This window comes from Hippocampus bargibanti, linkage group LG08, assembly GCF_051943395.1.
Source record: "Hippocampus bargibanti isolate YZ-2025 linkage group LG08, ASM5194339v1, whole genome shotgun sequence".
Taxonomy (NCBI): Eukaryota; Metazoa; Chordata; class Actinopteri; order Syngnathiformes; family Syngnathidae; genus Hippocampus; species Hippocampus bargibanti.
The window spans coordinates 660,320-732,408 of NC_142741.1; the positions used below are offsets into that span (position 1 = coordinate 660,320).

At 42.0% G+C, this 72,089-nt stretch overlaps 1 long non-coding RNA gene across 1 annotated transcript; it reads left to right on the top strand.

The window, feature by feature from the left end:
- Nucleotides 1-7,054: 7,054 nt before the first annotated feature.
- On the top strand, nt 7,055-55,706 carry LOC148894205 (uncharacterized). Its single transcript, XR_016115728.1, has 3 exons — nt 7,055-7,250; nt 19,722-19,790; nt 55,377-55,706. It is a non-coding gene; the product is annotated as an uncharacterized LOC148894205 (long non-coding RNA).
- The last annotated feature ends 16,383 nt before the right edge of the window (nt 55,707-72,089 follow it).

The following is a 72,089-nucleotide window of genomic DNA, read 5'->3' on the forward strand; positions in this document are numbered from 1 at the left end:
CAGTAAGGTTATGCGTAATTTATATAACGTTATTGTATTCAATGGAGCCACTTCATTAACAAAAAAAAAAAAAAGATAAAAGTACACGTGACAGCCCGAGACAATGGAACCTTGCAGAAAAAAAACACACCATTGTTGTGTTTTTATCAAATGATTTTTGTCTGCCATTTATCATATCCACTTTACCATAGTCTATATATATCTATATAATAATCCATTTCATTTGTAAGAGCCTTTCAAAACTCTCAAGGTCACTTTACAGTCACAGGATTAGTTTCTTTCAGTGGGTGAGCAGCGGGAGCCACACGCGCCAGCCTTCACTAATAGATAGCTAGTTAGATAGCTAGCTAGATAGATAGCTCGCTAGAAAGATAGCTAATAGATACCTTGCTAGATAGCTAGATAGATAGCTAGCTAACAGGTACCTAGCTAGATAGCTAGCTAGATAGATAGCTCGCTAGAACGATAGCTAATAGATACCTTGCTAGATAGCTAGATAGATAGCTAGCTAACAGGTACCTAGCTAGATAGATAGCTAATAGATAGCTAGTTAGATAGCTAGCTAGTTAGATAGCTAATAGCTAGCTAGCTAGGTAGTTAAATATCTAATAGACAGCAAAGATTGAATGATGTCTGTGTCTTTTGTGTTATCTGACATTATTTGTTATTTTGTTTTTTCATGTTGTTGTTTGGACTTCAAGATGGCGCCGCAAGAGTGGGTGCCTATGCAGCGGCTCCTGTATGTTGTTTTTCTACTTCTTCCTTTCCTTTCGTCTTGCTTTCATATGACTGTAAATTGACCACCCAATGGGGTATTCCCGTTTTTTTTCAAAAAAAGAAAACTAAAAGTGAACATGAATGCGTTAACCGGCTCCATTTTTAAAAGCAGCGAGTCGATAAGAGCCCCACTTGGCAGCCTTTTCTGCAATGTGTGCGGAAAGTAAATGAAGTGGGGGGTGGGTGCAAAGTGGGGCCCCCGGGCAGCTTCCGATGGAGCTCACATGATGCTACGATGCTTCACTCCTCCCGCAGCCAAAGGTGGATTCACCTCCGCCCGCCGCAAGACACGCTACAAATCAAATCAAATCAAATGTCTTCCTCACAAGCGCAGAATTACTTCACGGCGGCCAAGTGCCGCTGCACTCTTGCTTTACACGATAAAGACAAAAGCGTAGAGTGTGAGTGAAGGGGAAAAAAATACTCATAGTAAAAGTGTCGCCTTGTATTTAAAATTTGCATCACCATCGTGGTTAAATTGTGAAGAATCATAAATGAGAGCTGGACTGATACATTTGATGACACGAGAGGGGAAAAAATGGTGTCCCCCACCTTTTGTTACATTTTATACATAGACTGCCAAAAATGCATTCATTGATTAAATGTCATATTTTTGAAGTTGTATTTGCCTCAGTGAGCAGCGGTTGTATCAAATGTATTATTATTATAATACAGTTATATTTGGGTTACCGTTTAGAGAGTTAATGGCGACGGGGAAAGCAGATGATTAAATGTCTGCTAAATTTGGTGCATGGATCGGCAGCACCTCAGGGGAGTATCTGGAAAAGGTGGTGGGCAGGGTCCAAAGGGTCCTTTTCCGTGCCCGTGTCTGGGTTCTTACAGTGTGCAATGACTCAATCCAGCCACAAAATTGACCAAATGCCTAAAATTAATACATTATTCTGCACATCCTTAAAATACTTTGACGAAAGAAATCAAAAAGCAGTCATAAAATCTTGTTTTGAACTTGCGTCATCAACATTTGCTCCATACAATCTGGTAGTTCTACCCCTAAAAAAGTTCCCTCAACTTCCTTCCCTGGGATAAATTGTCAACTTTGAGCTTGAAAAGTAAGCAGATTGTTCTTTATTCCACAATCGTCCAGTTGCAGGCGACTTTATTGAAATAATGCGTGTGAAATTACGAATGAAAACGAGCGGCGATCATTCTTTATCCGGAAGACAGATTAAATTCCAAAGCCTGTTACTGCAATAGGCACACTTGTAGCGTGCCGTGAATTAGAGCTCTAATTATATTAGCTACTGTTTTAAACAAAATAACACATTTCTTATGATCCGTAGGTGTAATTTATAGCAAAGCCAAGTTCATTTTCCCGGGCAATCAATTCTGCTGTATAGCAGAAGACTAATGTCATTATGGAAAGCGCCAAGAGGCGAGTATCGCGCCGAGCGCAGGACGGGGTTCTCCAAAGATAAATGAAGATGCAATATATTCCCTCATAATTTCATACGGAAGGAAATCTGTTTGGGCATCACCAAAAGAGTGCGTGCGACTAATCCTGGGCGGTGGCGTCGAGGCAGTGGGGGGTGTTGCTAGAGCAGGCGTGGCTAATGCCAGTGTTACTTCAGGTTTCCTCCCATCACGGAGTTATCTCTCGCAAGGGAGGAGGCGAGGGAGCATCCTGCATGGTGGAGGCCCTCCTAAATCAGAGCCGTGAGAGTGAGTCATTTATTTCACTTACAATTATATCTATCAGCGACACGTAAGAGCTGCCGTAAATCCCCCCCCCCTCCCGGCCCCCCACGCTTCTGCTACGCAGACTTCAGTTCACGTTTCTCGGATAGTTCTTCTTCCGACACTCTCCGTTTCAGCGTCTTATAAAATGGCAAGCCTGTGTATTTGCTTTTCAAGATGTGAAATGTGAATCGTTGAACTGGTGAGATACTGGATTTTCTCGTGTATAAGGCGCATGCAAAAGCCTTTATTTTCTTCATAAAGATGACCCTGCGCCTTATACACAGGTGCGCCTTATATGTTAACTCCTATTGAGTCACAACAGGTCTGTCAGCAGCCACCGACTCAAATTCCCCCTGTAGATGAAGTAGTGTGTAACGCCACCAATTAAGTTCGTAAACCAAGGTATCAGTGTATATGGAAAAAGTTTGAAAATACACCATTCATTGGGTTTATAATCCGGTGCGCCTTATACACCGAAAAATCACATTTTAATCCAAAAATTGCATGATAAAAAAATACATTTGGACATGATTTACATGCCACTTTGCATGCAGCTATCAATACCGACGAATGCCAACCCAACGAATGCAGTCATAACAACAACAATACGTATATCATTTGCCGGAATGCATTGAACGCGGCGAGTTATGGTGTCGCCTGGAGACGCAAAGACGCTATGCTTTCAAAATGGATGCTTCCTGGCAGGCTGACAGGGGGGCCGCTGCTCACTGAGGCAAAGTGCGAGTAAATTATTTGTCCTGCGCATGCACTTCTGCCCCAATTCCTCTGGGGAAGCAACGCTATTGTCTTTGCCAAAGAGAAGAATGATAAATGGGCTTCCAATCAAACTTTTTGGGGATGCGCTCATGCCACCAGCCACAATAGGAATGCATTTGCGCTTCCCTGCAAGAAATGTAGCCATTATTCACCCTCAAATGTTAGGCCCTATATACACAATACACACAAATAATATCAACATACATATCTACCCCTCTCGGATAATGACCAATCTCAGCTCATCTGTTTTTTTGACTTAGCCAGCACCGTTTTTGATTGGGAGCAATGTCATCACTGGACAGCTCAAGGGCGATTGTGCTTTTTTTGCAATTGTAATGGCCAGCATTTTCACAGCCTCGCTTTGTTCAGCAAAAATGTTGGTGCTGTTGTACAGTCTGCGGCTTGGAATTGAAGCGGATTTACATGGGACAGGAAACAAAATGAAATGTGTGATAAATAATGTTGACATTTTGCAATCGTTTTTGCACCGTTCACGCTCACTTGAACTACAATTGCACAAACTATTACAGAAAACCGATTTGAAAACTAGTAATGGATCAATTTGTTGAGTATTAATAATAATATGATGAGATTGACATTTTTATTTGGTTCAACTGTCATAATGACCCTTTGAGGGAGCTGTCGCTGCTTGGAATTGAAGCGGATTTACGTGGGACAGGAGATGTGAAACAATCTCTGTGACAATGGATGCTTGAGCATCGTGTTTGCTCGAATCATTTAGCATGTAGCAGACATGCACATTTCAAGATGACGTCTCTGATCCACTGGTGAAAAGGACACTTTGATTCTCTCCTCTTCCATCTAGAACTGCATCATACAACATAGGGGGAGCAGAAAGTGTTTAAGATTGAATGACTGTGTCTTTGTGTTGTCATATTATTTTGTTATTTTGACTTCAAGATGGCGCCGCGAGAGTGGCTGCCTTTATAGCAGCTCCAGTATTTTGTTTTTCTACTTCTTCCTTTCCTCTTATTTTCATCATTTTGCTGCTGTGAAATGTATATTTCTCCACTGCCAGACTAATAAAGGCTAATCCAATGCAACACAATCCAATGATTGGTCATTTCCTGAGCCCTGTGATGTCATTTTCAAGTGTCAAAATGGCCGACCCCGAAGGTGGTCCAAAAAACAAATGGATTTTACGGCTTAACTTGTATTCTACAAAGGCGATATTAATCACAATGCCGCGTTTAGACTAGTCATGCTGCATAGAACGTTTTTGCATTGGCTTCCCCTTTCAAAGAACAGTAATGTGTATTTTGTCAATCCGGGACATTTCCGTTGCAAATCCTCTGGCTTTTCAAGCCTTCAATTCGGAACCATAAATGCCCAATCATCCTTTTCTCCACCGCGGCCGCTTCGTCTCGAAACACTCGCCCACATCTGTTCCCTCTGGGGAGTGTGACAAAATGCATTTCTCGGACAAAAAAAAGATCCTCTTGACTCGAATCGAGGTTTTCCGCAGACATTTTTTAAAGGTTACGAACGTGCTAAATGCCAGCGCCATTTGCTCACAGTTAATCAGGTCTGCAGGTTTTGCAGATTAAGTCGAGGCAAAACTTTGGTGTAATGCTCCAAAGGCGTTGTCTTAGCTTCCAGGCCTTTTCTAGCGGTCGCTTGCATTTCCGCAGGATGCGAGGTAAAGAGCGTGGCTGTCAGCAGGGTGTGATTTGTGGCACGGACGCCTCTCGCCGACTGGGAGGCACCGAGCTGTGACCGCAGAAATGGCCACCACCTCCAGCTGCCTCGGGGCCAACCAGTCAATTATACAATCGTGCGCATGGCGAGCAATGACGTGTGCTCGCTGAAGCAAGGGCACGTAGGGAATGCATTTGGGAGTGGTTAATAGCCACAGTGGCACTCTCATCACAGTCATTTGATTCGTATACTATCGTATCTGGCAAAAAAAAAAGGTGTCCAAATGTTAGCATCAGTGTAAATGGACTCCCACAGCTGTTGGATTTTCTCAAGCAGACAAACAATGATGTCAGTGGCAGATGAATCCCTTTGGCTCTGAAAACACTGACAAATTGTTCAAAGGTTACGGATAGTTGTAACATGGAACCAATAACAATTTTGAGGAAGCTATTCGCTAAATGTATTCCACATTTAATGTGGCATCACTACACTGAAAGTACTCAGTAGAGATATGTTGTGTACATACAGTTTTTATCCCAAAATATGTTGCGCTACATTAGCTAGTTCTGTTTGTTGATGTTGTTGTAATGCAACTGTTATGCTAGCATACTAAATACCTCATTGTGTGTCCTTCTATTTGGTAATGAATGTGTTGGAGCTAATGAAGTCAAACAGTACGTTTAAGGTTTAAAACTCAGCGGAAATAGAATTTGTGTGGACATTACGGTGATGAAGAAAAGTAGCTTAAACATTTAAAAGCTAATCAACATTGAGAACAGCAATTTTACAACAATGCTATTGAAAAAAATAGCTTTTTGGGATACATGCAAGCAAAAACTTGATCACCAATGTCATGTTTATCTGTATTTCATGTGACCATGAGTCCCTCCGCCACCAAAAAACATACTGACCTACTGAAGAGACCCACATGACCTTTGGCCATCTCTCTATGTCAAGCATGTGTATTGCAATTTAAGAAGCAGACATTGCCCCAAAATGTTTGAATTCCAAGTTGCACACCTGTATTCTATGTATGGGGGGCGGCGGGGGGTTCATAATACAAGCAGTCTACCTCAGTCCGGGGAGATTCGGTCACTTGAGGATCTCAACTGTTTATGAGGACCATGTGTGGAAATGTCCAAGAGGGTTCTTGTTCAAAGCAAGCCGCCACTCCTTTGTGAAACACGTTATCGTGTGCATGCAGATGTGCTTTTTGCTACAGCCTCGCACCTCATCCATTACCTCCAGTCTGCCAAGAAGATAGCGCAGAATGAATCTATTCAAAAAAGACCATGACAGAGCAAGCTGTTCAGCTGAACTTTCCATGAACTAGGCTCAACAGCGGGATCCATGCATCATATATATATATATAAAAAAAGTAATTTCTTGCTGATTCTCTGGCCTGCGTTCCACATAGATTGGTACTATCATCATGGGCTGACGTCCCCATGTATCAATCTGTCATTGTGATATTTGCTTTGAGCACCGACTATCCCTTTCTGTGAGAAGCGAGAACTGGCAAGTTTGTGATCCTCTTATCGCGTTGAATCAATGTGTGACCGTGTGGCCTGCTCAGATATAACTTAAACATATCGACTCATTCGCCAAACAAATTGCATTTGAAAACACCGCAGTATGATGCACAATTCCACATCACTGTCAACCGCAGTTTAAATATCCCATTTGTCAAAGTTACTGTTTGTGAAACATAACACTGAATTGTAGCTATTGTGAAGACAAATTGATAGCCTGTTATAGAGCAAGGTAAATAGCTAGCGATCGTGCTACTTTGCTAGCGAAAATAAACAAATTGAGGGGTTTGTATTTTTATATGTGTGGCTTTATTTCAAGAATTACAGATGAATAAATGGTCTTCGTTTCGATGCAGCTTTTTCCTTTTTATTATTATTAGTATTGGTATTGTATTTTTCCGTCTCGTCTCGTGAACTCTGAACTCGCCCGAACACGCCCCTTTCCGGCGACGCGACAACACCTCCTGCCCTCCTCCAAACAATTACACAAACATCCCAAAATATTTGTATATTAATACGTATTCGTATTATCCCTGCGATGTTGGTAACGTCTTTTTTTTAGATTTTGTTTAGTCTCCCCAATAGAGAGCTTACACAGACGTCAACGAGGCCAAATCGACGCTTTGTGTGACTCGTGAGGGAATGGCGACTCTCCAGGTGGAAACCGAGAAAGAAACGAGGCACGACAGCAACAACAGAGCAAGCTTCAACATGTCCTACTAAAAAAAAAAACAACAACAGCAACTAAAATTACAATTGGAAGAAGACAATTTATTCCCACTACAACTGCATTTGATCATCTCTGTCGTAAGTAGCATGTTTTTTTCATGGTTTGAAAATATCAATGTTAAATATGTCATCCACAAACATGGCTCAAAATGCACATTCACTGCTGTAATTTCCACCATAAACGTGGCCAGAAGCAGAAATGTCAGTAAAGTTCAAAACAATCGACTGTCAACACCACCGCGGGTGGAAATTGTCACACGCCGTTTCAATCAAAGCAGCAATCAACAAGCTTCATATGAACATTTTACGATTTTCTACCACCACTTGAACACACAATTGCAACGAAAAGCACAATAAGCAAACCATTTTTGCAACAACCAACCAGCAAACAAAGAAATAAAAACAAACTCACCAGAGACACTTTAAAGCCGCAGGGTTGACAGAAGTCCAATAGAGTCCGAGCAAATGTCCATATGTCATAATCCATCCAAACGTCAAAATTAATCCAGAATAGATTAGTAAAAATCACATACATGCCATGCATCCAAAGTTATCAGTTGTCTAGGAAGAAAAGAGTCGGCAGCAGGTGCATTAAATTTTTTTTTTACTACCAGGTCAAAGGTGAGCCCAATGTCATTGGTCGAGCGGATCAACCAATCAAAACTCGTTTTATTTCAAGGTCCATTTGTGATGATGGTTTCAATGAGAAATCAAAGATGACATCTTTTGAGTGCAGATTAGCCACCAACTGTGAGTATTTATAATTATTTCTCTTTCCACTATTGCTTTGATGATCTCCAAGGGGGGACGACGCTAAGGCATAGTCAAAAGGTGACATATGCACTGGAAACAAAGACAAATGTTTTGGTGGTTCAGCACATGCTGGTCATGTGACGCCATCCACTCAATTTCTCTCTTGTTTTGTAAAAGAACCTGATTAGGACTTTGGAAACATACATTGAGGAACTGGTCCTGGCGGGACAGTAGCTATCTGGCTAGCGATCTAACTATCTGGCTCGCTATCTGGCTAGCTACCAATTAGCTTTTTTCGCTAGCTTGCTATTAGCTAGCTATTTGGTAGCTAATTATTTTTCTATCTATTTGAGTTATTCCGAGTTGAGTGATCGCTGGCGCGTGTGGCTGCCGCGTGTGGCTGCCGCTGCTCACCCACAGAAAAACTGATCCTGTGACTATAAAGTGACCTTGAGAGTTTTAAAAGGTTCTTAGAAATTAAATGTATTATTATTATTATTATTATTATTATTATCATCATTTGCTAGCTATTTGCTATCTATTAGCTATTTGGGTGGCTGGCCAGCTATCTGGCTAGCTATCAATTAGCTTGGTAGCTAGCTTGCGACAAAGCTAGCAATTTGGTTCCTATCTTTCTATCTATTTGAGTTATTCCGGGTTGAGTGACTGCTGGCGCGTGTGGGGAAACATCCTCCGTGTGACGCGGTTTCCAAGCGTACATGCACAATAATATATACAAAATAAAAAATGCAGCACGGGATATTGAATTAAGAGTGGCGAAACATGTGACCTTATGAAGTCTGTGCGGCTGCGTTCTCTGCATCGGCGGCGCTAAATCAGATTTCAAAGACGCTGGTTGAAAATGATTTTTTTTGGGTCTTGCGCAGAACAAATCCACTGTGGTGAGAAATTGAACTTTTCATGCAACAAAACCAGCGAGCGGCGTCACACCCTCGCAAACGTGCTGAGCCGGCAAAACGCTGGCTTTGTTGCCACGGTAAATGTCATCTTTTCACTTTCCCCTTTGTTCACCTCCAAGAGCAACAAAGCCATAATTGCAAGAAAAACAAATGTCACGAATGAAATGACACGCTTAAGTGCAGCCGGAAATGTTTAATTTGTAATTATTATTTTTTTTAAACGCGTGAATAAACTGACACATTGGATGTTGTTCTATCAATTCGCTAGCTATGAGCTATCTAATCACCAGCTACCTGCGTTGCTATCTATTTGAGTTACTTTGTGGTTGAGTGAACGCTGGCGCGTGTGGCTGCCGCTCCTCACACAGAAAAAAACTTATCCTGTGACTGTTCAAATAAAATGTATTATTATTATTATTATTATTTGTGTTCCAGTATCTCTAACTCAGAGAATGTGAGGTGGGGGGATGGGTGAGTTGGGGTCTGGCGGTGAGGAGGGGTATTGTAATTAATCTGTTAATGACAGTCGAGGCTGTCATAAACTCGGGGAGTGAATAATAAATTGCCGTCATAAAAATTAAGATTGCATGCATCATTGAAGCCTTCGGAGGGTTTGTTTAATGTAGTTTGAAACAAAAAAAAAGAAAAACCGGTCACAGCCGACGTGACGTCCGGCGTTTCGGCAGGAGAATGCTAATTTGCTAATGCTAATTTGTGAATGACACTTAACCTGCTGCGGTTCAGGGAAGGGGAACCTAATGACTTTTTTCTGCACTCGCTCAACTCGATGGCCTGCTTTTGTATCCGCGAGGCAACAATGAGAAAACTTAACTAATGGAATAAGACTTTGTCCTTTAAAAATAATCTTTTTTTTTTATATATTGTGCTCAAATTAATGTAAAAAAAACCTTTACTACATTGCACATCTTATGTTACCAAGGTGCATGAAAGGGTGAATTCCACATTAGTGAAAAGATTTGTATTTTGGATTGAATTACCTTTAATTAACCTTTATTAGTCTGGAAGTGGAGAAATGTACATTTCACAGCAGCAATGTTATGAAAGGAAGAGGAAAGGAAAAGAAGAAGTAGAAAAACAAAATGCAGGAGCCGCTGTAAAGGCAGCCGCTCTCGCGGCGCCATCTTGAAGTCAAAAGAAAAACTGATCCCGCAGAAAAACTGATCCTGTGACTGTAAAGTGACCTCGAGAGTTTTGAAAGGCGCTTATGGCTGGCTATCTAGCTAGGTATCTGTTGGCTAACGATTGGCTAGCTAGCGGCTCACCCGCAGAAAAAAATATATCCTGTGACTGTGGAATGACCTCGAGAGTTTTGAAAGGCGCTTATGGCTGGCTATCTAGCTTGATATCTGTTGGGTAACGATTGGCAAGCTAGCTAGTTTTCTATCTATTTGAGTTACTTCCGGGTTGAGTGAACGCTAACGCGTGTGGCTACCGCTGCTCGCCCACAGAAAAAAAATATCCTGTGACTGTGAAGTGACCTTGAGAGTTTTGAAAGGCGCTTGTAAAGAAAATGGATTATTATGATAATTATCATTTGCTAGTGAGTCTTAGGTTTTCTTAGCCTGCATTGAATGTTGATGTAATCCTAAAACTCAATATTCTGTGGGTCCTAGAATTGGAGTGACAATGACAAAAACCCTGGCACTGGAGTGGACACCGTTTTGCACATCGTCTGTCAATGAATGAGTTAATGAATAACTAGTTTTCAAATTAATTTATTGTGGAAAACATCCAACAATTTGAAACGTTGGTTCCGACTTCAGAAAGCATCATAGAACTTTGATTTGATTTCACGGGCCGAATAAAATGATGTGGCGGGTCAGATTTGGCCCCCGGGCCTTGACTTTGACACCTGTTGTATACAGTTTAGCAACGGACACAGGAAGTTAATACTGCTCTTACTATCAGTAAAAATGGAGCTTTTCTTCTGTCGGAATTTCGCATGTCATTTTCGGCCAGCTTCGTGTCATGTCTCCGGAGCGTACGTGGGGGTCTTTGAGAAATGGTCGCGGGGTCAAAGGCAGCCTTGCTGGCTTCTTCTTCTTCTTCCTCTTAAGCGCAACATGAAAGGTGCTGCGTCGAAGGGGCTGAAGGGGCCACGCCATCGTGTCAGCAGACGGGCACTTCCTCTTCTTTGACGGCGCCAAAGAAAGCTTCCGTTTGCTGAGGAATTTCAAGGCGGAGTTTTGTGGAACGACTTCAATGCCGACGTCGGGATTCTGTCGTCAACTGTCGTGTCGTTGCAATCTACTTTTGTTGATTTCGCCTTTTGCCACGATGGCTTTAAGTGACCCTAATATGTTGTCGTCAAGTTTATGACCTCGTGAAATGGTGGCAAACAAATTTGCTTTTCACCCCAAAGCATTCACTATCTAGCTGGCTGGCTATCTAGCTAGGTATCTGTTGGCTCTCGATTGGCTAGCTAGCTAGCTTTCTATCTATTTGATGTACTTCGGGGTTGAGTGAATGCTGGCGCGTGTGGCTGCCGCTGCTCACCCGCAGAAAAACTCATCCTGTGACTGTAAAGTGACCTTGAGAGTTTTGAAAGGCGCTTATAAATGAAATGGATTATTATTATTATTATCAAGAATCCAATTTGTTTTTGGATTAAAAAAAATTGGGATGTGAATTTTTCCCTTTCATGCATCTTGTAACTCATGGGTGTCAAAGTTAAGGCTTGAGGGCCAGATTGGGCCCGCCACATCATTTTATTCGACCCGCGAAAGCAAATCAAACTAGTAACATTCCATAATCCTTGCTAAAATCGGAACCAAAATTTCAAATTGTCCCTGTGAAAACCACAAAAAGTGAACCGCGAAGTAGCGAGGGATCACTGTATTGCCGATCCAGTACGTGACCTTTATTTTTATTTTATCTGTGCAGACACCTTTTCCTGATGCGTGCCTTTAACAACACAGTTTGTCTGAGTGCTTTCCTGTCTGGTCACAGCATCTGCGTCGCCTCCGCTGGCCCCTTTCGGGAACCCAATTGTTGCTGATGACGTTAGGGGACGCGAGGGCCTCCAATTTGGAGCTCGGCCTGAAGGCAAGCCACTAGATTGCACTTGTAGCCTGACACCAGTTGACACAAAATACTTGGCCGGGTCACTTTAGAAAAACACGTCTCTCTCTCTCTCTCTCTCTCTCTCTGGGTGAACAATGACAGATAGCCGGACGGCTATTTTTTTTGTTGACAGACACCCCGCAGCACTCTAAAATGAGTCCAAGCTCGGCGAGGAAGATTTAGTCGTGAACTTTCAAGTGACGACATCCTTCCTGTCCCGCTGTTCAACTTGGCAAAAGCCTCTTGGTGTCAAACCGATTGCGGTTGGGAATTCATCACGGACGATGTCTGGTCGAGCGTTTGAACCAGAGGATTTGTTTCGCTTTTACATTTGAAGTTTGATTGAACATAAAAAAAGAAGGTGAGAAGGTTTCTTTAGCCGTCATCTGTACTTGGTTGAAGGTGTCGGACGTTTCGCTTCTCATCCAAGCGGCTTCGTCAGCGAACTAAAATTGACTGCGTATTTTCATAAAACAGCAAAACCCCTCACTAAATCGCCACGGTGGGGTGAGGTTCAATTTTGATCGTTCCTACAACTGACTTATTATGCAAGATAGGCCTAGTTATGCTGACGAGGCGATACCAAAACAAATGGGGCAATCGGGCCAGTCGTAGACCCCGTACCATAATGTCCCTGATCCACTGGTGAAGAGACGCTTTGATCCTCTCCTCTTTCATCTGGAACTGCTTCGTGTAACAAAAAGGGTACAGAAAGTGCTTAAGAATGAACGACTCTCTGTATCTTTGTGTTGTCATGTTATTTGTTATTTACTTTTTTTGTTCTTTTGACTTCAAGCCGGCGCCGCGAGAGTGGCTACCTTTCCAGCAGCTCATCTGTTTTGTTTTTCTACTTTCATTCCTTTCATCACTTTGCGACTGTGAAATGTCAATTTCTCCACTGTGAGACTAATAAAGGCAAATCTAATCCAATACTCAGACAGGACAATAGAAGCAATCAATGTAGCCGCAGGGAGTAGTCCTCTGCTTCCCCCAACCTGAGAGCAGGGACCAATCATAGCAGAGTCTGGACAGTAGGGATATATATAGGACCAAAAAATGTTAGTTCGCTGCCGAAGCTTCTTAGATAAGAAGCGAAAGGTCCGACACCTTCAAAGAAATCCAGATGACGGCTGAAGAAACCTTCTCACCGATGGACCACTCCTGTACGACTGAGACATAAAAAAGAAGAGATCCGTATTGGAAATGATTGAAGATGACAGTGATGTTGGTGGATAAACTGCATCTTTCATCTTTCCGAAAAGACGGCATCGAGACTCTGTGATGTTTCAAATGAAGTGAAATATAATCTGAATGTCCGACATACGTGCAGGCAGTGATTTATGGACGCGGGATCTTTTGCACTAACATACTTCAAGTCAAGTAGTTAGTTGTCAAGTTTTCTTTTTAAGAGGCTTTCGTGTGTTCGTTGCGAGGAGAAGTTGAAATTTATGTCAAGTTAAACATCGGAAAGAATGATGTATCCTTTATTGATGTCAAGGGGTGTCAAACTCGTTTTTTGTTGCGGTCCATGTTGTAGTTGCGCTTTTCTCTCGAGGGCTGTTGTGAAACCATTAGAATGCTTTATCTCTTCCACATATTACATACTGAACGCGCGACAAATTAATGAATAACGACCGTATTTTTTGGGTGTATAAGGCGAACGCATCCACAGGTCTTGATTTTCTTCAAAAGATTACCGCGCCTTATATGCAAGTGCGCCTTATATGCAAAGTACCATATTTTTTGTGTGTATAAGGCGCACCCAAAACCCTTAATTTTCTTGAGAAGACGACCCTTATACGCAAGTGCGCCTAACTAATATTGAGCCACAACAGGTCTCGGAATTACTGTCAGAAGCAACCAACTCCATTTCACCTTGTAGAAGAAGTATTGCATAACAATCTCGATCGACTGTAGCGCCTTTTAATATGGTGTGCTTTGTATTTGGTTAAAAAAAATATATACAGCCATACCTGGACTTACGAACGCTTTCGCTAACAAACTTTTCGCCTTACGAACATTACATTTGCGAGAATAGAATCTTGGCAAACTAGTTTTCGAGAAACACACGTCGCGCCACAATGGCTGGCGGACTAGTTTTCGGCAGAAGAACACCAAAAAAGCACGGCAACTGCACTCGGATATCATCAAGAGACAACAACTAAATCAACAACCATCACAAAGGTCAATAAAACGACTTTATTATACAGCAGTTTATTTTTTTAATTACAATACAATAGCACATTTATTATATATAAAATCTGGTATATTTTGTGTCGTTTTAAGGCTCGAAAATTATGTTTTATGGGGACCTGGAAACGGATTGTTCTCCTTTTTAATGGTTTTCTATGGGAAAGTAATGTTTTTCAAGACACACTTTTTGCCTTACACACACTTTCTGGGAACCAAGTAAGTTCGTAAGTTCTGAGGTGTCACTGTATTATATTTGGAAAACGTTTTTCATTCATTGAAGGTGCGCCTTATAGTCCAGTACGCTTTATACATATATGGAAAATGTTTGAAAATACACTATTTATTGTGGGCGTGCCTTATACACAGGAAAATAAGGTAGTTTTCAAATCAGAAGTCAAGCTTACTGACTGTTTTTGTAGTTTTCATACGACAATTTGAAATCTTGGTTCGGACTTTAGCTAGCATCATGGAACTTGACATGCTTGTTCTGCTTTGGCGGGCCGAATAAAATGATGCGGCGGCCCCAATTTGGCCCCCGGGCCTGGACTTTGACACCGGTGATTTACATCAACCGTTGAGCTCAGTGCTCACAAGTAATGCAAAAATGGCATCGACGTGCTCACAACAGTATCCCTGTTTTTTTTTCGATATCTGTATATATTTTTTACAATCCAATCCAATCCAATACATATTGATTTATATAGCGCTTTAACATAGCTGCAGCTGCAACAAGGCTTTTTAATGTATATTTTGTCTACATATGTTTAGAGTTTACGTGGTACAATCCAAATATTCACAATAGCAATTGCGCCACCGTTTGAGTTGAGTAAGAAAAGTTTCCACAAAAAACACATGAGGCACTGTACATTATACATTAAAGCAACTTTGCAGCGCTCCAATGACTCGTTCATACTTTTAGAGAAAAATATCATCATTCTTTTTAATTAGCGCTCCTAGGCACCCTATTAAAATTGTAATTCACCTCATCCACCTCCATTGATCTGTTCACCGTGGGTGGCTGTGGTGAAATGCACTGTATAATATTCACGGCGTTGCCGGTTGCGCCGCGTGTCAGAAGGCATCTCGCGGAGAATCCCTCAGACGCTCTCGGAGCGCAGCCTGCGGAACTGATGATGTGAAAAGCATGGCTCTGCAGCTCCGTGCTAGTCATCACCAGACTGAAAAAACACATACATCATCTGACATACGGGCCTTCGCGTCGCGTAAGGTGACGGACAAATGACGGCCAAGTCTTTTCACTGAGAAAAACGCTCGGTTTGGCATCCCCTTCACTATTCACTATCTCTTCATCTGTCTTGTTGTCGCGCATCCTTCGTCTTCTCCCCTCCAGGAGGTTTGATATCGGCAATACAGTTAGTAACCCCCACCGCCCCTCCGCGGAAATAACGGTGGAAAAGATGTCATCAATTTTTTTGCCAATTGTTTGACACATGCGGGGTATCGTCATTGCGACGATCATCAACATTCTGTCACCTGGAGCTAACAGCGCTGCCACTGTAGCTTCGCGTTTCGCTGCTGAGCCGTCACACTGAAAAGCTTACGTAAAGTCGCGCCGCCTCCAACGTAACAATATATACAATATATTTTGATAATACGATATAAAAACTCATGGTAAATCATGACTAGCAAATAGTTATATAAGGAACATGTGTGTATAGACAAATGCAAATAAACAAAAATATATTTTTACAAATGAATGTTGAGACTGCGCTGAGCGATTGCGCCTTTTTGGCAGTACTGTTTTTGATTTGGGCGTAATGGACAACTCTGGGGCGATTGTGCTTTTTTGGCGCCTGTTATGGGCAACATTTTCACAGTCCCGCTATGTTCAGCGGAAAGGTCGGTGCTGTTGGACAGCGCCGATGTGTATGTGGAATTGTGGCGGCTTGGAATTGAAGCCGATTTACGTGAGACAGGTGATGTGAGACAATCTCTTTCGTCAAAAGATGCTACAGCTTCGTGTTTGCTTTCAACATTTGGCTTGTAGCAGACGTGCACGTTTCACCATGTCGTTGCTGATCCACTGATCCACTATTTCGCCTGGATGACTAAATTATAGCCCACACGTATGCACTTCTACGACGAGAGTCTTCCTGCATGTGAGTGAATAACAGAGAATAAATGTATGCTAAGCTCATGACTATTTAGCTTCTTCCTCGAAGCGCTTCCAAAGTCATTTTAGTCCATCTCGTTTGTCGCCTGTTATTAAATTGAAGCCGGTGATGCATTGCCACGCATATGTCGCATCTTCACGAAACAAAATGATCGCGCGATACAATTACAGAGCATGGATACGAGATGCTGTACTGGATCAATACTTGATTCGGTTGGATGAAGAATGATGTGCGACACAGGATGGAGCAAAATACAGCGATCATCAAAAAATAGATTTAAAAAAACACATGTAAAAGCTGTTCATTGTCAGTGGGGGAGGTGTTTTGTCTGGACGTAATGAGCTGTTGTCGTGCTGCGGTAAAGTTGCGGAGCAAGCTGAGGCAGCCCTATGCCGCTTGTACCATTCCATAATGTCCTTGCCCTTGATCACTTCCCGCTGTCTTCAATTGTCCTGAAACGTATTATGAATTAATCACCTCGCCTTGCAATTTGCATAAAAAACACACACACATGCTACGGCACGTTTTCAGGTTTCAACTAGAAATGCTTGCGGAGAAGCTATATGGCTATACAATAAAGTCTCGTTATATCGATATTCTCGGAAGTCGGAAAAAAAATCTCGATGTAACCGGACTATCGATATAAATCTGATCCTGCGCCGAACTGCATTAAAAGTGGGCAATAAATGGGGGATCTTTGATTATGGCATGTCATTTTCTCCAAGAGTTCATGGATTGCGTATCTAGCATGCTATTGTGTGGTAGTGAAGTGAAAAATAAACGTATGCATTAAATAAAAACGTCTTTACACTTTTCTAATGACTATTTCCTTTCTAAAATTCAACCAAGGCCAAATCCTCACGTTGTTCTATACACACGAGAAAAACCACAAACGCCAGCATGTACATACGTATGAAATATAGTGATTATTGCGAGCGATACAAATCTGAATACAACGCAATTAAATACATGCGTGGCAAACAAAAACTGCAACGTTGACATTACTTACGTTGATAAAGTATTCTGCGGCACGTCAAACTCTTTTGCAATTCTTGTTGTATTCTCCTCCACAGCCACTATTGACTTGTACTTTGTTCCGATATCACAATTCTGACGTTTCCCCATGGTTGAAATTGGTGTTGAACAACTGTATACTATATAAGAAGACTACGGTATGTTTCAGATGCTATTGCAGCAGTAATGAAAGATGTGAGCCAAACCAAAATGAAAATATGATCAAAAAAATACATTTCAATTAAATTTGAGGCTCAAGGAAAACCAACACAGCCGTTCGGCACTTAATAACATCCAATTTTGGCAAATGTCATTCCGAGTGGGTTATTTTTCTGCAGTGGGGGAAAGTGATGCAACAAGCGCCACACTGAGTTGACAATGTGACTTACATCAGGCTTGCAACGCTTCCAATTTGGTTTGGCACTGAGCGAGCACATTAACAACACGACTGCAGTTCTTCACCCACTGCTTTTCCGTTTTCATTTGTCACATCGCAATGTATCACTTCCAGGGGGGTGATGGGAAACCCTCCAACACTTGAGTGGCAGCCGGTCAACACGCTACCAGCAGTCGGCTGGCCGGCCCATCCTTTGCACCGTCGCTCTCCTGTTTATTTAAAGGACAACCCACACCATTTTTTTGTTTCCTAACTGACATCAGAAAAGCCTTTTATAGCATCTAAAATAGCCAAAACACGCAGGCTGATATTTTTAGTCAAATGCAAAACACCAATAAAAAATGACTTAAAGGGTCCCAAAACTGCCACAAAATGAGCTCGGAACTGGGCAGATTCAGAAAGTCCCGCCACCTTATTTGTGACATCACGTCAGGATATTCCTTCACAAACTGCCTTGCTCCAGAATCAAAATAATGACTTCAGAGAGTTCAGAGATTTCTTGTTACTCATCCAGTTATGAATATGATTCAAATAGTTCTGAAGAGGAAAGCATACATGTTTGCAATGCATCAAGAAGTCCTTCCGTATCAATTCCAGCCATCTGGACTCCAACGTAGAGTCCAGGAAATGCACAAGATGGCGCACAAGTGCCGTTGGAAATGGTCTCATTTGTCCGCTGGGAATTTTTGTCAACTTACACCTTGTTTATGCGCGTTACCGCAATTGGCTGCGACACACAACGATTCACCATTGCGTTATTTATGTCTTTTTCCTTCTAATTTCGCCATCAACGCGGTGTTTTCAGATGAAAAAAAGTACCCAAAATGCATTGTGTGTCGCTTTCTCGGTCAAGGGCGGTCCCTCTGTGACATCACCTAGGGCATCGTCATCAACTGGAAAAAGACTTCAGCGCAAGTCTTAAAAGCGAGCTATATGCGCTGGAATCTTTGTCAAATGTGCTCAGTCAAAGTGATTTGAAGTGATTTTACAAATTATGGACGCAACTTGTCCAGAGGTGTCGGTTGTCCTTTAAACACGCGCACGTACCTGACCCCTCGAAAGAAAAAAAAGACCCTCACTAGCAAGGGAGAGGGGGGGGAATTGTTGAATGAAGATGGATGACAGTGATGGCTTTACATTTCATTTCTTAACGGCGGCCATATGGCTTTATTACAACCAATATCGCGTTTGTCCTCCCACATGAGCCACATTGGAGACTCCAGCGAACGTACCTTCCGCCACATTTTCGGACTTACCATGTTTTGAGCGCGTCCCAAAAAATAAATAAATCTGCCAACAATATTGAAGCGGCTTCGCCGGATGGTCTTTGGGGAAATGTTGACAATTTAGCCGAGTTCCATCTGGCCACATTGCGCCTTGCTGCAAGGTCTCCAGTGAAGCCGTGTCCTCTATCGCTAGTGAATGTCACAAGCCCTTCACCATTAGTGCACATTGGTTGCCCTGCAGGCTTCACATGCAAGGAAAGGAACTCAATCTCTTTGTTGTGCTCACACTCTCCTCTCCCAATGTGCTCAAAGCAAAATAAGATTCCGTGTAATGAAAGGCTTTTTTTTTGCTCCGTGGGAGCGCCGTACTTCCTGATCTTTTCAATCGGTTTCATTAAGAAACGGAATGTGACAAGAATGTCATTGTTTTTATGTCCACTATACCAGAGGTCCCCAACCCCCGACCCGTTGACCGGTACCGGTCCGCGCAGAAAGAATAAATAATTGACATAATTTTCGGTTTATTTATTATCTAAGTCCGAACTATGTTTTATTTTGAAAAACGAAAAATGACCAGATTACATCCGTCTGTGACTTACTCGTGACGCATATCAAAACGCTTGTCTAGGTCACGTGATACATACCGCTAAAATTAGCCCACCGTAAAATGAGGAAAAAAATGCCTACCTGTGGTATAATTTTATTTTGTTGTATTCATCCGCCGGTCCGTGAAAATATTAAACCGGTCCGTGGCGCAAAAAAGGTTGGGCACCACTGAACTGTACCACACAGTTGAATTTATTCTTATTATTATTTTATTGTTTCAGTTTGTGGAAAAACACGCCAGGGAGAACTGAAGTCTGTCCCATCAAGATCAAGAAGGAGAGGCAAAAAAGGTACCACAGTAAGCTCTAGTCATTACTGCATTCCTGCGACGATTGTCAGTTTGCATGTGTTGCTAACCTAGCTGTGTCAAAGAAGTAATTATTCAAAAGTATACGCTAATTTCCATGTACCCATCATTTGGGATTCATATTAAATGTTAGCATTAGCCTGTTTTTCATTCAGTGGCGGGCCGTGCACGTCAATCTTAGGCCTTCAGTAGTGCTACATCTGAATTAATCTACAGCTTCGACGTTGAAGAAATACTGGCATTAAACTGTTCGAAATTTTACTATGAACATGTGGTTTCATGATAACCTCCTAAAGTGGCAATATTATTTGCGATTTTTGCTAGCTTCGGAGCTGTCCAACCTTTCTTAATGATCTCCATCTATTCTTGAAAAGTCTGTCTTGAAAATGGCTTTAACAGTACATCTACAACCAAATTCATTTCTTCTATTAAATCAACACAACAATGTATTTGCTTATGCAGCTTGTTACAGATACAGTGTGCTAGCTCTAGCCAGTATGCTCTTATCACTAACGGCTAGTAATTTTCATTAAAAGCGCCTTTCAAAGCTCTCAAGGACACCTTACAGTCACAGGATATTTTTTCTTCTGCGGGTGAGTACTAGTACACTGTATTTACATTTCAATTCCCTCAGAGTATGCCAAGAACAAATAATATTTTCGATTCAGATTGTCAGGTAAGTTACCCGTGACTGGCACGTTTGCCCCATTGCAATTTGCGTCTTAGCTGGAGTATCGTCTGCAACTCTGACCTTTTAGACCTTAGGTCAGCGGTTCAAATGGCCAATGACAGGCCCTCTGGCTGCGAATCTGAACCCTCCTCAGCTAAGACGAAGGACACTCGGGGAGCAATCTGAGGTCACCCTGAAACTGAGCGGGAGGCCAGTTAGTTATATTCATATATGTTTGACAGCCCGCATTGGCGCTTATCATTTATGCAACATTAAACATTCCTAAGGACTGATTCCTTGATTGGATTGTGGTGGATTCATTTATTGCCGTTGTGTCAACGTACATCCAAATTAAAAACTCAAGGGGACGACGGGGGCGCATGGCAATTAATCGAACAAAAGCAAAACACAATTAGGATTCAATTTAGTGGCACCGAGAAATTAAGCGCTTTGTTTCCAGATGTACGTCGCAGAACATGGAGGTGTGTTATTAGTGACTCGTAGCTATCGAATGTAAAAAGCTGATAAAAGTTGCAGTCAGCATAAAGCTCTTGAACATTCGTTTAGCGATTAGCGTTAGCTTGCTGCTTGCCACAAAATGAGCTTGGAAATGGTGAGATTCAGAAAGTCCCGCCCCCTTGTTGTTGACGTCACGCCAGGATACTCCTTCACAAACTGCCTTGCTCCAGAATCAAAACAATGGCTTCAGAGAGGTCAGAGATTTCTTGTTACTCATCCAGTGATGAATATGATTCAAATAGTTCTGAAGAGGAAAGCATACATGTTTGCAATCGATTCAAGAAGTCCTTCCAGATCAGTTTGAGCCGTCTGGACTCCAGAAAATGCACAAGATGGCGCACAAGCTCCGTTGGAAATGAACCGATTTGTCCGCTGGAAATTTGTGTCAACGTACACCTTCTTTATACGCGTTACCGCAATTGGCTGCGACACACAACGATCCCGCATTGCTCTGGTCATGAATCGGGAGGAGTCGCGGGGTATTTGTCTGCTATAACGCAGATTTATGAGTCTTCCGGTGCATAGCTCGCTAGTCCTAATTAGCTAGTTACCATAAAATGAGATTTGTATCATCACATTTTGCCTGGAAAGCTGGTCTCCCTTAACCTTCTACATTTATGCATCTCCCATATCATCGAATACTTAGACGAATTATGAATACGGGGGTGAAATGGAGTTTGTAAAACCCGCGGTTTACCCTGTCATTGCACCAACGTCAGCCGTTTGCGGCCGCCGAGGGATGGGGAGGGTCAACGTGTCGCGTCTGTTGCATGAGCGGCTCTGCCTTATGACATCCACCGCCCCCCTCCACGTCCTCGGTAGGCACCGCTTGGTTGTCCCTAATGACGCCTCCCTAATGCCGCGTGCAGCAGCAGAGGACTGCAATGTAAGTGGAGATAGGGGAGGCAATTGGCTCAAAATTAAAATGTCATCATTGGTCATATTTCAGCGTGACTAGAGTTGCCGCGTATGACGTTTGAGCTTTTTAGCCCTTGAATCATTAAGACATTAGACGCGGTTCAGGAGTGAAAGATTGTGGAAGACTCGGGGACCTAATAGTAAAATTGGATAGCCGAAAAATTGCTACATTAACTAATTCGCTGCCAGATGTGCAAAATTGGGTCCACTCCAGTGCCAGGGTTTTTGTCATTGTCACTCGAATTCCAGGACTCACAGAATACTGACTTTTAGGACTACATCAACATTCAATGCAGCGTAAGAAACCTTAAACTCTGTTCTTTCCTCAGAAAAAAAAGAGTTGATTCCGACATGATATAAGTCTGCAGTTATACGAGCTTGAAATGGGGGCAGCAGTCCAAACTACAATGCAATACGTCCATACATATATGCTATGTACATAGCAGACAGAAGCCGGACGATTCAGGCGGGGGGGGGATCCTTCCCTTCCGTGTTGCGCCCCCGTCGGCCCAGCTGGCCCGCCGAATATCAAAGATGCTGTATTTATGTTTTGTAATCAATTGATATTGCGCATGATGGATGAGCTGTTTGCGAGAGCTGCCCTCTCTATTGGAGGCGAGTCAGAGGTGGCCCGATGTCACGGATAGCTTGTCCGCTGCAAAAACTAAATGCGCCGCTATCATGAACACGAAATACAAAGCCGGCGGACGGCCGTTGTTCGCCGAGCGTGTCACCAAGAAGCCAACCAGAAGATGATGAGTGGTCGCCACTTGCTCTCTCTCTCCTCTTCAATTCAACGTCCTCTCACGGGGGATATCGGTCATTCCGCGTCTTGGCCAGTGTCTCACTGCGGCGCTACAGATGTTACATTTCGAGATGATGGGTGGCGTAAATCTCTTTGAGAAGACATCCATGGGGTTGACTTTTTTTTGTCTTTTGACATCGATTGCATCCAAGCAAAACTAATCAGACATACAAACAAAACAAACAAAACATCAAAACCAAATTAAACAACGAAAGCTTCACAGTGTGGGGGGGGGGGGGGATACAACGTAATAATGTTTCATGGTCATCGGGTTATTTATCTATTTATCTAGCTATCTAGCTATCTATTTATCTAGCTATTTGTTTATATATCTATCAATGTATGTGTTGATTTGTGTATTTATTTATCTATCTATTTATTTAGTTATTTATTTATTTGTGTGTGTTTAGAATCATACATTTTATTTCTTAGCGCCTTTCAAAACTCAAGGACACTTTACAGTCCCGGGATAAGAACTTTTTTTTTCTGCGGGCGAGCAGTGGCAGCCATTTACGTATTGATCTATTTATCTGCCTATTTATTTATTTATTTATGTCAGTAGTTAGTTAGTTAGTTCTGCGTCTTGGTGAGTGTCTCACCGCGGCTCTCCAGATGTTAGATGTGATGGGGAGCGTAAATCTTTTTGAGAAGACACAATGTGACACTCATTATATCTCCCACACATTCTAAATGCAGACACGATAATGCCGAGCGCTACCGAAAACGTGTTTTCACTTCATTATGAGGTGCTGCCTTGGTTTATTTTTTATTTTTTTTTATTGGACTTGCTTGTCCTTTTCCAGTCAGATAGTGTGGGAAATATAAGATGGATAGCTTGCCTAGATTAGATAAAGATGTGTGTGTGTGTGTGTGTGTGTGTGTGTGTGTGTGTGTGTGTGTGTGTGTGTGTGTGTGTGTGTGTGTGTGTGTGTGTGTGTGCGCATCTTGCCAGTCTTTGGATGGCCATGGTCTGAAGGTGCACTTTCATCCCGGTGCTTTTTCTTGCCTCCGGCGGCGATGGGAGTGGATGACCTTTTACTGTCAGCTCCTAACATGACAAATGACAGAGGCTGGATGAGCGTGTTTTTTAGGAATGCAAGAGTTCACTGCTTGGTCAGGCCACTGGCGGGGCAAAAAGACCCAGACACTACAGGCCAATTGATTAAATGATCAAATAAAAGACGCAAAAAGTGGCTATTGAAAGTGTATACAACCCTGTTGAAATGGCGGGTTTTTGTGGTTTAAAAAAAAAGGAGTTTGAGATAAATGTCAAGTATTTTTCGAGTATTTGTGGGATTTATCATCCATATCATTGATAAGTGTATTGCTCTTATATCGGTCTATATCTGCTATCTATCTATTAGCAATAATACATTGTATTTATTATAGGCGCTATTCAAAACTCTCAAGTACATAGCTAAAATAATGGCTAGCTAGCTACCCATGTATCTAATAGCTAGCTTTACATTAAACTACTTAGCACATTCAACTAGATAGCTAATAGATAGCTACTAATATTAACACATTGTATTCATAAGTGCCTTTCAAAGCTCTCAAGGACATAGCTAATAGATAGCTCGCCAACTAGTTAGCTATATAGCCAATAGCTAGCTAGCTTTACATTATACTACTTAGCACATTCAAATAGATAGCTACTAATAATAAGACAATGTATTTATGAGCACCATTCAAAGCTCTCAAAGACATAGCTTATAGATAGCTAACTAGCTAGCTAGATAGCTAGCTAACTTTACATTATACTTCTTAGCACATTCAAAAGATAACATTTGAGGAATTTACTGACTCGGATGATTTATGGGCGGTAGAGGGTTGTACTTTTGAAACTGGTTTTTGTGTGCCCGACGGCATGCATGACATGACGCATCTTAGCTGCCACATGTGAAGTCAGTGCCCTTCTTAATTGGAGATCAGAATGGGCCAAATGCAGCCAAGGCTTTGCTTTCCGACCCGACGGGCCTGATGCGCGCCATCCGCTCGGCCCTATTGCATCCACATCAGTCAGGCCTGTCACTTTGCAAGCTGTGGCCGCTGAGTAATCATTGCGCTGATTGGAAGCCTTCCAGAAGCTTTGTTGCATAAGTTGCACACTTGAGAGCGCTTAGCTCCTTTCAGCCTCCCACCTTTAAAGGACAACTGACACCACTTTTTTGTTTCCTAACTGACATCAGAAAAAGGTTTGAGAGCATCTAAATTACCCAAAACACGCAGGATGATATTTTTAATCAAATGCAAAACACCAATAAAAATGACTTCAAGTGTGCTTAAACTGCAAAAAATTGAACCCAGAAGTGGCCAGTTTCAGAAGGTCCCGCCCCCTTGTTCGTGGTGTCACGCCAAGACGTCTTGCCTTGGTCGAGAATCAAAACAATAGCTTCAGATTGGAAGAAGATGCTTTCTTGTTACTCATCCAGTTATGAATATGATTCAAATAGTTCTGAAGAGGAAAGCATGCATGTTTGCAATCGATTAAATCATTTATTCCCTGTCATTTTGACATTTTGAAGAATCCGAATGGTCGAATTTGCTTTGGTTAAGACTCTCTCTCCTCATGTCAGGAGGGCAGTCATGTGCAAATCATTCCGTGTTGACTTGCGGGGCTCATACTCACAGATGGCTTCGTTCCATATTCCTAATTCGCTCCATGACAGATTTGTATTATGCAAATGCTTATTTTAATGGCTTGAGTCCCACAACCGCAAATATCCCATCGCGCCGCCGCCGCGTAGCCAACAGTTAGTGAGGTGAGAAAATGAAATGGGGAATCGCCCGTTGCCCCTGTCCACTTTTATCGCGCAGAGCATTCAGCATCGTGAGAAAAATGACGATTCCATCCCGTGGGGGGCGGCCATGTTTGCAACACTGGTAAACAGCTGTCCACGCACGCAGAAACTCATGTCGCCGACGGTATTAGTCTGTCTTCAACGCACTCATTCCATGACAATCAATTATCCTCAGTAGAATGTAAGTGTCTCTGCTCTGCCAGGCCGCGCATTGTCATCGGCCGTATACTTCATCATAAACTGCTTTGAAAAAAAGAATCGATAAATATACAGCCAAGGGTGCATGCTGTGCATTTATACTCTGTAAAACTGCAATTTCGCCATATACTACATAAATGCAGAACTGCACAAATGCATAAATACATAAATAAATACATAAATAAATACTCAGTACAATAGGCTCAGGCTCCCATGACAGTACTTGAACATCATTATGCTTTCAATGAAAATGAATGTACCGTTAGTTTATTAGCAAAGTGCGTATGAGGGGGGGGGGGGGGTCTTTATACTGGATTATTGGAACCTTGAAGATAATCTTACTTCAGTCCTACTTGATCTTGGTATTATTCCCTGGTACTGCTATCATTGTCACTGCTTTATTTCCTGTATATGATAGCTGTCCATGTTAGGTGCTTTGTTACAGCGTTATATGTATAAATCAATATGTATGTATGTATTGTATTGTATTCAGTGTAGTTACTTCCTGGTCAAGGTTTGACGACTCTGTTGTGTATTTTGTCAAGAGGTGAGCAATTCTGACAACTGCGGGAAAAATAAGATGGCGGACCCATCGCCTTGGGAACAAAACTAGCGATCAGCGTATCAGGCGCACCCACTCTACTGTGCTTTATATTTGGAAAAAGTTGAGATATTTATATATTATATGATGAAAACTTGTTTCATTCATTGAAGATGCGCCTTATAGTCCGGTGAACCTTTATATGTGGAAAAAGTTTCAAAATACACCATGAATTAGCAGTGCACTTTATCCTCCGGAAAATACCATATGCAAGTTACATTTTTCTAAAAAGAAACTATTGCAAGTGTACTCTGTCTCCCCCTCTCTTGCCCCCTTGAGCAGCAGATCACTTTCCGTGAGGTTAATCCCTTTGACCTTTGCCCAGACTACAGTATTTAACCTGTTGTGTACACACGTTTTTTCAAGAGGATTACAAAGGTCCTGAATAGGGGATTACCTTAATCCGTTGTGTTGTTTGTCCAAAATTGGATGACACCAAAGGATTAGATGAGCCACTTTAGCTGTGGCTAAAATGAATGTGGCGGTGTGTGTGTGTGTGTGTGTGTGTGTGTGTGTGTGTGTGTGTGTGTGTGTGTGTGTGTGTGTGCGTGTGTGTGTGTGTGTGTGTGTGTGTGTGTGTGTGTGTGTGTGTGTGTGTGTGTGTGTGTGTGTGTGTGTGTGTGTGTGTGTGTGTGTGTGTGTGTGTGTGTGTGTGTGTGTGTGTGTGAACTGACGTGAGCAGTGATACCAGACACCCCCTATCGGTAGTGACTGGTATGTCACCACATTAAGCCGACCTCCTTTTGTGTTCACGTTTTTACACCGTGGAGTGCAGTTTTAATGTTGCGTCTGGGGATCATAACGTCATCAAAATGATTGACATCTGTGTGTTTATGTTGGTGCAGATGTTGGGTTTTCTTTTCTTGTTGTGATTGGTTATTTTATACAAGTGGATCAATTTGTTTGCAAGTCAGTGTTGCGGTTATTGTCAAGTGATATTGTTGGAATTTGGTGAGTGAGGTTGAGCAGGAAGGCGAGAAGGCTGACAGCGCTAATGGCTATCGAGATAACTCCCGAGAATGTAGGCCACAGGCAGTGGAGAAAAGCGCAAAAGAGTGCAGTACTTAGGACTATCTTTCTCTCTCTGTCTTGTTTTAAAATCCCATTTCTGCCACATATTAAATGCTAGCTAGCATTAGCATGACTTTTATGCTAGTAAAATTAAGTTGCAATAGCTTTGCTCTCGCTTTCTTTCTTTCTTTCTTTATCTCTCTCTCTGTCTCTCTGTCTTGTTTTAAAATCGTGTTTATGCCACATGTTAAATGCTAGCTAGCATTAGCATGATTTTTATGCTAATGAAATTGCAATAGTTGCAATACCTTAGCTCTCTTTCTCTCTCGCTCTCTCTGTCTCTGTCTCATTTTAAAATCAGGTTTATGGCACACGTTAAGTGCTAGCTAGCATTAGCACGACTTTTACGCGAGTATAATTAAGTTGCAATAGCTCTGCTAGCTAAATGAAACTGTATTCGTCAGTGTCCAGGGTCCCCCCAAAGGAAGTTGGGGCAGGCATGTGGTCCTGTGCTGGTGGCCAAAGGAAATGGGACTTTGAAACCATTCCAGCCCCAACAGGGAATTGCAGAATTTCAAGCCTGATATAGATATTTGCACGACATGGGCTGACATGCGAGATCCTAACGGGGGATAAGTACAGTGAGACGTACAGTGGCGAGGTTGTAGAATAATGGCGCACGTCTGGACAGAGAACAGCTGCACTAGGATCATTCTGTCATCACGCCATTCATTCATTCATTCGAAATGTCATCTTGGCTCTTTGGAGTGTCATTTTTAGCTACTCTGTCATAAACCCCCTCCTGACTGATCATTCGCAATGCCTGGCGGTGGTCGTGGTTTCTCACGTACGTCAACTTTCGCAAGAAATATACAGTGATACCTTGGCTTACAAACTTTTCGGTTTACGAACGTTAAATGTATGAAAATTTTACCTTGGCATACAAACTATTTTTTTGGGATACACACGGAGCGCCACAATGAGTGATGGGTCATTTGCGAACGAGCCCGTTCTAACAAGAAAACGGCAGCCGACTGTTTTTGTCCCCTATTCCCCGCCCCCAGACTTCGGTTAAAGCTATGTGATTGGTCAAGAACGCAGCAGTGGGGGGGTGAATTAAACATTAAAGAGACAGACAGACGACAGAGAGTGAGTGACAAAATGGATAGAAAACAGTGAAATTTGGACTCGTTTCAACTTTAATAGTTCAAAGGCAGAGTGTAGATTGCAAGGTTAAAATATCCCATCAATCAGGCTCCACAAATAACCCACACAAGCCATCTGTACACTTGATGCAAAAAGCGATCAACCCAGCTAAACAGAACACAATTGATGAGGAACTAGGTAAAATTATGGCATAGAAAGCACCTACAATGAATCATTACTCAAGATGGTGAACGAAGGTGGGTACGTTCCTCATCAAGTGTTTAATGCTGATGAAACCGGCCACTCCATTCCATCAAGGCATCAACGACCATCACAAACGGCAATAAAATGACTTTATTATACTGTACAGTTTATTTCTTTAATTATAATACCATTGCACATTTATTATACATGAAATAAGGTACATTTTTGTGTAGTTTTAAGGCTTAGAAAATGAGAAAGTAGAAAATTATGTTTTATGGGGACCTGGGAACGGATTATTCTCATTTTAATGGTTTCCTATAGGAAAATAATTTTTGGGATACACACTTTTCACTGTACTTTGCGTGTCCACGTGAGAAAGAGCCTGGGTTGTTATTTTGGGTGAATGAATGTGTCTGCGAGATGCCCCGATTCATTCGGCTGTTGTCCGTCGTCACCTTCTGTCGTGAGAGGAAGTCCCGCTTGGGGTCCGTGCAAGCATTTCCTTCGTTCCTTCCCAAAAGATACCACGCCTTGTGTCTATACACATGGAGGGAGTTCTTCATACTCGCGGGCCTGTCACATAAACACAGGCGCATTCACTTGGTGTCAGTATGTGAAATACGTGTTGCGTTTAGTCAGTGGCGAGCCGTGTAGGTCAACCCTAGGCCTTCAGTAGTGCTAAGTCTGAATCAACGGACAGCTGCGAGTGAAAAGAAATACTGTCATTAAACTGTTTACATTTTTACGATGAAGGTTTGGATTCATGATAACCTAAAAAATGGCAATATTATTTGCGATTGTTGTTAGCTTCGGAGCTGATGCTCATCTATTCTTGAAAAGTCAGTCTTGAAAATGGCTTTCACAGTACATCTGCAACCAAGTCCATTCATTCTCCTCCTTCAGCCATTGTGGGTTGACAAAACCGCAATTCAATCTATTTGCTTATGGAGCTCACTACAGATACAATGTGCTAGCTCTGGCCAGTATGCTCTTCACTCAATGCTGGTGTTACTATGATTGAATGAAGGAGTGAATAACCATTCGTGCGACTTAGCCAATTATAATTTCCAGCGCCTTCCGCCAGGCGTAGGGTTGCTAACTCCAACTCTGATTGGCTAAAGGAACAGCTTTGTCGACACTTATTTGATGCCACAGGGCCTGCAGAACTGATTGCGAAGGCGTCCAGGTAGCTTTCTGACCCTGGTAGCAAATGGCGGCTGAAATGTGATTGATTCAATACTTTAATATGAAAACACACATCTGGAAGCGGCACTACAGCGGAAAGGAAATGGAAGGAAGCTGAAAGGCTATTTTGATTTTTTTTTTCTTGGATGCCGATAAAGCACTGGCCAGACCTCTGGCAATGTGTTTTTTTCCCTTCCACAAGGGGCAGCATTTCCCTTTTTTCCCATGTTAGCGCTTTGTTCCAGTGTCAGCTGTTGTTGAAGCGCTATATAAAGCAATATTTATGTATTGCATTGTATTTTGGACAGCTGCCCTCAATTCAAGATCATATAACTCCAGATACATATAATTTAGGAATTAACTTTATTTTCCTGATGAAAGAAGATAGTCTAAGGTTTCTTACGCTGGATTGAATGTTTATGTAGTCCTAAAACTCAATATCTTGTGGGTCCTTGATTCCGAGTGATAATGACAAAAACCCTGGCACTGAATAGACGACATTTTTGTGAATAAGTTAATTGTAACCTATTATTGAAATATTCTTCCCCACTGACCACCTCGGAGGCTCACAACGTAGATTATATACCTGCCTTCGTGCTGCGACTCGTCGGAGAATGATCAGTGTCATCCACCAAAAAAAGGCGCTGATTGATGAAATGTGACGAGTCCGAAACGTTTGCGGTTATTGATTGCTATTGTTAGCAGCCTTAAAGGAGCCATATGTCTTCATCGACTATCATGGCAGACCAGCTACAAATGAAGTTGAGCTCACTGGGTGAGCCCGAAACCCAAAAATCCAACCCGGTGGTGTTCTGATACACACCACGTGGTTTGTTTTAAGACACCCGGTGCCGTTGCAGCGGCGCTTCTTGCATGAATTAGCAAAATAAATGAAGATAAAGCTCAGATTTGACAAGCGCATCAATAAAAAGCTATTAGACAGGTGTGCACTTGTTCGACTAATATCATCATGCACTTTTTTTAAAAGGCCGCTTAGTGAAAGAAACAAAGTGTGTGGTTGGGAGGCGCATTGATCTTAGTCAAGCGTCGTTCCTCTTTGGAGATGTCTTTATGAAAATGATCTAGTCTCTATTTGTTTTGGGTTGTCACCAGGACGAGGCTTTTGCATCAACATCCTCTCAAGGTTAGCGCCGCGATGCGGACAAATGGCTGCTTGGGAACGCGCTCATGCGTCAAGGTTTTTGCATGTTCGCAGCCACTTAACTCTTTCGCCGCCATTTTCCAATTTATTCGCGAATTGAAAAGTGTGACGTGGAGCGCCATTCCCAATTTTTTTTTTTTTTTTTCTTCAGGTTTTGGCTTTTCTTGCTGGGTTGCCGATAAAGCACTGTAGACAGAGAGTGAGGCCATTCTCCAAAAAGAAAATGGCAGCCCACTTTTTTTTGTCCTCTATTCCCCGCCCCCAGTCTTTGGTTAAAGCCACGTGATTGGTCAAGAACGCAGCAGTGAGGGGAGGTGGTTTAAACGAGACAGAAGAGACAGGCAGACGACTGAGAGAGAGTGAGAAAATGGATAGAAAACAGTGACATTTGGACTGGTTTCAACTTTGATAGTTCAAAGGCAGAGTGTAGACTGCAAGGTTAAAATTTTCATCAATCAGGCTCCACAAATAACCCGCACAAGCCATCTGTACACTTGATGCAAAAAGCTATCAACCCAGCTAAACAGAACATAATTGATGAGGAACAAGGTGACATGATGGCAGAGAAAGCACCTACAAGGGATCATTCCTCAATGATGGTGAAAGAAGAAGGCTACGTTCCTCATCAAGTGTTTCAATGCTGATGAAAGCGGCCACTCCACTCCATCAAGCCATCAACGACCATCACAAGGTTAAATAAAACCACTTTATTATACAGTACAGTTTATTTCTTTAATTATAATACCATAGCACATATATTATACATAAATACATAAAAAATACATATACATAAAAAAGGTATATTGTATGTTGTTTTAAGGCTTATTTAGTAGAAAAATTTGTTTTATGGGGCCGTGGGAACGGATTATTCTCATTTTAATGGTTTCCTATGGGAAATTGATTTTTGGGATACACACTTTTCGCCTTACGCACTCTGTCTGGGAACCAATTAAGTTCGTGAGCCAAGGTATCACTGTATTAGTTTTTCTTTGTGCAACGTCCTTCCAAAACAATTCTGTGTTTCTCTCTTTTTCTGTGGCTCGGGGTGTTTAATCCTACTGGTCATTTGTTAGAGCGGCCGTTTTTCCCACATGGCGGCGAGGCCGTTGGCGAAGCGTCGGGGAACACGGGAGGTGAAAGCTTCTAGTCGCGTATCAGAGCCGGGCGGTGGGGGAGTTCCGCTCATTTATCTCCATTTTAGCGCAAACGGTGTCGAGTAATAAACGGCAAAGTGAAAATGGTGTTTATCACTGGAATGACAACATCTCCCACATGCTGCCGGAGAAATCTCGCAAAGAGATAAGGCATTAGTCTGCGGGGGAATCCAATTACGGGGGAGGCCTTTACATCGCGATAATCAAGCGGAGGTGGATTGCTGGATAACCGCGCGGAGGGAGGTCTGGTCGGAGAGATCGAGGTTACTCGCACTTGGACTTTATTTTCTGTACTGTGACGAATTCGACCCCCTCGTGGATTAGGGGAAGACCGCATGACTGCGCTACTCTTCAATGGTTCAAGCTCATTTGCAGTCATTGTTGCATTTTTGGTCAAAGAACAGACAACTTGTGATTGAACATATCATTTATGAAATCATATTTTATGTCAATCAGCTATCGGGGTTGAAAATGACCCCCAAACAAATCAATCAATAAGTAATCAATCAATCCACATCAGTTGTGCCTTAGTAGAGTTGTACCCCAAAGAAGAAGAGCCATATTGGTTGCTGGTGTTGTTGCATTGCCGGAGCACCGCCGGGTTTGTCTTTTCCGCCGTGCTGCTTTCCTGCTGCTCAGGGAAGGGGGCGGGAGGTGGGGGGTTTGCAGAAGTGTGTGTGTGTGTGGGGGGGGGGGGGAGGGGGGGGAGTTCACAGGAGACCAGCTGTGTCAAGTATATCGTCACATGCATAAACAGCATATCCTTTGACGGATATACTTCCATTTAGCAGTTGTCTTTTGTCTTCATCGGGGAAAAAAACGTAGAAGCACATTTGAGTCCCCCCCGCCCCCTCCATGTTGATTCCATCAGATCCGTCACCTTCAAAGCTGCCGAGTGCACACTAGGTGCACGTGTGGCCGCAAGGGCAAAATGGACATTTCTGCTCTCAGCAAAGCTCTCTGCTGACATGACATTTTCACAACACCCTCTATCGGGCAAGCCAATTATCATAATAATAAAAAAAAACAAGCCAAAAATTCTCAAGGTCAATTTACAGTCAGAGGATCAGTTTGTAGTTTGATCTCAGCTGTTGGTCTTCAGCCCCTCAAGCAAAAAGTCGGCTTGACAGTACTGGAAAAACTATATTGTTGTGGTATCATATGAGCGTTTAGCGCTTCTGGTCTGTGTCGTACTGCATTGTTTGTGATGAGCATGCATTCTGACTTCTGACCTTCCACCTCTTTAGCACCCTCGTAACCCCCGCAGAAAGTTCACCGGAGGGTCAGGGAGTCCCTCTGTCGGCTCAGACACTGTCTTGATGTAACCCCCCCCCCCCCTCTCTTTTTTGTAGTAATGTGACACACATGCAAAACACAACACGGCCATTACATTCGGGAATGGCAGCAAATGAGTTCATCCATTACAGCATTCCTCAATCTTTAAAGCTAGCGCGATATTGGCGCTACTTTTTTTTTAGCCTGTCTTTCTAGTTGTCTGCTAGCCTGACGCTAGCAGACTTTTGTAGGGCAAGTTGTGCGGTCTCGTTAAATACACAACGTGTAATTGTTTTTATTTTATGGTAAGTTAAGACAAAGCTGTTTAAAGCTAGCGTGACATTGGCGCTACTTTTGTTAGCCTGTCTTTTAAGTTGTGTGCTAGCATAGAGCTAGCCGATTTTAATAGGGCAAGTTGTGCGGTCTTGTTAAATACACGACGTGTAATTGTTTTTATTTTATGGTAAGTTGAACAATAAAGTTCCACTACGAGCGCCAATAAACACTTTACAGACTTGTTTGCAATCTGCCACGCTGTCATGCTGTGAAGTCGAGCTAGCTGCCAGTCGTCGTCGTTCTTATCATTTCTTTTAAAGAGCGTTTTCACGTCTGTGTTTACCTTCACTGACAGTTTGATGCGGTTTGGGATACTCCGCAGCTTCAGGCAACACCGCTAGCGCTGAGGTTTACATTCTTCACATGAGGAGGTCACATGCCGCTACGCGTCCTGCATGACCTCTTTGCATGCAAAACCGGAACACCGCCATTATTTTCTTCAAACTATTATCAGCGCAGTTTTCACTCTGTAAATTATTTGATGGCGAGGAACCGCAATCACTTGACACTTTGTTTGAAGATCAGATTAGTTCCGGTGTCATTTTACGACGGAGACCATGATAAAAATGGCCGCCAGTGCTGAGATGCGTGTTGACACCATTACTCATGTTTTCTGCCACGCGCATCAATCTTCACATGTTGTACCGGCGCTCCTGAGGTGAATGAATTTGTCACTTTGGAGTTCAGAACGAGGTCGCGAAGACACGCGTGTGAGGGGAGCGCAGCGGGTAAAAAATGCCCCACACGCACCATCCATTTTTCTTTCTTTTCCATCTTTTCTCCCATCTCACAAACACGTCTTGCTTTGCTTCATCTCCGCATTGAGCGGATTGATGCGTTTCCATGACAATATTGAGATACACAAATAGGTGGCAGATGTCTCATGTGATGCCAATCAGATTTTTTTCTCTTTTTTTTCCACGCAAGAGTGCTCATAATTACATGCGTCTTTCAGAAAGACATATTTTCAAGCACAGACGAGAGAGTACTGCTATTAAACACGCTGTAAGCCTCGGGCATTGATATCGTGCTTGAACCTCTCACACATGGTGAGTCTGGGTACTGATGTGAAGAGAGCCAATGTATCGTTTTTCCCGGTGTATAAGGCGCACCTAAAAGCATACATTTTCTTCAAAAGATGACCCTGCGCCTTATAATCCGGTGCGCCTTATATGTGAAGTCATATTGGGTCGCAAAAGGTCTCATAACTTACTGTCAGCAGCCACTGACACCGTTTCCCACTGTAGAAGAAGCTGTGCGCCTTATAATGTGGTGTGCCTTATATTTAGAAACTTAGATATTTACATATTATATTTGGAAAACTTTTTTTTCATTCATTGATTGTGCGCCTTATACTCGAGTGCGCCTTATATATGGAAAAAAGTTTGAAATTACACTATTCATGGTCCTTATAAACTGGTAGGTTTCAAATAAGAAGTCAAGAATAATTATTACTGTTATTGTGGTTTTCATACAACAATTAGATATTTTGGTTCGGACTTTAGTTTGCGTCCTGGAACTTGAAATGCTTGATTTGCTTTCGTGGTCCGAATAAAATGATGTGGCGGGCCAGTTTTGGCCCCCGGGCCTTGACTTTGACACCTGTGATTTAAATCAACCATTGCTCACAAGTAATGCAAAATGCCATAGACAGACGGGCCTTATACTGCGGTGCGCCTGATACACCGGAAAATACGGTTCATTTTTTTAACATGACTAAATTTGAGTTAATTTTTCTACTTTCACCAGTCTTTTTTTCAACACAAGTACTCTGTGTATTTCTGCTCAAGTACAGAATGTGACTACTTTTTCCACCATTGTGCCAAATGAAATTTCAGCCCTTGAAGGAAGCACAGCTTCCTTCACCTTTGGTCGTGCTCCTTGGTGGGAAAATACAGCACCTGTAGTACAAAAGCCCGGTTGGACATTTGATGCAAAACGACCATAATTGACTCATAACAATTAACAGATCCATTTTACAGCTATAAGCATCCAAAGACTTCATTTAGTCTGTTCTCCGTAGTCGGTGAAGGTGTTCCAGGGGTTGGACCTCCCTCGGAGCGTTGCCATTTTTGTCAAAGAACTACATGCGCAATGGCTGTGAAAGGATTCATTAGTTGTGTTATCAGCGGAAGCGGCCGCTTTTGTCAGCTACCTGCTATTTACTTCACCTCATTACCGTGACTTGCCTGATACTGGCGGGAGTGTCAACATCATTAACACCAACTGTCATTAGTCAAGTTGGTCCAGCGGAGAAAAAATGAGTTATTCAGCCTCTCTCCATTGTGGCAACAATTGCCCCGTCAACAGTTTGGCTTGATAGTCAATTTGTTGACATGGAAATAAAATGTAGAAGCTCAACAGAGAACGTAGACATTAGCGCTTAGTAAATACGAGAGACAAATTGATAAAACATAAACAAAATTGTCAATGTCCTCTAAAGTGGAAGCAGTACACTCAGTGATCAGTGAAAATGCTGTTTGTATACAACTATATAATCAATACTTTGACAGGATTAAAGCAGTAATTCATGCTTTTGTCACATCTCGGCTCGATTACTGTAATGTGCGTTACTTTGGTGTCAGCCAATCCTCCATGAAGCATCTCCAGCTGGTCCGGAATGCTACTGCTCACCTCTTGACTGGTACTCGCAAGAGGGAGCACACACTGACATCCTTTCACTGGCTATATCAATCAATATTTATTGTATTGTATGATTAGAAAAAAATCTGCATGCAGCTGACCCCATATTTTGTCATAAGCTTTTTAATGATCTACATTTGCCAAAAGATACACAACTTTGATATTAGACGTGGCTATGGCTTGTCCAATAGCTTCCGATTTGATGCTGATAGACAGAGAGGAACCGATTCAGCTGTGATAATAGTTCTTTTTTTCAGAGAGGATAAAGAATATATGCCTTTAACTGCGCCTTATAGTCCGGTGCACCTTCTATATGGAAAAAGTTTGAAAATATACCATTCATTTGGGTTGGCGTTTGTGTGAGATGTGTGACAGGTTCAACGACACTAACACTCACCCTAGCCCTAGCCCTAGCCCTAACCCTAACCCTAACCCTTGCGACGAAAAATTAGTCTAGTTCCCCAAATTTGCACTAGGTTGAGAGTTGTCACCTCCGGCAGGGTTTAAACAAACAAGCGTCCTCACACCTTGTCATCTCTCTAACTTAGCTGGATGTTATTGAAGCCAACTTCAAGGCCTCTGGAGCAGCTGCAATCACTTATGTCAGTCGGCCTCAGTTCCCAGACCTTCTGTGCCCTCGCTCGGCATCCCATCAGCATCAGGATAAGGGGGAAGGGGAGTCCTCACTACCCCTCAACCTTCCACGCTGCTTCACTGAAACCTACTCGACCTCAGCCGAGATGAGCGGCAAAAATGAAGCTCAGGAGTGGAGAACATGGAGAAGTTGATGGTGGGCTGGACTTTGGGAAGCATTGTGCTGCCCAATGGCAGGCTTGGATCCTCTGATTGACGGCGTAGCATGAAGTTCTGGGCATTTCTTCTCCCAATTGGCTCGGTTGGTGCGTGGTGGGATGCACAGCCGAGAGGAGCAAGTCAACAACAATATCACAGTTTTGTCATTTGAAAGCCAAACCGCCTGGTTGTCACATTTGCAGTTATGAAGGGAAATTGATTGATTGATTGAGGTAACCATGATGTAAAAGTCTTAGGTGGAAAACACTTAACAGGATGATGTGAGTTTGTAAAGTGACCTTGAGAGTTTTGAAAGGGGCTTATAAATTAAATGTATCATTATTATTATTATTATTTATTTATTTTACGAGCATAACAGTCATGATCATGCTAGCTAACACTTATCAGGTGGCATAAACATGATCTTAAAATGAGACAGAGAAAAAGAGACCGCATAGCTATTGAAACTTTATTTTACTAGCATAAAAGTCGTGCTAATGCTAACTAGCACTTATTTTTGTTATTTTTGTACCACATTTCAGTCAATACTTTTTTTTCAATATAACATAACATTAAAAGTGTCATATGAGTCTGAATGTACTCATTTTTAAGAATACTACACACATACTTCTACTCGAGTACAGAGTGCGGGTGCCTTTCATATTCATATTCTTCATATTCACGTGTTGGCGGTCTTCTGGCCTCACGTGAGTCATCAGAGATTTTTGGAGCTGCTTTGCCCTCTAGTGGCAAGGCGACACACTGGCGTCCGGCAGACCACCATCAGCCCACCTCCAAGTAGGCCCCCCTTAGGCCCCCCTACACCCCTTATTCCAACACTCCAGCTCAGCGGACAGGGAGAGTATACAGAGTACACAGGCCTACGCTTTGAAGTATGATTCCGGAACGACTAAATCAACTATTTTATTAATGTCCAAGATGAATTCATGATGTACCCCCTCTCACCCCCACTGAAAGAAAATTCTGGCAAGCCTTGGCGATTTAGCATTAAATGAGTGACACATTGTGGTTGCTGTTGACCAAAGAGGCTGCCCACGGAAAGTGAAAGTTGATATTGATGGATCATTTTTTGTCTTATATCATATTTACGCTAACTTGAATAAGACCCGCGCTGCAAGAATTAAAGGACAACCGACACCTCTAGACTAGTTGTGTCCATAATTTGTAAAATGACTTTAAATGACGTCGACTGAGCGCATCTTACAAAGATTCCACCACATATAGCTATATTTGATCTTTCAGGAAGTCTTGTTTTCGAGTTGGTGACGATTCCTGACGTGACGTCACGGAGGGAACGCCCCTGACCGAGAAAGGGACACACAATGCATTTTGGGTACTTTGTTTGTTCTGGAAACATCGTGTTGATGGCGAAATTAGAAGGAAAACGACATAAATAACGCAATGGTGAATCGTTGTGTGTCGCAGCCAATTGCGGTGACATGCATAAAGAAGGTGTAAATTGACATAAATTCCCGGCGGACACATCGGCCCATTTCCAACGGCGCTTGTGCGCCATCTTGTGTATTTTCTGGCCGCTACATTGGAGTCCAGACGGCTCGAATTGATACGGAAGGACTTCTTGAATCGATTGCAAACATTGATGCTTTCCTCTTCAGAACTGTTTGAATCATATTCATAACTGGATGAGTAACAAGAAAGCATCTTCTCCGAATCTGAACTCTCTGAAGCCATAGTTTTGATTCTGGAGCAAGGCAGTGTGTGACCAATAGTGACATCACGAACAAGGGGGCGGGACTTTCTGAATCTGCCTAGTTTTGAGCTCATTTTGTGGCAGTTTTGGGACACTTGAAGTCATTTTTATTGGTGTTTTGCATTTGACTAAAAATATCAACCTGCATGTTTTGGGTATTTTCGAGCTTATAAAACGTTTTTCTGATGTCAGTTAGGAAACAAAAAAAATGGTGTCTGTTGTGCTTTTAAGACAGCAGGCGTGTGTGAGTTTAATTGTGGTTGGTGTTGGTGAGAAGCTCCTCTGACAGTGGTAACGTGAGACTTGAGTAGGAGAGCCATTTGCTTGCTTATGACCGCGGATGTCTTGACGGGGTCAACTGGACGGCTCCAACTTTTGCGTTCTGGCTTCCCTCCGTGGCACAGCATTGGTCACTTCACACCCAGTCGCTTGACGAGCACCTCCGTTTTGAGGGGAGCCTCATTCACCAGATTGCTCCACTGTGTGGTCGCTGAGGACGACACCATATGTACCCTAGTTTCTGGTGTATAAGGTGTACGTACTCAAAAGCCTTGGTTTTCTTGAAAAGATGACCCTGCGCCTTATCCGCGGGAGCGCCTTATATGTCAAGTCATATTGAGTCACAACGACTCGACACCCGCTGACTCAAATTTCTCCTGTAGAAGCAGTAGTAGTAATAAGAATAATAATCCATTTCATTTTCAAGCGCCTTTCAATACTTTCAAGGACACTTTATAGTCACAGGATAAGTTTTTTTTTTGTGGGTGAGTAGCGGCAGCCACATGCGCCAGCGTTCACTCAACCCCGAAGTAACTCAAATAGATAGCAAGTTAGCTAGCAAGCGAATAGATAGCTAAGAGCTAGCGAATAGCTAGCTAATAGCTATTGAATTGATAGCTAATAGCCAGCGAATAGAGAGATAATAGCAAGTGAATAGAGAGCTAATAGCTAGTGAATAAATAGATAATAGCCAGCGAATAGATAGCTATTAGCTAGCGAACAGCTAGCCACTAGTCAGCGAACAGATAACCATTAGCCAGCGAACAGATAGCTACCAGCTAGCGAATAAATAGCTAATAGCTAGTGAATAGATAATAGCGTGCGAATAGATAGCTATTAGCCAACAAACAGCTAGCCACTAGCCGGCGAACAGATAGCCATTCGCCAGTGAACAGATAGCTACTAGCTCGCGAACAGATAGCCATTAGCTAGCGAATAGATAGCTAATAGCTAGTGAATGGGTAGCTAATAGCTAGCTAGCGAATAGATAGCTAATAGCTAGTGAATGGGTAGCTAATAGCTAGTGAATAGATAGTAAATAGCTAATAGCTAGCGAATAGAAATCAGGGTCGCCATTGCAAGACTTGCCCCCATCTGAGACGTTGCATCTTCCCTTTTGCATCATGGATTTAAAATGCAAGAATGCATTAAAATTGTTCCATTTATAACTGTAATAAGCTAATACTTAAAATATGACATTGAGTGTGACTTAAACGCCGCTATTTAATTCAAACACTCGTTTATTTGCCGTGTGGCTAACATAAAAGCTAATCACACATTTTGACAACATAAGCACATTTTTAATTATTCATCACGCAACAATGTGTTTGGACATTTAGCTTTAGCAACTAATACTTTTAATAGGTTCTGAGTATAATGAATTGCAAGACCACTATGTTATTATTATTATTTTTTTTAAGTGACTACACTTAATTTATTATATTCATTCTTTTACTTTTCCTTGCATGAGATACGTCACAAGCATTATGGATTTTATAGCATAATGGGCCCATTATAATGATAAAACCAGACCACCAGAAAGTGAGTCCCCAACTAATAGAACTCCAGGAGAGAATCTCGCAAAACAGCGTGTGTGCGCACACACACGCACACACACACACACACACACACACACACACACACACACACACACACACACACACACACACACACACACACACACACACACACACCCAGATGATTCCTGCTTGCTGACACAGTAAAGCAACAGCTGTCAGCCAAAATAAATGTTGTGGCCAATGGGAAAGCAAGATGGCAATGCATCATTTGAAGTGAGTGGACCTTTGTGGCACAACGCGTGTCTCTTAACCTTTCCTTGATTTGTCTTGCTGGATTAGCTCGCTCTGAGCAACAGCGCTACTTCAACTTCAGCCCGTCCGTGGATTTGCTTCCGGGTCCTTTCGTGGGCTGGAAAAAAATGAGTTAATGTGTGTTTTCATACATGATGATTCTATTGGAATTAAGGAAAGCTTTTAATGAGGGACGAAACTAAAGTATTAGTAGTTTAGACGCATGTCCTATTTTTTTTTTTTTTTTACATACACCATAAAATTATTTCCACAGATGTTTTGCGAATAACACAATGGAACTTTCTGTTGAATTTTTTTTGAGCAGTTAGAAAAAGAAAAAAGTACATTGAACATCTTAAATTCCGGATATCCCATAATCATCCAGATAAAACGGCTTACAATTCTTGCACTTCCACATATGCAAAATCCTGTTCACTGTGCCATAAGAAAAGAAAAATAATTTAATTTAATTTAATTTAAAAGAAGCAGTATAATAATAATGGTAATCATAATTATAATAATGATAATAATAATAACAATGGTAATAATAATAATAATAATAATAATCTTAGTATAATAATGATAATCATAATAATAATGATAATAATAATACTATGACTATGACTAATAATAATTATTATAATCATCATCATCATCATCATCCTAATCATAATCCTCTTAATCATATCATCCTAATCATAATAATAATAATAATAATAATAATAATAATAATAATAATAATAATAATAATAAACATAATAATAATAAACATAATAATAATAATAATAATAATAATAAACATAATAATAATAATAATAACAAAAGAATAATAATGTTAAGTTTTTCTGTGACCTTTCAACCAGAGACTGAAAATCACCGTCATCATTAAAGGGCAAAAAATGTCAAGTTTGAGAAAGACTCTTTTGTGTCACGTTATGACAAAAATAAATGACTTTGTCACTGGGTGCTTCCAGCGCATCAACATCAAATGCTTCATGCTAGCAAGAAGCTGATAAGACGGCGTCATCTCAGGGTGAGGAAGGCCAGAAACTCCCTAAATACTTCAAATACCTCAAGCCAAAGTCGCCATTAACATCTTCTGAAAGCAAATAGTCAATCATGTACATTCTCAGAAGACAAAAAAGGAGATGTTTACCATGCGGTCTGTCACTGGGGGCGCTAAAATGTTTGTACGCTCCAGAACAGATCTGAAACGTGTTAGCGACGACTTGTCGTCGTGTGTCTAGCCAAATTCCATATAGTCATTCAGCAGTGTGTCGCGACAGACTCCATTGTCGTGATGAGATTTCATCTCTACGACAATAATAATTTTCGGCTCTATCGCCCAGCTCTTGTTACCTGTTTGGTCAAAGAAGAAATTAAAATCGTAATTCAGGATAGTGGCCATCGTCTGTCAGTTTTTTTCTTTTTGATTGATAGCAATGTGTAATCAAGACAAACGTCTTTGTCTGTAGTCAACGGCTGGACACTTGTTATTTGAATTGGATTTGTCACCCCCAAGAAGGAAGTTGTAAAGCAAACAGGCTCCCTGCGCAGGAAGTGTGCCATCGTTGTCACCTTAAGGTTCTCGTTGCCGTTTTTACAAGCGCGATACTTGTTTTATACTTGCAGGCTGTTAAACAACACGATCGTTTACAAACTGATGACACAAACTGATCACGGTGCCTACAACAGTCCAATTGTTTTTGGATTGCTCGGTTTCATTTTTAGGACCGCTTTATGTTGTGTTTATTCCTCTTTCTTGCCCTAGACACTTTGCTAAGTCCAACCCTTCATTAAGCCTTATGACGCCCACCACTCACTCAAAATCTAGCTCGGGGGCTCAGGGAATGCCTCATTTGCCTTGTTTTTTATTGCGGCTATATAGTTGGAGCTGTAAATGCCGATGTGCTTGTGTATTGTTGTCTGGCGATCGGACCATGCGCAGGCATGCTAATGTTGGTGCTCCTGTCGTTTAGGCGTTAGCGACTTGTTGTGTTGTTTATCCTGTTAGCGCATGACGCAAAAATATCAAAAATGTACATTGCGGCCGTTCCGGTCCCAAAATTGTACGTGAGAACACATCGCTGTATATCTGTATTTCCAAAGAAAACTCCAACTGGGAGTGAAAACGGGATAAATACAGGCACACCTGCTAGCAAACTGCATATAACGACATCGTTCAGTGTTGTGAATGTGTTCAATGAGCAAATGTGATTGTGAGCCCAGTCGCCATCTGGGACAGAAAAAATATTTCTATCTAGCTAACCAGCAATCTAGCTCTCTATCTATCTAGCTAAGTAGCTATCTAGTTATATATTTAATTATCTGGCTATCTATCTAGTTAGCTAGCTAGCTGATAGATAGATAGGTAGGTAGGTTAGATGGCTAGCTAGCCAGATAGACAGATAGATGGTTAGCTAGCCAGATAGATAGATGTCTGTACACACGAATACCTTTTTGATGAGCTTCTCTGATGAATACATAGGACTATCATATTTTTCTTTTTGTCATATTGTCAGATACATTTTGATTCTTATCTGCATGTTTTGCATTTGTGTATAGTATTGATGGTTCCTTGTCGGGTGGATTGTGACCCACCCTCGATGGAGATATAATCCACCCTCATTTTTCTTTCTTATTTTATTTGTGGATTGTTCAGCCTTGGCAGAAGTCTGCGCTCAACTGATTGCCGACCTATTGAAATAGAATGTCAGTGGCCAGTGAGCGTCTTGTCTTGGGTGTGTGTTGTGAGCAAAGGCCCTTGGCTTCGATCCCTGGCCCGTGATTGGGTGAAGGTCGGGTGCAGAAGGGGAGACTGGCGGCTCCATAACTCCTTCGGACAGCCAATGACACACCTGGGAAAAATAGCAAGCCCAATGCTGACGGATGACCTCGACTCCAGCTGTTAAGATGCTGTCACGGACACTGGCGCATCTGCCAACTTTCTGTTTGTGTGTGTGTGTGTGTGCCCATTCAGAGTCCTCACTATATATATATATATATATATATATATATATATATATATATATATATATATATATATATATATATATATATATATATATATATATACAGTAAAGTCTCGTTATATCGATATTCAAGGGAGTCCGAAAAAATATCGATATAACCGGGACTATCGATATATCCGATATCGATATAACGAGACTTTACTGTATATATATATATATATATATATATATATATAAAACGTCCGACACCTTCAAAGAAGTCCAGATGACGGCTGAAGAAACCTTTTCATTGCTTTTGCATTCTCTGTTAGCATGAAGCTAAACGGAGCGATCAAAAGCAATGATTTGCAGACGAAATGAGAAAAGTGTCCACCAAATGTGATCAGCGCGAGGATTGAATCAACCCCTGCTGGGATTCCTTGCCATTTCCTGCCGCCGCTCTCGTATTGTTTCATTGTTCTGCCTGGCTTCTTTCAACACGCTGGCTTCATAGCGGCCCAAGTGTACACTACGCTACGCTACGCTACAGTACATAGCAGGAAGGAAGAGGGACATGGCGCTCGCTCGGGGTTGGGAGCAGGATCCCAAATCATAAAACCTGGCAACCCCCCCTGCTGTATTGTTCACGCCAGCATCCCCGCCCCGGTCTCAGTATTCCCTCTCCCCACGCTCGGTGCGTATCCTGTACTTTTAGGGGGTCGTAAATGTTGCTGTTGTTGTGGTTTTGTCACACACAGACGCACATGATTGCAGTCCAGCCGACCTCATTTGTCTTTGTTCAGTTCACTGCTGGTGGATTGGTGGCAAAAGGAAACAAAAAATATCTACAAAGAATGATCAGGGTTATAGAGGTTTCCCGCAGCAAGCTTTTAACGATTGGAGCCATAAAAATCAATTCATAAACGCAAATGAAGCCTCTTATTGGACTTTGAATGCATTGAAGGGGCTCTATATAGCACCACCATGTGGTTGTTTGTTTGAATGCACCAGGGTCGTGATGGCATTCATCGATATTTATCCAGACTAATATTGGACAAATATTTTTGGGGGGATATTCAACTTTTTATTGTTTGAAATACAAAAATAATGTGACAAATATTTTTTAAAACACATTTTGCATTTATAAATGATTATTTTTGCATTTTGCAGTTGATATGCAATATTGCTATTTGGTTATGCTTCACGAAAAAAGTGACCTTGAGAGTTTTTTAACGTGCTTATAAATAAAATTATTTTTATTTTTATTTTTATTTTTATTTTTATTACAAAACTACCTCAGACAAGGCATATGTAGTATCATCAGCGCCCTCTGGTGGCAGGGCACAGAGAAGGCGGGTTAAAAAAAATGATGTTGAAATATGCTCATGTAAAATGAAATCTCACTTTAACACTCATCCTTCAAACGAAAGCGGAAACCTTCAAAAAGGAAAGAAAATGAAAAAAAATGTAATATTAATCGACCTGAAGGGTTGGCCTAATTTATCAAATGGAGTTTTTTCAAGATATATTTCCTGTGATGGCGAGACGACTTGTGTAGTTAGTTAAAACGTTGTCTCGTGGCTCCAGTAAAATTGGAAATGAGCTCAGAAATACGCACTCTCTGATTCTGGCTTGAAAGAGAAATTACACACCTGGGAGAATTTTTATTTTATTTTTTCCCTTAAATGCAACCTGCAGCCCCTTTTTGGATAAATAAACTTTACAGTAAACAGTTTTGTATACATTACAGCTAAACAGTAATAGAAATCGATAATATGAAATATAAAATGATGAAAACGACACTAAAAGGTACAACCTTTCTAAATAAACTGTACAGTAAACAGTTTAAACATACATACATACATACATACATACATACATACATACATACATACATACATACATACATACATACATACATACACACAAAAGAAAGCATGTGTGGTTTGGCTAGCCGACTTTGGACTGGTTCTTGGTTTGGTTAATAAACTCTGACATGTCTACATCTACGGTGCACACCACAAAGATCAACTTAGTCTCATAAAACCAAATGAAATGTTCTTTTCCTTTTTTATTTGAACTCAAACGAGTATGATTCTTCCACCCTTGCGCTCAAGACAACATTTGACAGTAATTGAATCAAATGTTGATGATACGATTTTTTTGGCACATTCACAACGAGCTTAACATCTGCTCGATGGCAGCTGGATCCAGAAAGCCGTTCCAAATATCCTTCAGTTCTTTTTTCATCTCTGCGCAATTGAACAGGCGGCAATTCCGGAGAGAATCATTTGGGCTGTAAATGTATTTGTGGCAAAGGTCTTCCCACCGCGGGCCACCTGTAATTTGCGCTGTTAAATAAAGGACACTTCATTTCCTGCAGGCGCCAGCGCTGGCTCACATTCAAATTCACCGCACGCACGAAGCAGTTTGTTTTTATACGGGCAAGCGTCGGCCGGCCGCTATGAGACCTCGAGACAATCAGCATAAGTCATTCTTGCCTGTTGCCATTTACACAAGATGAATACTTCATGTCATGTCACTCTGTGGCGCTGAATACATCAACTTTCTTTCAAACTTGAACCGGTTTCACGTCGTCTCCGGTTTGTCGCACACAACTTTAATTGTGCTTCTTGTGGTCAAGGGCATTTGCATGGACTCCAGATCTTGTTATGTTGCAATATATGGACTTATTTTGCCACCTTAAAAGACAACCGACGTCACGTTTTTGTTTCCTAACTGACATCAGAAAAACGTTTTATAGCATCTAAAATACCCAAAACACGCACTATGATATTTTTAGTCACATGCAAAACACCAATCAAAATGACTTCAAGTGTCCAAAATCTGCAAAAAAAATGAACCCGGAAGTGACCTGTTTCAGAAGGTCCCGCCCCCTTGTTCGTGGTGTCACGCCAAGACGTCTTGCCTTGCTCTAGAATCAAAACAATGAATGGCTTCAGATTGGGAGAAGATGCTTTCTTGTCATTCATATGATTCAAATAGTTCTGAAGAGGAAAGCATACATGTTTGCAATCAATTAAAGAAGTCCTCCCGTATCAATTCGAGCCAATTCGACTCCAATGCAGCGTCCAAGAAAATGCACAAGATGGCGCCCAAGCTCCGTTGGAAATGGTCTCATTTGTCTGCTGGGAATTTGTGTCCACTAGTATCAAATAGTAGTCTTTGTGCAACACACAATGATTCACCATTCTCGTTATTTATGTGTTTTCCTTCTAATTTCGCCATCAACACGGATCAACACAAAGTTTTCAAACCAAAAAAAGTACCCAAAATGCATTGTGTGTCGCTTTCTCGGTCAGGGGCGTTCCTGACGTGACGTCACGTCAGGGATTGTCACCAACTCGAAAACAAGTCTTCCTGAATATTCAGCGCGAGTCTTAAAACGTAAAATAGAGCTATAAGCGGTGGAATCTTCTTAAAATGCGCTCAGTAGACGTCATTTGAAGTGATTTTACAAATTACGGACACACCGTGTCCGGAGGTGCCGGTTGTCCTTTTAGCAACAATCAGATTTAAATTGATTTCTATCATATCATTGTGGAGTGTTGAGGATTTCTCGAATTGTGACTTGATTGTGGTGGTGCTAAGCGACGGTTCCAGCTGGCTAAGTCCCGCGCTCGCGGCCTTAATACAAAAAGCACCGCTAATACATTGCCGTGATTTGTCGGATGACAAATTGTGGTGTAAGAAATATTGGAGGTCACAATTTGCTACGACCAGCTTTCAACTTGTGGTGAGGAGTCCATTTACATTTACATTAGCTCGGCGATAAATCCGTCAATTCCAAGCAGGCAAATTTGAGAAAACGCTGCTTTTTACGCCAATTTCGAGCGCCTCTCCAGCGGCCGACTTGACTGATGAATTGTTGGACTTTACTAATGAGACTCTTTACAGGGTGTGCTTGTTTCACATGAATCAAGGCCACTATGTGCTTGGATAAATACCCGCTCGCTCGGGCCTTGCGTGCGCCAAGCCGGTCAAAGCTCGTCCTCTCCCGTGGCAGGAAATTCCTGTGGAATGAATGAAGAGGAAACCCAAGCCACAAGCGCCCGAGTGATGGAAAAAGCCGTGGTCCCCCCCCCCCCCCTTTTTGGCGAGGACCCCGCTAGGATCCACTGATGAAATCATAATACACATCTTGAGTGTTCTTTTCATGAGTAGTTTAGCAGTAGATTCGTGTTTTTTCATCATTCTGCTGAGAGAAATGGACAGGGTCTTATTTCGGAGCTGGACAAATGACCCTTTCCCCCCTCCCGTGGGAGATGCAGTGGCATTCAATATTGTCAAATGTGCGGGTGTGTAGGTTTTTTTTTGTGTGTCAGTGTGATTTTGTTGGAGATTGTGGTTGAATTCTGGGATTTCCTGTGGAAATCATAATTATCTGCAGCCCACACCAGTGGACCAAACAACCCCCCGCCCCAAAATACACAGGTAACATCCGAGTTACGACCGGATTCCGTTCCGACAAAACGGTCATAAGTCAAACGGTCGTAAGTCAAACGGTCGTAAGTCGAAATCCATTCAAAATGGCCAACGTGACATTTACACGACAGGATAGGATAGCATCCGATGTCAATCTGTTGTTTTTAAGCAAAGTTTTCTATTGAATACTAAAAAAGCTAAAATGTTCATAAATTTAACGTTTGTAAGCCAAGGGGTTTGTAAACTGAGGTATCACTGTATTATTATTATAGCCTTTTCCACAATTTATTTCACTGTTTTTTTGGTGTGAATAAATTAGCCCACAAACAACACATGGCTATGTCATCTTAAGCGTCTGTTCGTAAATTGAAAACAACAACGTCCATTGATCACGTGTGAAAACGCCAAGCTGTTTGACCTCAAGTTAAGGACGCATTAACGGTGATTCATAGCAAGCAAAGTGTTCTCTCCATTAACTCCCGAAGGCGGCGTATATCCTGGCTGACCTATATTCCCAATTACCTCCGCCGTTCTTCACTCCTTACCTCTCGGCGCCGTCACTCAAGATCCCATCTGAAAGGAAGTCTTCCCAAGGCCACGTTGGCACACATCTTTCTGCATCCGTTAATACGCGAGGACCCCCGACTTACTGCGCCTTTCAAATGCAAGCACCGGCGGTGATAAATCTCTTGTGCTAATGCAGACGCTTCAGAGTTTCTGATTGTAAATAAAGCCATGGCGGACGGAGGCTATTTACGGCCCTTGGGCAAAAGGCTGCCTGCCCTTCCTGCCAAAGTTGCTTCGCAGCCAATCGGGATTCATTCTCAAAATATCCTTGACGTTGATTTTTATGGGATTGAAGTGTATCGGGGCCATCATAGTTTACGGTTAATTTTTCCAAGTATGAGCCAGTCACAGGTTAGTGTTCTATATGCTGCGTGAATTACGCCTTTTGTATTGAACTCATTACTTAAAGGACAACCCACACCATTTTTTTTTTTGTTTCTGAACTGACATCAGAAATACGTTTTATGCATCTAAAATTACCAAAACACGCAGGCTGATATTTATCGTCAAATGCAAAACCGCAATAAAAATGACTTCAAGTGTGCTAAAACTGCAACAAATTGAGCTGCGAATTGGGGATTTTCAGAAAGACCCGCCTCCAGTTCGTGACGTCACGTCAAGACGTCTTGCATTGTTGGAGAATCAAAACAATGGCTCCAGATTGGGAGAAGATGCTTTCTTGTTACTCATCCAGTTATGAATACGATTCAAATAGTTCTGAAGAGGAAAGCATACATGTTTGCAATCGATTAAAGAAGTCCGTACGGATCTATTCGAGCCGTCAGGACTCCAATGTAGCGTCCCAGAAAATGCACAAGATGGCGCCCAAGCTTCGTTGGAAATGGGCTGATTTGTCCGCTGGGAATTTGTGTCAACTAGTATCAAATAGTAGTCTTGGTGCAACACACGATTCACTATCGCGTTATGTGTTTTCCTTCTAATTTCGCCATCAACACAAAGTTTTTCAGACCAAACAAAATGCATTTTGTGTGGCTTTCGCGGTCAGGGGCGTTCCTGACGTGAAGTCACGTCAGGCATTGTCATCAATTCGAAAAACAAGACTTCCTGAATATTTAACGCGAGTCTTAAAGCGTAAAATATAGCGATATGCCGTGGAATCTTTGTCTTGTACGCTCAGTAGAAGTCATTTGAAGCCGTTTTCCAAATGATGGACACAACTCGTCCCGAGGCGTCGGTTGTCCTTTAAGCGCTCGTTGCATCTGAGTGGATCACCCACAGGTATGAAGGAACGCATTCCAGATGGCTGGCCAAACGACGCAAAATTCCCTTCCCTGGTCGGTAAACATGGCAGACGGCTTCAGCCTAGGGTATCACGCAGTATCTGCTGCTATGGACATCTAATCCCCCCATCCCCCAAAAAAGTGTGTTTTGCTTCTTTCGTTGATTGAAGTGAAGTGTCCCCCTACCACATGTTATCTGCGTGAAGCAAAGTATTCCCAACGGCTATGCTACAGATGGAGCTATTAAAAGCCAGACGCAGCATTTCTCTGCCAAATATGCTGGAAAATGACCAAGAACAATAGCTTCATCATATATGACTCAAGTTCACAGAAAAAAAACCGTCACGAGAGATGAGGGAAATGTTTCACAACAACTCGATTGGGAATTTTTATTATTATTATTATTATTATTATTATTATTATTATTATTATTATTATTGTTATTATTATAACTCCTTCACTGCAATAAAGCGTCCACTCCAGTGCCAGGTTTTTGTCATTTTCACTCAAATTCCAGGACCCACAGAAGAACCCAATGAGTTTTAGGACTATGTAAATATTCAATATGAAATTATTTTTCAAAATTCTATTTAATAGTAAATATTCAATTATTATTATTTGTTGTATTTTATAACCATAAAGAAATAAATGCTTACAGATTAGATCTGTTGGCTATCTATCCAGCTAGCTAGCTATTAGCTGGCTAGCTGGTTAGCTGGCTATCTATTGGATTGGATTGGATTTGCCATTATTAGTCTCGCAGTGGACAAATTTACATTACACAGCAGCAAAGTGAAAGCTAGCTGGCTGGCTATCTATTAGCTATCTTGTAGCTAACTAGCTGGCTGCCTATCTATTAGCTAGCTAGTAGCTAATAGATAGCCAGATATCTAGTAGCTAGCGAGCTTTTTATCTATTTGAGTTACTTCCGGGTTGAGTGAATGCTGGCGCGTGTGGCTGCCTCTGCTCACCCACTGAAAAACTGATCCAGGGACTGTACAGTGACCATAAGAGTTTTGAAAGGTGCTTACAAATGTAATGTATTATTATTATTATTATTCGTAGTAGTAGTAGTGGTAGTGGTAGTAAAACTGGGCAGTAAGAAATTTCATTGAAACGTTCCTGTTGAATTCAATGTGAAAATTCCTGATATAAAGACGCCATGCTATGAGCATATCATGTTTTCTTGTTGACAGTGTTTAATCTTCTTTTATTGCACTCAATGCAACCGTGGGTTATGCAATTTATTTTTAATATACATATATATATTTTTTTTTTTGGGGGGGGGAGGTGCTGACAGAGATGAAAAGGTTTCTTCAGCCGTCATCTGCACTTCTTTGAAGGTGTGGGACGTTTCGCTTCCCATCCAAGAAGCTTCGTCAGCAAACTAAAGTCAAGCTACCAGTAAGACTTTAGTTTGCTGACGAAGCTTCTTGGATGAGAAGCGAAACGTCCCACACCTTCAAAGAAGTGCAGATGACGGCTGAAGAAACGTTTTCATCGATGGACCATTCCTGTACGACTGACGTAGTGCTGACAGAGAGCTAAAAATCTCAAAGTTTGAAAATAATCAGGGCGCTTCTATAACATGAGCTGGAGTAAAGATATAGATCGTGGTTTGACAAATGATTATGATGATTCCGATGTTTCCCGCAGACAATTCCACGTTTTCATTTCCTGGTAAATTGTCTACGCCTACCCCCCCACCCCACCCCCCTTTCCGTGATTCCCATCTTCGCTTTGTGGTTTTATTAAAGCTAACATTTGTCAGCTGAGAGATTAGTGATATGCAAAATGGGAGTTTGCGCGCATTCCGCTTTCCTAAAAGGGGCTGTTTGAGAAATGACATCTGACGATTGCTTTGCTTTGACACGTCAGATAAGACCCGTGAGTAATGCGCAGAAGATTTTAGAGTCATTACTCTTTATTACATTTATGTATTTGTTATTTGTACCCCATATTTTTTTAGGCCTCGTATCACAGAAGAGGAAAATGTTGCACTTTTGGCCATTTTATGCAAAACGCCAACAAAATGATCATTTCAAAACTCTGCAATAGCGTCAAAGTGATGACGGTATCTAATACATCCGAAAGGATATTTAGCCAGCTAAATAGATCTCGCTAGCTGTTCGCTGTTCTAGCTATCTATTAGCTAATCTAATTTCTCTAGCTCATGTTTTTAATCGTCCAGCTAATGTATGTTTTATCAAGATTATCTATCTTTCTACCTAGCTAAAATAGCGAGCTACTATCTATCTATCTATCTGTCCGTCCGTCCATCCATCCAGATAGCTAGCTATCTAGATGGCTATCTTAGACAGATAGATGGCTATCTTAGACAGCTAGCTAGCTATATAGATAGCTATCTAGATAGTTAGCTATCTAGATAGCTATCTTAGAGAGATAGCTAGCTATCACTATCACTAGCGAGCTAGTTAGCGATCGAGCCCGTTAGCTATCGAGCTAGTTGAGCTAGTTCGCTATCAAGCTAGTTAGCTATTGAGCCAGTTATCTAGCTAGCTAGCTTTCAGCTGAGTCTGATACAGTGTTGTGCTAAAACCACCAACATGGAAATATCAAAATAATACATTTCAATCAAATATGAGGGTCAAAGAAAACCAATATCTGTCTGTTTGTCTGTCTCGCCATTTATCTAGCTACTGTCCAGCCATCCATTGGCAGATAGGTAGTCTGGCAGTATTTGTATGTTCCAAGTTTGATATGTTTACTTTATGTTAAGTAGACTTTTTCAGCTAAAGAATGGGTCGTGGATGGATTCAAATCATGACTGAATGTCATTTTTGGTCTTGAAATGCAGTGAGGGTGTCATGCTGTGTGGGGAAATTGTCCCACAAAGTGACTCTTTGCCCACTCGCAAAGTTAAATGGCTCCATCCGAATAGTAGGTAGCGCAGCCTATTTGTCGGGAGGCGGCCATTGCTCTCCACCTTGAGTCGCCTGGCAGTCAGGAGGCGCGTCGGCAAAAGGCCACTGTGACCATTCGCTTCGGTGTTGAGCTTGTCTCCTCAGGCTGCTTGCGACAGCCGATGGCTGTGGCCTCCTCCGTTCTGAAGACTGGCTGCGTTCATTACACAAATGGTTGGAGGAATGCTCTCGATTTCTGGCTGAAGATTGCCCTGGGGATTAGTTCCCGTCATACGGCAGGCAATGCATATGGCTGGAAGAAAATGCTACAGCATTTGTTACACTGCTGCCGTGGCATTTCAACCACCTGCATCATGTACTGTGGAACGCCCTATTATACATTTACGTCCACATTTTGCCACGTTTACTTTTCACGTTCGAAACAGAGTTCAATTTACACAAGAGAAAACAGCAAGTCATTTATCGGAATTTCCGATGTATAAGGCGCAATGGAACTTTTCAAACTTTTTACATATACACTGGCTTACGAACTTAACTGTTTCCCAAACAGTGTGTAAGGCGAAAAGTGTGTATCCCCAAAAATAATTTCCCATAGGAAACCATTAAAATGAGAATAATCCGTTCCCAGGTCCCCACAAAACATAATTTTCTAAGCCTTAAAACTACACAAAATATACCTTATTTTATGTACAATAAATGTGCTATGGCATTATAATCAAAGAAATAAACTGTACTGTATAATAAAGTCATTTTATTTACCTTCTTTACCTTCCTCACTGTTATTTCTCTGCTTCTGTCAGCTGCTAATAATCAAACAATCATTTCAGATCTCATCTGTGTATTTGCAGCAAGCACCCCCTTACCCCCCCGCGCCCCCACACACCCCCACTACTCCTCTCTGTGCAATCATTTTTCATGCTTATGTTGTCATGACCTGCTGGAGTGTGTATTCGGGGAGGGGGGGGGGGGGTTCTGCTGCGCTGTCCTGAGCTACAGAATGATGTAAGAGCACTGGTGTGTTGCTTCACCGGCCGGGGTGGGAAGGCGGGGGGGGGGGGGCGTCTTGCCATCAAATATTAATGACTCGGAAGCCCCGCCGCATGACAAGATGAATGTAATTGGCCCTCGCGGCTCTATCTGCGCATGTTAATGAGATGGAATGGTATTTAAATCAGCAGCAGCGTTCCCGACGCGAAAGACACAAACAAAGAAGAGAGCAGGAAGGCAGTGCCCGTATGAAAATATCTTTTTTTTTTTTGTTTTAAACTATGAAATATTCATGCTATTTGATTTAATGTGTTTATTTGTGGGGAGGGAATGGAGGTTTCAGGTGAGTGCATGTATGGAAAGCTGTTTGGGCATTTGGTTTATATCCTTCGACTATACATATGTACGATTTATTTTTATTTTTATGCATTTATTTATTTTTATTTTTATCTATTTATATTTATTCATTCATTTTTTATTTTTTATTTTTTATTTTTTATTTTTATTTATTTATGTATGTATGTATTTATTTATTTATTTTCAATTGAACATTTATGATAATTTCACAGGTCCATACAGTCAATGAAAAAAAAGCATACAACTCACTTCTACATCCATTAATATTCTGGAGTAGTTCCATTTTAAAATAATCCAAAACTAGGTGAATAATACAAAACATGTAAGGACTAATAATGTACCCAATAATACACCGTTTTTATAATATAATAAAATGAAAACAAAGAAAGAAAAGAAAAATATTCATAACTGGATGAGTAATAAGAAAGCATCTTCTCTGAATGTGAATTCTGTTTTGATTCTGGAGCAAGGCAGTTTGTAAAGGAGTATCCTGGTGTGACATCACGAACAAGGGGGCGGGACTTTCTGAATCTGACCAGTTCTGAGCTCATTTTGTGGCAGTTTTGGCACACTTGAAGTCATTTTTATTGGTGTTTGACTCAAAATATCAGCCTGCTTGTTTTGGCTATTTTAGATGCTATAAAACATTTTTCTGATGTCAGTTAGGAAACAAAAAAACGGTGTCGGTTGTCCTTTAATCTTCCATTTGAGAGCAGTGTGGTCATCCTCACTCGCACCTCATAAAAAAAAAAAAAGAAAAAACTCCATATCGTCATGTGACTCTGCCGTGATTCAAGGTGCGATGCCTTCAAGCTCTGGTGTTTCGGACAAAACTGTTAGTGTGTGTGTGTGTGTGTGTTTTAATCTATGTTGATGTGTGTGTTGTCACGCAGGCCCAGGCTAAGGGGGAGAGGTGTCAGCAGGAGGACAGATGGTCTCCCTCATGGTGGCTGAAATAAAAGAGGGAATTAGACCACTCCGAGGTGTACACTCTGACGCCAATTACGGCAAATAGATTGCAAGTGGACCTGCAGGCACCTGGGGGGAGGTGGCTCCTGGGGGAACACCTTCACCGTGCTGCATCTGGTTTGGGCGCCCATCACAAGAAACACGCACACACACACACACACACACTTCTGGAGCTAAGACCATGAGCATTTTATCAACGTTTGGACATACAGGAATGTGTTCTTTTCTTACTGGAAGAGGAATAGGACTGCTGAAGTATATAAAAAAGGTTGGCAAGATACTCACTTTAAAGTCAGAATTCTGAGATTAAAATCAGAATTCTCACTTTTAAGTCATGATTTCTCACTTTAAAGTCTTCAAAGTCAGAATTCTCACTGTAATTATTATTATTATTATTATTTTTTAATTTTATTGTTATTGGTTTTATTATTATTAATTTTATTATTATTATTTTTTATTTTATTATTATTATTATTATTATTAATATTATTGGAAACAACCCCATATGGAAGCTTTGCCTTCAAGTCTGTTTAGCTCAATGCTAAATTGTATTGGTAAATCCCATGACCTCGCTAATGCTAATGAATAGTAATACAGTATAACATAAGAAATGGAACGATTCCCAATTTGCAGCATCAAAATTATAAATATGACAAGTAGAAGCGCAAAAAGTATATATATATAAATAATATATGTAATCAATAATATGAATAAATGTATGTATAGTTTATTTTATTTTATAGCTTGGTTTTTCTATGACCAGTTGCTAAAGAAGCTAACTCCCAATCAAAAAAAAGTCCATGTCAGTCAAACTAAAACAATAAACATAATCGTAATAATCATAATAAATATAATAATAATAACTTTAACTAACTTTTACATACATAACTTTTAGTTGTTTTTTTTAATAGCTTTTTTATGACCAGTTCGTAAAGAAGTTAACACAGTTAACATGTACTTGCAAACATAAAAGCCTACGTCAGTCAAACTACAACAATAATAATAATAATGCATTTAATTTATAAGCGCCTTTCAAAACTTTCAAGGTCACTTTATCATGTTTACCATTTCCAGACATACCTTTTATTTTATAGCTTGTTTTTTTCTCGACCAGTTGGTAAAGAAGCTAACACAGTTAGCATGTCCTTTCAGTCCAAAAAATCCAACTTGAAGCATACATTTCGATCTTTTTTTCATGACGCCTTTTCTTTTCATGTCCTGTTTGTACTTCCTTTTGTATGTTTTTCTCTTTTTGAGTGAAGGATTTGCAAAGAAAGCATTTGAGACAGCGCTACGAGCCATTTTGGTTAGTTATTCATCCGCCTGCGGGACTTTGAAAGCAGTCAATGACTTTTGTCTTGCTGCCTTCCGCCTATTGACTTTCCACCGATTTCCCTCGCCGCTCCAACTTTGGAAAGATGCGGCGCCTGAATTAAATAAAGCGCCGCGATCAATAGAAAATATGGAACGCATCCGCCAATTCGCTTTAATCGCCTGTGGAACTTTGTGTGCAATGTGCAAATATAAACAAATGGGGAAACAAAGATGACGTGGCTCGCCTCCAAGTCTTTGGAATCAAAGAAAAAAACGCCGTGTTATTTTCCCAAGACGTGCAAACAGTAGGGAACAGCAGAAGCCATTAATCCGAGCCCCGTGGCTGAATGAAGGGAAGCACATTAGAGAAGAAGTATCTCTCAGCCCAAAACCTCGTGTTCCCATCAATGCTTCAATGAGAAAGATGCGGCGTAATGAAACAAAAGGCTGCTTGCCAAAGGCTGGAAAACACAAAACATTTGCTTTGAGAAAAACCTTACGTGATCCATTAACACCCCAAAAACTGAACTAACACACTTGTATTGTTAATTGTCATCCTGCCACATGCTCCTGAAATACACATGAGACTGTCACGGTTTGCAAGGTGGTGATAGTGGTTGTGGATCCCAAAAAAGCAGGCGGGAGGGAGCAGCAGGTTGCATTTGACACATTGTATTAAAATAAAGTCAGCAGGAACAAAATCTAAAACATCAAAGTCATCTGAACAGAAAAGTACAAAGTATCAAAGAAAACCAAGAGTAAAAGTCTGCCAAGATGAAACAAACCTGACGCAGCATACAATGACCCGACACCGAATGATCGTGCCGGGAGTATAGCGAAACGTTTATTTCCCCGATTAAAAAGGCCCAAATTTCCAGCCAACGCAACAACACCAGCAGCACATATCGGATGTTTGAAGTCTTTAAGGAACGATTTAATATCCTGCGTGAATGGTTTTAATAGAGTGAGCCATATTTGAGGTGGGCCACATCTCAGATTGTATCGCCGCTCAACATTTGTCAGCTGCCAAATTATTTCCCCTCCTCGTGTGTGCCGTTCATTTGTCAAAAGAACCCGCCTGCTGCTTTTCATGTCCCACTAAAATCACATTTTGCTTGTTATGGGAACGGGAAGGGGGCTTTTTAATATGATTATTATTTGGGTGATCATGCTATAATGCTAAAGGTACAGATGTCAAGAAGCTCCATTTATGGACATGATGCCGCATTTTTATCATAATCGCCTTGTTGTAAAGGCAAGATGAGTCCATATTTTTGTCAGCATTGGCAAGGGGTGGTGGTGGTGGACCCCCAAAAAGCAGGCAAGAGGGAGGAATAGCTTGCCGTTGACAAATTGTGTTCAATAAAGTCAGCCGGAACAAACAAAGACACCGGAGCAAAAATGTCCAAAGTAGCAAACAAAACACACCTGACAAGGTGAAACAAACAATGAGCCAATACTGATTGGTTGTGCCGTACATACATGGATTCGCAATTAATTTGTGGCTTTAATCCGGGTTAAAAGGGCTGCAACTGGAGAAATCCGTGTATTTTGAAATTTGCGATGAATGCTGAAAAAGTTGAATTGAAATGCTGAGGAAGGAATTGGATTGAATTAGGGCGGCCCGGTGTGACAGTAGTTAGCGCTTCGAACTCACAGTGCAGAAGTTGTGGGTTCGATCCCGGCTCCGGTACTTCCTGTGTGGAGTTTACAGCTTGTCCCCGCACCGGGCCTGTGTGGGTTTTCTCGGGGTAAGCTGGTTTTGACTTCAAGATGGAGCCACGACCGTGAGTGCCTTTCCATCAGCTCCTGTATTTTGTTTTTCTCCTTCTTCCTTTTCTTTACTCTTGCTTTCATACCTTTGCTGCTGTGAAATGTCAATGTATCCACTGCGAGACTAATCGAAGCTAATTCAATCCGATGGATGGACACTAAGATAGCATTAGCCTTAGCATTAGCACTGTACACAACGTCAATCCTGCCACGCTTCAGGCCACCGGGTATTTTTTTTTTCAACATCTAAACATTTCCACAGTGCCTGATCAACTATTTCATCTTCTTCAGCCAGCGACTTAAAGGCATTGTGTGAATTACGGCCGTGTATGCCACGCACGCTTATTCTTCCCTCCTGACAGTTTTATGGAAGTCATTATCCGCTTTGTGGCTATGGCTGTCAATGGCTTTTATGTGTGGCCAGTAGCTCCTCCATTCACCACATTTTAATGTCATCACACACAAAAGCGGGTTAGCATTTTGAATGTTAGCGCTCGTCTATCGGGTAGGGGGGGTCCAGGTTCTCTAAGTTTTTGTTAGCTCAGGTGCTAAGACTCATTTTGGCAACGTTAATGAGCAGCAGATGTAGCTGAGTGTGGCAAAGGGAGCGGGATGTTGTTGGCCGTGCAACCAGAGGAATGAGGTGTGGCCTGTCGGCGAAAAGCCTACATGGGGGTCTTGTCCGGGGATTCCCGAACACCCCCCCCCCCCTTTCTAAATGCAAGCGTTCGTTTGTTATTAACGACTCAGCAACAGCTATTAGCCAGCCTCAGAAATTTGCCTACTGCTGTGATTTAGCTAGCATCACCCAACGAGCGGGATCACCGTGAGGTCCGGAAGGATTTAGACCTCCTTATCGTGCTTTAATAATAATAATAATAATAAGCAGTAGAATGCATTTCATTTCTAAGCGCCTTTCAAAACTCTCAAGGTCACTTTACAATCACAGGATTTCAGCCACACGCGCCACCGTTCACTCAACCCGGAGGTAAGTCAAATAGATAGAAAGCTAGCTAGCTAGCCAGTCGAAAGCCAACATATACCTAGCTAGATAGCCAGCCAGATAGATAGTGGATAGCTTGCTAGATAGCCAGATAGCTAATAGATAGCAAACAGCTAGCAAATTACGGGGAACGCAACCTGGAAGTAAGTCAAATAGATAGAAAGCTAGCTAGCTAGCCAGTCGATAGCCAACAGATACCTAGCTAGATAGCCAGCCAGCTAGATAGTGGATAGCTAGCTAGATAGCCAGATAGCTAATAGATAGCAATCAGCTAGCAAATTACAGTGTTACCTGGTCCTTGAATATATATATATATATATACTATATGTATATATATATATATATTTTTTTTTTCCAACCATAAATACACACATAAATAAATACACACAAATAGATACATAGATAAACAAATAAATAAACGAATACATACATACATGCATAAATAAACAGATAAATAGACAGATAAACAAACAGATAAATAAATAGATAAATGGGTAAATAAACAGATAAACAAATTAATAAAACACTAAATAGATAAATAACTAACTAAATGAATAAATGTTGCTGCTTCTCATGAGGGTCGTGGAGCAGGAATCGAACCATGCACCTCTGCACTGTGAGTCATTTTTGCTGACCAGTCCACCAGTGAACAGCTAGCCATTCAGCTATAATATTCTGGATCTTTTTCAGCCTTTCCACGTGTGAATCTGGAATCAGAAAGCAATGCATCTTGGGTAACGGTGAATCCCCTTTGGAGCCCGTCCCAAAAGTCCAGTGGGAGAGTCTCGTCCTTCCCGGGAGAACAATGCCGGAAGCCTACAGCTGGCCGACCCGCTTTTTATGGTCTTGGCCTTCCCCTTGCTAGTGGGGCAAATGACCACCATCAAACAAAACAATTTATGGCCCGCTCTAAATTTGACCTTGGTCCTCCTTAACTGCCATTGTCCCCCCCCCCCAAAAAAAAATGGCCGCCCGCACACACACGACGACGTTGCAAGTTGTTGCGTGTGATGAATGGGGCTGAAAGCCTGAAAAGAAGTGACGTCTGCGCTTGTCGTTGACTCGCCGATGCAACGCGACGGTGACGGAGAGACGAGGGGACGAGAGGGGACGAGAGGGGACGAGGGGACGAGGGGGGGTCATTTACTGCCTTGCATTCCCTTGCTTGCTCATACAAGCACAAATTCATCGGCTGCGTCCCACATTTGCCATTCCCTTCACATGTTTATTCTTGACCTCGATCGTGCAATACAATCCATATTGACTTCTATAGCGCTTTAACAACAGCCGAAGCTGTAACTAAACACTCAACATGGACAACGATCATGTACAGGAAATAAAGCAGTCACAAAGATAGGAGAACGCATGCAAAAAACATCAGAATTTTGCTAAATTATTCCTCGCTAAATGACCTCGGCGATGGCGAGTTCAAGTGTCCCAAAAATGTTTCAGAAGGTCCCGCCCCCTTGTTCGTGACATCTCGGGCGCTCCGCGTTGCTCCCGTTCGCATTCCTCTCACGATTTCCCCCCAGTGAGCGAAATGTGTGAGAACCCCCACGGAGATGCATTGAAGAGATCAATTGCTCTCATCCCCAATGTGACACACTCCTCATCTGTCTCTGCTCTCTTCCATTGATCACCATTTCTTTTATTGGTGTTGTTTCATAATTAGGCGCCTGATTATAAAGTGAAAGGTATACGCTTACGCAGGAAGAAGGCGAAGCTGCGGCGGGCCGTCGTAACCGTATCAGCGTTCTTCTTACTCGCTGGCGATGGCGAGCAAGTGGCCATGGCGATCGCTCACTGTCCGTCTTAATGCACTTCTGAACGATTAAAATGTTCAACGGTAAATCTCTTGAACGTTTCTCAGAAAAGAAGTGAGACAATCCAAAAATTGTGTGTGTGTGTGTGTGGGGGGGGGGGGTGGTGGATAATCTTCAAGTTTTTGATGTTTATATTCAATGTAATAATAATAATCAGAATAAAAATCAGAAAGCCCACAATGGGGAAATTTGCAATACTAATAATAGTATTAAAGGATAACCGACATCATTTTTTGGCTTCCTAACTGACATCAGAAAAACGTTTGATCGCATCTAAAATAGCCAAAACACGCAGGCTTATATTATTAGTCAAATGCAAAACGCCAATTAAAAATGACTTCAAGTGTCCCAAAACTGCCACAGAATGAGCTCGGAACTAGGCAGATTCAGAAAGTCCCGCCCCCTTGTTCGTGACGTCACGCCAGGATATTCCTTCACAAACTGCCGTGCTCCAGAATCAAAAACAATGGCTTCAGAGAGTTCAGATTCGGAGAAAAGATCCTTTCTTGTAACTCACCCAGTTATGAATATGATTCAAATAGTTCTGAAGAGGAAAGCATAAATGTTTGATTGAAATCGATGAAAGAAGTCCTTCCGTATCAATTGGAGCCGTCTGGACTCTCTATGTAGCGCCCAGAAAATGCACAAGATGGCGCACAAGCTCTGTTGGAAAGGGGCTGATTTGTCCGCTGGGAATTTGGATCAACTTACACCTTCTTTATGCGTGTTACCGCAATTGGCTGCGACACACAACGATTCACCATCGTGTTATTTATATAGTTTTTCCTTCTAATTTCTTATTATATATATATATATTAGCTAGCTATATATTAGCTAGCTAGCTAGAAACAATGCTAACATCGCCATCGATGATGTTGGGCGTGACCGTGTACGCTGCGAACGACGGGATCCGTCACTTGGGCTCTTCTTTTGGTACCTTGGACGTATGGCACACTTGTTTTTCGGTGTTTTTTTTTTCGCGTGCACGTGGGTTCAGCGCAATTAAAATTGCGCCTTCATCTTCTCTGCTTGCTATTTGCGCTAATTGCTCTTTGTGGTGGGATTGCTACAAAGCCAATGATTAGGATAGTGAGAGGTTTATCTCCTTTCCTTTACTCTGCCCACTTAGAAGAAAAAAAAAATCATTCGTAAACTCCCCGGTGTAATTACAGACTCCCGTGATTAATTGTCTATTGAGATGAGCACAGATCTGGTTTCCATTTTCACTGCAACAAATATGAATTAATGTTAGCGCCTGCTTGTCAACCCTCCTTTTTATTTAGTTTTTATTTCAACTCATTCACCGCCATTCAGTAATTTATTCGGAAATTGAAAATACCACGTAGAGCGCCATTTTCGAATTTGTTCGGATTTTGTTTTTCTTCACGCTTGGGTGCCGATAAAGCGCTGGCCATGGCCTCTGGCAAGGATTTTTTTCCACAAGGGGGCAGCATTTCTCTTTGTTCCAGCGTCAGCTGTTGTTAAAGCACTTCATTATTTATTACGGGAACAGATTATTCTCATTTTAATGGTTTCCTATGGGACATTAATTTTTGGGATAGACACTTTTCACCTTACACACTCTGTCTGGGAACCAATTAAGTGCGTAAGGCAAGGTCCCACTGTATTTACGGATGTGAGGTTTGAATTGTTTCTTACGCTGAATTGAATGTTTACATAGTCCTAAAAGTGAAAATTCTGTGGGTCCTGGAATTCAAGTGACAATGACAAAAACCCTGGCACTGTGGTGGACACATTTTTGCACATCGTGTGGCAGTGAATGAGTTAACACATTTATTCCTTGAGCGATAGACACCCAAGCCAATAAATTTACAGAGATTGACACTCGCTTATCTCTGGATCTAAGAGATGCGTTTTAGGCCATAAATAACGTTTGCGGAAGAATGACGGGTAAAGAAAAGCAGAGCGTATCATTTAAATGGCGTCTCATCCTTTAGTCACAAGCTGACAGGAATCTACAAAGTAGTAGCGTAGCTGTTGTTTACTTGACGGAAGGCAAGATTTCATTCACTTTGTATTTATTTAATCTGTCCCGTGTGGAAAATAACAAGTTGAAGAAGTGCCATCTAATCGTATTCAGTATATTGTCGTTGCAGATTGCAACCAACGTAATGTCACCTTGAATAAAGCATGCGGCGCACGAATACATGTGGGTAATAATATGGAAATGTACACTTTTTGATCCGTATTAGAATATCTTTATACTCTATCGAGTTGGAAACGTTGGCTTGTACTCCCACCCCACATTATATAACTATAACGTCTGCCTTTCTGAGTCCATTTTCCGTCATTATGAAATCAAAAACGATTCAAAAGATGACAAATTGTGCTTCTCTACATGTCACACCAATTCTTGAAAAGCCTGGATCAGATCCCAATGACTTCAAGAACCTTCGCCCCATTTCTCACCTTCCTTTTATTTCCAAAATCCTCGAAAAAATGGTGTCCTCCCAGCTACATCATCAGCATCATTCAACAATCAGTGCATCAATATGCCTTATATATGTAAAATGTTTAAAAATACACCATTCATTGGGGGTGCGCCTTATACTCCGGTGCGCCTTATACATAGGAAAATATGCTAATTCACCCCAAAAATCTGATAAATATTCAAGGTGTGATTTCCACCAAAATATACAAGGGAACTGCGTAGGGGATGTAAATTACTGTCTATCAATAAATCAACAAGTAAATAAATAAATAGAATGAAGTAAGTTAAATCTATTAGCAAGCGACCTAGCTAGCTATCTATTTGCTATCTATTAGCACATGTAGCTATGTAGCTGGCGGTTTATTAGCTATATGGCTCTCTAGCTAGTTATCTAGCTGTCTAGCTGGCTATCTATTAGCTAGCTGGCTAGCTTTCTATCTATTTGCTTACTTCCGGGTTGAGTGAACGCTGGCGCATGTGGCTGCCGCTTCTCACCCGCAGAAGAACTTATCCTGTGATTGTAAAGTGACCTTGAGAGTTTTGAAAGGCGCTTAGAAATGAATGTATTATTATTATTATTATTATTATTATTATTATTATTATTATTATTATTATTATTATAATGACAATTTGTAGGCATCTGTACTGTTATAGTGTCAGTCTCTATGTGCTGCTGTATCGTTTGTGTTCATTCAATGGCTACAAATTGCTGAAAGCGTGGCATCATGCATTGATGCAATTTAGCATTCGCATGAAGCCATCGGACTGAAAGGCTAACTTATATGGCTGTTTTAAAGACACAAAGTTGAATTTTCTATGACGACTCTTCTGTTCTGTTGATAAAACCTTTTTACATGACGACCAATTTTACATAGAAGGCCCGTCCGTTATCAGCCATTTTAGCAAAGAAAGCGTCCGACCTTCATTCTTCCTTCCTCAATCCTTGATCAGATCACAGCTGGCACAGCCAACCAACGCCTTCACCTCTCAGCAGATCTGGACACAAGCGCCATAAAATGGCGGCGCCCGTGAAAGAAGTGTGACATAACTTGATCCGGGCAATGATGGCGCACCGTGTCGCTCGCGCCCGGCAATACATCAGTGCCAGGAAAGGCCGGATGTGGACACGCCGTGATTGAATCAGGCGACTCAGGGGAGGAGAGTTGGTCTTTTCGGCAAGCAGCGGGCCACTTCCACCCTTGCCTCAATCTTTCTTAACAATGTTTAAGGACGTTCAGGTCATTCAGTCAATGTCTGCCTGACAGACGAATGCACTCACTTTTCAGGTCATGTCGACATTCGTATACCCTGAAAAAAACAACACACACTTAGGGTTTTTTTTTTATACTGTGTGTCCATTAGGGCTGCAAATCAAGTTTATTTTATATACTTATACAGTTTTATGAAGTTCATTCTGTCCACTTGAATAAGGTGTATTTTCAAACTTTAATTCACCGCAAATTTAAAATAATTGGGGGATGGATAGATATTAAAAACTAGATATAAATATATATAATATATGAATATAGTGAGCTAGCGTAAGTCTGCTAGCGAGTAGCGAGCGTTACGAAGGCAGCAACCTTATTTCGGGATGTAATTACAAAGAGGATAGCAAAGTGACAATATGCCTGGTGCATTGGAAATCTATGTCGCCAAAAGATTGCCTTGGAACTTTCAAGGTGCTCTAACGAGAAGCAGAGGAGCGCTCACATTGATGGCACAGGGGGCCATCAGATTTCCATGATTGACTGCGGCAGATATTGCGCCGCAGCGCTGCTTAAATTGGTTCCTGAGGGCCTTTCGGCTCTGTGAAGCAGGGGCAAAGTGTGCAGGTTGTTCACCCTCACTCTCATCCCCCATTCCGGCACCCCTCGCCTCTGTAAATCCCACCGCCGGACAACTTCCAGTTCCTTCACCTCCCCGCCCCCTTCTCCCTCTGATCAATACCTAATTCCAGCCTGTGCAATCAGCCAATGTTGCCCCGGCAACACTGATGTCTCAGGTTGGACGCTGGCTGTTCCAACAAATCATTTTCTTGAAACAATCGGAATGGAGTATTTGCACAGTGAACCTGAGACCATTTACGCGACGAGCTCCCCCTTAGCACATCTATAGATCTATAGATAGATTCATACATCTATATAGAGATAGATAGATAGATAGATAGATAGATAGATAGATAGATAGATAGATAGATAGATAGATAGATATAGATAGATAGATAGATAGATAGATAGATAGATAGATAGATAGATAGATAGCACTGGCCAATCTCTTCTTCTTTTTGCACAGATCAACAGTCACTGGGTTATTCCCTCAGTTGGAAGCAAGTTGTCTACAGTATCTCGGGGAGATGATTGATGACCATTCAGAGGAACTCAAGAGTCTTGCAAGAGAGGCGCGTCTCCAAACGCCCTCTCTTGGCATTGCTCGGCATTGCAATTCCCTAATGTCAAGCAACACATTCTGACATCTGAGCTCATTTAAGCAAATGGCCTCATTCTGGCCAAATGTCCTCCATGTTGATATGTCGGGATGAAGGCGTTTGTATATGACGCAGCCTTTGGGTCGGACGTACGCCACTTGTCTCATTTCTTGGCCGCAATTCTGGAATAACATTGACCGACATGTGTGATTTTACTTCATGTACACCCAAGAAGAAGACACAAGAGAATTTAATCGAATCGGGAGTAAAATTCCATGCATTTGATATCATGGAAAGTTTAGGTTTCCCCCCCCCGGTGCTCCTTTTATAGAATATCAAAAGAGGATGGAAGGAGTTGCTCCCGATGTCAACGTGATGTCATCCCGCCTATGAATCGCTCGCTGCCGGCTACAGTTATGAGTCATCATTTGTCATGCATCAATTCGCAGTTCGCTGTAAATAACCTGACGTTGGATTGTGAAGGCTGAAGCAGCAGCGGCGACATATCCCAAATTGTTGCGCTTGTGATCTACAGATCTATAGATCGATCGATCTACAGATCTATAAATCAATGGATCTACACATCTATAAATGCTAAAACATGGTATCTCAACGGGGTCTGTGCTGTGTGGAATGCAGAAGAATCAAAACAAATAAGAGCATCTTCCAAAAAAAATCCAAAGTGTACTGGAAGTTGGCCAGAATAGGGAGTTTCGTGCTCCCTCTTACGTGTTCCAGTTTAGAGGCAAGCAACAGCATATACTGCATGAGAGCTACCACTATATTGCAGTCGCCGTATTGAATGAGGGTCCTCGCTTTGAGATGTATGTATGCATTGTATTTTGTACAGCTGCCCCCATTTCAAGATCAGATAACTCAAACCCCATATAGTTGGCGGGCAAGTTGAATGTGTTTTCACATCTTTTTTTGCTTCTCATTTGTGCAGCCGGCTGAATGTCATCTCTTTTGTTGTCTCGGCACGCAATCAATGAAGGTCTTGCCGGCGCATCCACTCAAAGTCAGAGGCAACCTATGGAGGTCTACGCCGAGCTCTTCTGTCAAATCTCACAATCAAGCTCATTTTTCTTCACGGCCGTGTGCTGCTCGTCTTCGCTCCCGGTTTGTGGCTTGCCCGCGCACCTAATACACAAAAGATCTGTTGAAATATGCATGAGGCTCCGGCGACCAAAAATACACTCAAATAGGGGATACATTGACAGCTCAGTTATTGAGCTCTCCTTGAACTCGCTCTGTCACGGCAGCCGTCGGTCGCTCTGGAGTTTTCATACGTTGTCAAACGTACGCGACACAACGGCGTGTCAGTCACTTTTCCACTTGTGCCAGTTTCAAACCGCTGTTCATCAACTCACTTTTGCGCCACAAACAAAGCACATTTTGGGGGAATTATTTTTTTTTTTGCGCATGGTAGTGGACTCTACTATCAATACAATAGGATTAGCATTAGCATTAACAAAGCGCTAACATCGACAAAAGGCAAATGCTGGAAAGGAAAAACTTTGCCAGAGGTCTGACCGGCGCTTCATTGGCACCCCGCAAGAAAAACCAAAACTAGAATAAATTTGGGAATGACAGCGAATGAGTTAGCCAGGTTACAAATCTATCAGTTCATGGAACGAACAACCCATTAAAATGTCTATGTTCTGTTGTTTTATAGTTGTTGGTGCTTGGGACGTATAAGGGCGTGGTATTCAAATCAAAAAGTTTTACTAATGTATAACTGAAATTAGCATATACTCTCAATAAATAGCTTGGCTGCAGAAGTTGGGCGTCGGTCATGAACAGTTTCATCCCCTGCCGGCAGTAAAAGACAATCTTCTTGTGTTGCAGCCAGTGCGTCCGACCTAATATCTCTGACACTTGCTCACCGTTTGTCAGAGATATGGCAGTCAGACATTGTGGACAAAGAACCAGAAAGATTGTCCCTACTGCCGGCAGGAAACGTAGTCGTCTATGACACACGTCTGAATTCTGCGCCCCTCTGCCAAGCTATTTATTGAGAATACATGCAAATTAAAGTGACACATTAGTAAAACATAGTTTTCTTGATGAGAATAGCACGCCTCTGAGCACCAACAGATGTAAGCAATAAAACAATGTTTCCCATGAACTGATAAGTTTGTAACCTGGCTAATGACCTCTTGCTGTGATAAGGAGTTTGAAGTCCTAAATTACCGCTGTGATAAGGACTTACCCAAGTCGTAAATGCCAGCCGGTAGAAATTTCTGGGCCGCCTCACGTTTGTAATTGGGCAGATTTGAAAAAAGGTGCTATGGAATACACCCCTACAACTTGAATAAGTGGCACAGTCCGAGGGTCCATCTTTTCTTTTTTTTTTTTTTGTTTGTTGTTGTTCCCATGGTGCTGGTTGGAGTTGGCCAAGATTTATCACTTCAACATTGCGGAACATTCGTACTAAAGCAGACAAATGTCTTGGTGCTTTGCGATGCCATCCACAGCCATCAGAATCAGGTAAACAAGTTCACCTTTAATAGTTATCTATGGAGTGGCTCGCATGCAATGAACACCCACATTTATTTGGCCGCTTTCTCCCGATGAGGCAAAGCGGATCAATTAGTGGAGACTCCGAGTTCAGCATCTTTACACATAGCATCCATTGTTAAGTGCACAAGCAGCAGGTCCCCAGATTAGCTCACTTGTGTACCTCCCATCCCTCCTTCCTTTCCCAGAGGCGGCCGGCCGGCCGGCCTCATTACAAACCATCCTGTGATACACACAACCTTGGCACGCACCTTTTCACTAATGGCCCGCAGATTGATTTTTAATTAGCAACACTTTTGGATTGGTGCCAACTCAAATGGACTTTTATGAAGAACAAATCAGCTTTTAGTTTTTAAAAGCACTAAAGGGAGACTAAAGAGTCTATTCTTATTTCTTTTTACCGTTCTTCACTTGTTTTTATTTATCTTTCTCGCTAGCTATCTAGCTAGTTATGTAGCCAGCTATCTATCTATTAGCTATCTAGCTATTGAGATAGTTATTAGCTAGCTGTCAATTATCTATATAACTAGCTTGCTAGCTGGTTATCTAGCTAGCTATCTATTAGCTAGTTAGCTTGTTTTTTATTTATTTGAGTTATTCTGGGTTGGGTGAATCCTGGCGCATGTCGCTGCCGCTGCTCACCCACAGAAAAACTGATCCTGTGACCTTGAGAGTTTTGAAAGGCGATTATAAATGAAATGTATTATTATTATTATTATTATTATTATTATTATCATTTTATACTGAATATAACAAAGACGATTGATGTGTTGAAAAGCTCCACTATAGAGATCCAGGGACTAATTTAAAAATTGGGTCGAGTCAAAGCTTGGGAAAATTCCAGGCCAATGAAATGTCAGATGGCATTAAATGACCAGAGCGACAGTCAACCGTGCTCAGGGTTCATTGTGCACCAAGTGTGGACAACTTTCTTCAACTGGGTCACCACGACCCGCTTGGGGTGGTTAGAGGCACAGCAGCTTATTTATTTATTTATTTATTTATTTATTTATGGGCATATTTATTTATTTATTTATGGGTGTATTTATTTATTTATTATATATAACGCTGACAGCAATGAAAAGACACGACAGCCAGGATGGCGATTGCGCGTGCCAACATTTAACACATTTGTCACTCATTCCTCTCTCCTTTTTCCAAAGGACGCTCAGCGTCCCGCAAGCCCAAAACGCTCACGTGAGCTAACAATCCACTCAACAGTAATTCATCGCCGCGATCCATCATTATCATCTTTGATTACGGCCAACGCCGGAGCTATCATTCCCAAATAGGGCGATGACAGTGAAGGGACAAGGATGTCCTTCAAGCGCGTCCTCGGCCCGCCCGTCGAGGCACAAACCTCGGAATGGACTGGGGAGCTCGGGACCAGGGTGCATTGTGGGTCGGCGGAACTCCCGATGCGACGGCGAGAGAGAGAGAGAGGAAAGCGTGTCACGCGACCGACCACCTTTGTATTCCGTGGCCATAAGTCACCTTCCTTCCCGGCGTGACGATTGATCCCTGGCCGGACCGGACACTCCCCAGGAGTTTGATCGCGCAGATTAATGCAACAGGGATTCCCGATGCGGGCCTTTGTCTCTCCACGCCCCCCTGAAATTTGTATCCCAGCAAAAGGTTGATTTCCACCTTTATTTGGGTAATGAATTGCTGTAATTAACGCAGCTATTGATCCCCGCCCTCAAAGGCCAGGCGGATTTTTAATTTAAAGGCGGCGGGAGTGTTAGTGAGAGGATGAGAAGGCAAGGCAAGGCAAGGCAAGCCAAGCCCGCTTTGGGCAAAAGCATTGCACTCGCCCAATGAGATTTCAATGAATCGCATTTGAATACATTCAATTAAATCTTTGGGGTTGAGGCTCGGCGCAGCGCTGGTGTTATTTCACCTCGCCGGCGCCTTGTAATAAAAATGGAAATCCTTGGAGGACATCGGAGAAGCGATGAGGGCGTCGCATCTGCGAGCTTCGGGTGTCACGCTAATAACCACAATGCAATTTCCCCCCGCAAACAGGCCACGGTGCATTAGCATGTAATCCGCCGGAATTATGATGGCACTAATCTCCATCACGTTGACCTCTCCGAGGAATTCGCCATCCTTGCTTTCCGTCGCCGTTGTGTAATTGCTCTTAGCAAACAAAAGACAAAAACAAAAGAAAATGTGTTCGTTTTAGTCAGGATTGTGTCTGGGTATGATAAATGTGAGCTGTACGACTCTTGCGGGGTGGGGGGCATTTTTAAATGCTTCCAACGTCCTTTGCCTTGCTGTCCAGTGTGTGTGTGTGTGGCCCGTGTAACCACCTTGGTCAAACCTGACCACGGAACAATGAACAAAACAAGCGCACCATCTATTATTCCTCGTTGGCTTTTCCCTCAAGAATGCCCCCCCCCCCCCCCCCCCCCCCCCCCCCCCCCCCGTGAGTAATTATACAACAAGACGAGCCTTTGACCTCTAGCTGTAGATCAAAAACTCGGGCGTGAACTGGAATGTGCATGAACATTAGCTTAGCATGTCGCTCAAAGAAGGACCTTGTCATGTCTCTTTAGCATGCTAGTTCTGGGCATTTTTTTGGCCGTGTAAAAGTACTTCATGCTGATGGGAAGGACAGTTGGCTCTGTTGGTTAAACCAATGAGAAGAAAGGAGCATCAGCGCAGAGCGACAGTGCGTATGCGGTCATGTCGCGGCTTGGAATCGAAGCGGATTTACAGTACGTGGGACAGGAGATGGATGATACATCTTTGTGTTTGCTTTCAACATTTAGCTTGTAGCCGTGCACATTCCACCATGACGTCCCTGATCCACTGGTAAAAAGAACGCTTTGATCCTCTGCTCTCCCAGGCGACAGAGGGTGCAGAAAGTACGAAAGGTTGAAGACTCAAATTTGTCCACTGTGAGACAAATAAAGTCGAATCTAATCTAATCTATTCGAACCAAACTGAACCTAACCGAACCGAACCTAGTATGGTGACCGGTACTCTATATGTTTTTGAAGGTACTACTTTACAAAAAAAGAACTTTATGCTAGCTTGCCAAAGTCGCTAATCAACAGTAAATAAAAAAAAATCTAAGCTATGTCTCTTCTTTGCTTTGTCCAAAGTCTCAGAGACAATAAAGTTTGGCCGTTTTAAACAAAGGTAGCAAATAAAGCTTTCCGACATGGATGTGATTGGCGAAGAAAACATATCTTATGCCCAATCACTCAAAGTGCACACATCAGATAAGATTCAATCAATCATTGCTGGCTCGGTATAGCTAGCTAGCGACGCTAGTAACACAGCTGCTTACACATCTCATCAATAACGAAGCACTACTTG